The sequence below is a fragment of the Phodopus roborovskii genome, unplaced genomic scaffold (assembly GCF_943737965.1).
Source record: "Phodopus roborovskii unplaced genomic scaffold, PHOROB, whole genome shotgun sequence".
In the NCBI taxonomy this organism is placed as follows: Eukaryota; Metazoa; Chordata; class Mammalia; order Rodentia; family Cricetidae; genus Phodopus; species Phodopus roborovskii.
The window spans coordinates 1357530-1426517 of NW_026125059.1; the positions used below are offsets into that span (position 1 = coordinate 1357530).

At 50.4% G+C, this 68988-nt stretch overlaps 4 protein-coding genes across 9 annotated transcripts; 1 reads left to right on the forward strand and 3 right to left on the reverse strand.

The window, feature by feature from the left end:
* Nucleotides 1-1349: 1349 nt before the first annotated feature.
* Nucleotides 1350-26970, forward strand: Tcfl5 (transcription factor like 5). 5 transcript variants are annotated; one of them, XM_051184817.1, is made up of 6 exons: nt 1350-2089; nt 2948-3131; nt 3576-3738; nt 8372-8615; nt 11287-11428; nt 26686-26970. In XM_051184817.1, exons 1-6 carry the CDS (start codon nt 1476-1478, stop codon nt 26821-26823), a joined length of 1485 nt encoding a protein of 494 aa, XP_051040774.1. In that variant the 5' UTR covers nt 1350-1475; the 3' UTR covers nt 26824-26970. The 5 variants fall into 5 exon arrangements, with proteins under 5 accessions (XP_051040774.1, XP_051040764.1, XP_051040799.1 ...); XM_051184807.1 differs by having other exon boundaries at nt 1351-2089; nt 8369-8615; XM_051184842.1 differs by lacking the exon at nt 26686-26970 and adding an exon at nt 15593-15715 and having other exon boundaries at nt 1352-2089; nt 8369-8615.
* Col9a3 (collagen type IX alpha 3 chain) lies at nt 23283-45559 on the reverse strand. Its single transcript, XM_051184854.1, is given in 32 exon segments — nt 23283-24037; nt 25450-25527; nt 27852-28034; nt 28600-28654; nt 28815-28961; nt 29101-29133; nt 30189-30233; nt 30880-30915; nt 32274-32459; nt 32576-32629; nt 33131-33184; nt 33504-33557; nt 33648-33692; nt 34228-34281; nt 34381-34434; nt 35501-35554; nt 36333-36386; nt 36869-36922; nt 37136-37189; nt 37467-37520; nt 38090-38143; nt 38792-38848; nt 39913-39954; nt 40249-40302; nt 40643-40696; nt 40919-40942; nt 41174-41209; nt 42280-42333; nt 43065-43136; nt 43659-43694; nt 44708-44776; nt 45319-45559. Coding segments are annotated over 32 exon segments (2274 nt in total). The 5' UTR covers nt 45502-45559; the 3' UTR covers nt 23283-23846.
* Nucleotides 45560-48004: 2445 nt separating this feature from the next.
* Ogfr (opioid growth factor receptor) lies at nt 48005-53996 on the reverse strand. The gene is made up of 7 exons (XM_051184866.1): nt 53761-53996; nt 52451-52519; nt 51846-51924; nt 51017-51095; nt 50279-50345; nt 49681-49829; nt 48005-49291 (listed from the first exon to the last, which is right to left on the reverse strand). Exons 1-7 carry the CDS (start codon nt 53899-53901, stop codon nt 48328-48330), a joined length of 1548 nt encoding a protein of 515 aa, XP_051040823.1. The 5' UTR covers nt 53902-53996; the 3' UTR covers nt 48005-48327.
* Nucleotides 53997-56803: 2807 nt separating this feature from the next.
* Mrgbp (MRG domain binding protein) lies at nt 56804-60229 on the reverse strand. Of its 2 annotated transcripts, XM_051184889.1 has the most exons (5): nt 60003-60227; nt 59461-59582; nt 58497-58578; nt 58113-58187; nt 56804-57773 (listed from the first exon to the last, which is right to left on the reverse strand). In XM_051184889.1, exons 1-5 carry the CDS (start codon nt 60148-60150, stop codon nt 57586-57588), a joined length of 615 nt encoding a protein of 204 aa, XP_051040846.1. In that variant the 5' UTR covers nt 60151-60227; the 3' UTR covers nt 56804-57585. The 2 variants fall into 2 exon arrangements, with proteins under 2 accessions (XP_051040846.1, XP_051040838.1); XM_051184881.1 differs by lacking the exon at nt 56804-57773 and having other exon boundaries at nt 58113-58578; nt 60003-60229.
* Nucleotides 60230-68988: the final 8759 nt, after the last annotated feature.

Below are 68988 nucleotides of genomic sequence, written 5' to 3' on the forward strand. Positions count from 1 at the left end.
GTCATCTTGTTTGTTTTCTTGTCTGTGGTTGTTTTAAGGCCTTTGGTGAACATTTTAAACCTATACATGTTGTGTAGATCCAAATTTATGCCTTCCCTGTGTATGATATGCTGAATTGTCTTAACTTCTTTAGTACAAGTCTACTAGTAACAGATGGTTATTTAACCTTTTTTTTTGTTCAGTGCTGGAGATCAAATCTGGGCCCTCATACATCTATCCCTTAACTCTATTCCAGCCCTATTTACATTTTTTTTTTAATATTAGAAGAAGTCATCATTGTGTAAAGTGTGGTAGCACATACCTCCTGTCCCATCTCAGTAGCCAGAGGGTGAGGCGGGGGGGATCACACCAAGTTTGAGGCCACTTTTGGCTGCAGTTTGAACCTTATTTTAAAAAGTGAAACAAGAAATAGAAAAGGAAGAATTTCCTTAGCTTTGCTTTCCAAAAGATAGCTTTGCTAGGCTGGAATTATGAGGTGATGCTATCTCCCTTAGGTATACAGCTTTAACACTAACTTCGTGGGCAAGCCTGTGGTGCATTTTCTTGACAACTGATGTAGGAGGTCTGAGGTCTCTTAAGTTACTGCTCTGACTTCCCTCAGTGATTGGTTGCTACCTAGAAGTATAAAATGTAACAAACCCTTTCCTCCCAAAGCGAATTTTGGTCATGCTGTTCCACCACAGCAACAGAAACCCTAACCGAGACACTGGATATAGAATATAGTGATGCTATCTTTGCTGGGTATAAAAGAGTAGCTCAGCATGTGAGAGGCCCGAGGTCTAATCCTCAGCCTGACTTAAAAAAGAATGAAAAACTGGAGTGTGTGTTGCATGCTACTCCATCTGAAGCACCCAAAGTAGATGGACTCCAAGGCCTGGGCTGGACACAGGAGTAAGCTGGACATGGCCAGTAAAGAGCATAGCAGCACTACAGAAGCATGGCCAGGAAGGGGCATGACTGGGTGTCCTCAGGGCTAACTGGGCGTGTATGCTGGCTGCCTATCTAGCTAGCACCCTGGCAGTGGGCAGGGAGGGGCTAACCAGGGAGTGGGGGCAGGCCTGAGACAGGCATCGGGCCAATGGGCGTGTCTTTCTGAGGGTGGGTGTGACCTAAATGGGCGGGGCCAAACGGGGAGTGGCCCGTCCAGGGTTTGAGCATAAAGGTGCAGCGCACCGGGACCACTGGGAGGGAGGGGGGGTGGGCAGGGGGGCGGGGCAGGCGGGAGGGCAGTTGGCGGGGGCGGCGGGTAACGGAGGGGCGTGGCCCAAAGGGGGTGGGGTTACCGTTGTGGGCGGGACTGCGCAGGCGCTCCGCCCCTGCGCTCCTGCGGTGTTAAGCGGTTTCCCTCCCCCAACGGCGCGCCCGCGGTGGCCGGCGCGTCGTCCGCGGAGGCCGCGACCCCGCCTCGCCGCCCGCCCGCGTCTGCGTCGCAGTCCCCGCGCCCGCGCCCCGCCGTTGGGCCGCGCCGCGCCGGCATGTCGGGCCCGGGGCCGCGGGAGCCGCCGCCTGAGGCGGGCGCGACGGCCGGCGAGGCGGGCCCCGAGGGCGCGGGCGGCGGGGACGCGGCGCTGGGCGAGCCGGGACTGAGCTTCACGACCACCGACCTGAGCCTGGTGGAGATGACGGAAGTGGAGTACACGCAGCTGCAGCACATCCTCTACTCGCACATGGAGGCGGCGGACGGCGAGCTCGAGGCACGTCTGGGCTCCGCGCTGCTGGCCGGCCCGGGCGCGGGCTCGGGCGCGGCGGGCTCGCTGGCGCCGGCGCCGCCCGTGTACCCAGTGCTGTGCCCGCCGCTGGCGGCCGACGCGCCGTGCCTGGGCCACGTCGACTTCCAGGAGCTGCGCATGATGCTGCTGGGCGAGGCGGGCGCCGCCGAGAAGACGCCTGGCGGCGCGGACGGGACGCGGACGCGGGCGGACGGCGCGGCCAAGGAGGGCGCGGGCGGCGCGGGGCCGGACGGCGCGCCCGAGGCCCGGGCTAAGCCGACCGTACGCGTCCGTCTGGAGGACCGATTCAACAGCATGCCGGCCGAGCCGCCTGCGCCTCGCGGTGCGGAGCCCGGCGAGTCTGGCGTGGCGCTCAACAAGTGCGTGCGGGGCGCGGGGGCGTCGGGGAGGAGGGGGCCCTGCTCACGGAGCTGGTGCCGCCCGACGGGGTCGTTCTGGGCACCTGCCGAGTCTGGGTGGATTCCTGGAAGGGCTCCAGCAGGGCCGCCTGTTGGGTCCGGGAGGAAACCTGAACGGGGACATCGGGGAGACCTGCAGTGGCTGTGTAGACACCAGCCTTTCCCGAAGATATTTGGGAGGGCCTTTGTAAAGGGGCGGGCAGTCTGGGTACTAGACGTAGGAGGAGGTCCCATGCCTGCTTGCACTGACTCTGGCTGAGGGTGGTTCTGGAAGCTGCACCCCATACAACTGCTGGCTGGCAATTCTGAGGAATGCCTTGGGTCCTGTGAACCTTTGGTCTGTCTCTGAACCCCAAAAAGGAGAGGAAGAATTCTGGGGACTGTTCCCTTAGCTCCTGTCTCCCTCCCGACTGCCATGGGAAGCGGCTCTGGCCTCCAGTGCAGACTTGGACCTGTGGAGGAGAAAGGCTTGCTCTAAGATTAAGCTGACAGTTCCTGGCCCACTTAGTGCCCTCCCAGGCAGCTGTAGAAGAAGACACTTGACTGTGCAGTTTGACAGTCCCTCAGGCTCTGGCTGTCCTGGTCTTGCCCATCCTTGCCAGATTTGGAGGATGACAGAGATTGGTGTCAGGGAGTGCTGCAGGCAGGGAGGAGGCAAGTTAACTTTACCAGCACCGCTGGCCAGTGGATCTTGCAGGCGGTGTCCTGGACCACTAGAGAAGCAGGGCGGAGTCTGTGGTGGAATGGGTGATGGCAATGTATCGGGAGACTCTCCGACACCTGTTCCTCAGGTTTCTGGGTTTTCTTTTGTCTTGGCAGTTTGGTAACTCTTATTCGACATCCATCTGAATTAATGAATGTTCCTCTTCACCAGCAACAAAACAAATGTACGACCTTAGTGAAAAATAAAACTGCTGCTGCCACTACTGCTTTGCAGTTCACCTACCCGCTGTTTACAAGTGCCTGCTCCACTGGTGGGAACGCCAGCCTTGCACAGACACAGGTAAAGCCTTTTCATTTGTGTTAAATGCAAAGCTTGTAATTTAGTGCAGCTTTGTCCCAGGACTTTCTTTTCAATGGAACTGGTGACCTCTTTAAAAATATTTATGCTGTTAGGCATTATTAAGAAACCCAGTGAAAGGGCTGAAGAGATGGTTCATTGGTTAAGAATGCATACTGTTCTTGATTTGGTTCCCATCTCACAACTGCCTGTTAACTCCAGCTTTAGGAGGGGATCCTTCTGGCATCCAGAACACCTGCAGTCATGTGCACAAACCCACACATACACAGTTAAAATCTGTTTTTGTTTTGTTTTGTTTTGTTTTTTTGAGGGAAGTTTTTTCAGGAGGTTTGAGTGTAATTCTGTGGAGGGCAGTTTACTTATGCTGTAGTGAGTGAGGGGCACAGCTGCATATTGATACAATTCCTGTCACTTAACTTTTTCCAGAGTTCAAGTAACTCATGTTCTATACTGGAAGCTGCCAAGCACCAGGACATTGGACTGCCTAGAGCATTTTCTTTCTGTTACCAGCAAGAGATTGAGTCCACCAAGCAGACAGGAGGTAGTAGAAACAAAGCCTTGCCGGAGCAGGTTTGGATTAAGGTGGGAGGTAAGTAATAAACCAGCAGGTCGTAGCTGTGTATGCTCTTGACAAGCTGTAGCTGCAGAGTATTTAGGCTCTGGCGGATGGGCCAGGAGAGGACCTTTATATACACATATGAAAGAAGTCCTAGGGGTTTACTCTACATTCCTTATCCTCAGTAATCTCTTCTTTGAACTTTATTCTGAGTTTTGAACATCAAAGTTGACTCAAATTTGTGCACTTTGAAGCTTTTTCTTAACAGTAAAATGACAATGGACTAACAAACATCTTCAGGTGCCATAGCCCTGAAAGTATTTTGTAGTTTGTTTTATTTCATACTTTGGGGTTGATGATGAGTCTGAAATGAGCTGGAAGCTCCAAAGAGATAGAAATAACATGGTGTCGTGGCAATGGCGTGGCTTGGCAGAAGCCACTGGGTGAGCGATGAGAAGGTCTGGGGTATAAAGGAGCTGCCACCAGCAAACTGTTTCCCAGAGATAGTAACTACTACTCCCTGAAGTTTTCAGAACTGCCGGGGCAGGGTGAGATGGGAACTGCTGCTTTCTGTCAGCCCTCAAATTTTAAAAATTAGTTAACTTTTTATGTTCCAAACCCAGTCCCCCCCCCATCCACTCATCAGAGAGGGTTAGGCCTCCCCTAGGATGTCAACTCATTCTGTCCCATCACCTCAATGAGGCAGGACCAAGACGCCTCCCCCCAGACATGTCTACCCGGAGAGCAAGGTATCTCTCCAAAGAGACTGGGCTCCACAAAGTCAGTTTATGCATTACTGTCAGGTGTTGGTCCCACTGCCGGTGGCTTCGTATACTGCCTAAGCCACACCATTGTCACCTGTATTCAGGGGTCCTTGTTCAGTCCCGTGCCGGTTCCCCAGTTGACAGTATGAAGTCAGTGATCTCTCACTAGCTCTGGTCAGCTGATTCTGTGTGTTTCCCCATCATGGTCTTGACTCCTTTGTTCATATTATCGCTCACCCTTCACTTCGATTGTACTCTGGGAGGTCTGCCCAGTGGTTAGTTGTGGATTTCTGCATCTGCTTCCATCTGTTTCTGGAAGAGGGTTCTAGCTTCTCGTGTTGTGGGTTGTAGGCTGGTTATCCTTTGCTTTATGTCTGATATTCACTTGTGAGTGAGTACATATTATATTTGTCTTTCTGGATCTGGATCGCCTCACTTAGGATGGTATTTTCTAGTTCTGTCCACTTGCCTGCGAATTTTAGGATATCAGTGTTTCTTACCGTTGAGTGTACCTCATTGTGTAAATGTATTACATTTTCCTTATCCATTCTTCAGTTCAGGGGCATCTAGGTTGTTAGGAATAATGCTGCTATGAACATAGTTGAGCAAATGTCTTGTGCTGTGACTGTGGATCCATGGGGCATATGCCCCAAAGTGGTATTGCAGGGTCTTGAGGTAGTTTGAGCCCTAATTTTCTGAGAAATCGCCATAATGATTTCCACAGCAGCTGTACAAGTTTGCACTCCCACCAGCAATGGAGGAGTGTTTCCCTTTCTCCACATCCTCTCCAGCATAAGCTGTCATTGGTGTTCTTGATCTTAGCCATTCTGATCGGTGTAAGATGGTATCTCAGAGTTGTTTTGATTTGTAGTTCCTTGATGAACTAAGGATGCTGAGCATTTCTTTGTGTCTTTTGACCATTTGAGATTGTTCTGTTGAGAATTACCTGTTTAGGTATTTATCCAATTTTTTTAAATTGGATTACTTGGTACTTAGGTGTCTAGTTTCTTGAGTTCTTGTATATTTTGGAGATTAGCCCTCTGTCAGATGTGGGGTTGGTGAAGACCTTTCTTCATTCTGTAGGGAGCCGTTTTGTGTTGTTGACCATGTTCTTTGCTTTACCGAAGTTTCTCTGTCTCATTAATTCATTGTTGCTCTCAGTGCCTGTGCTATCGGTGCTATATTTAGGAAGTTGTCTCCTCTACCAATGTGTTCAAGGGTATTTCCCACTCTCTCTTCTATGAAGTTGTGTGGATGGATTTATGTTGAGGTCTTTGACCCATTTGGACTTGAGTTTGTGCATGTCGATAGATATGCATCTATTTGCATTTTTCTATGAGTTGACATCCAGTTATACCAGCACCATTTGTTCAAAATGCTTTCTTTTTTCCATTTTATATTTTTAGCTTCTTTGTCAAAAATTAGGTGTTCATAGGTGTGTGAGTTTATATCAGGGTCTTTGATTCAGTTCCATTGGTTTGCCTGTCTGTTTTTGTGCCAATACCAAGCTGTTTTCATTACTGTAGCTTGCTGGGGGAAGTCCTTCTGTATATGAGGCAGGAAGATAGGCAGGACTAGGACAAAGAGAATTCTGGGAAAGGTAGGCAGGGAGGCCCGCCATGCTCCTGAAGGAGTAACAACATGCCAGGGCATTACGGGTAAGCCACAGCTTTGTGACAATACATAGATTGATAGAAATGGGTTAGTAATTATGACAGAGCTAGCCAATAAGTAGCCCTACTCATTGGCCAACAGTTTAATAACTAATATAGTATCCATGTGTTTATTTGAGGCTGAGAAGGGCAGCGGGCCCCGAGTAGGACAAAGAAACCACTCACAACAGCAGCTCTAAGATAAAGCTTGAAGTCAGGGGTGGTGGTACCTCCAGATGTCCCTTTATTGTACAGGATTGTTTTGGCTATCTTGGGTTTTTCGTTATTCCATATGAAAATTAGTATTGTTCTTTTGAGATCTGTGAAGAATTGTGCTGGGATTTTGATAGATAATGCATTGAATCTGTAGATTGCTTTTGGTAGGATTGCCAGTTTTTGCTGTGTTAATCCTGCCTATCCATGAGCATTGGAGATCTTTCCATCTTCTGATTACCTCTTCCGTTTTGTTCTTCAATGACTTGATGTTTTTGTCATACAGGTCTTTCACTTGTCTGGTTAGAGTTACCCAAGATATTTTATGTTGTTTGTGGCTATTGTGAAGGGTGATGTTTCTCTGAATTCTTTGTCATCTGTGTATAGGAGGCCTACTGATTTTCTTTTTTTCATTAATCTTGTATCCTGCTACATTACTGAAGGTGTTTATCAGCTGTAGGAGTTCCCGGGAAGAACTTTTGAGGTTACTTATACATACAACTATATCACCCGCAAATAGCAGGAGTTTGACTTCTTGCTTTCCAATCTGTATCCCCTTGGTCTCCTTTTGTTGTCTTATTGCTCTAGCTAGGACTTCAAGTACTGTATTAAAGAGATATGGAGAAACTTGTTTTGTTCCTGATTTCAGTGGAACTCTTTTGAGTTTCTTTCTGTTTAGTTTGATGTTTGCTGCTGGCTTGCTGTATATTGCCTTTATTATGTTTAAGAATGTTCCTTGTAGCCAGGTTTTGGTGGCGCACAACTTTAATCCCAGCACTCAGGAGGCAGAGGCAGAGGTTCTCTGTGAGTTCAAGGCCAGTCTGGTCTATAGAGCCAGTGTCAGGACAAAGCAATACAGAGAAACCCTGTCTCGAAAAGTGTGTGTGTGTGTGTGTGTGTGTGTGTGTGTGTGAGAGAGAGAGAGAGAGAGAGAGAGAGAATATTCCTTGTATCCTTGATTTCTCCAAGACCTTTATCATGAAGGGATGTTGGATTTTGTTGAAGGCTTTTTCAGCATCTAATGAGATGATCATTGCTTTTTATCTTTCAGTTTGTTTATATAATGGATTATTTTCATATGTTAAACCATCCCTGCCTGCATCTCTGGGATGAAGCCTAGTTGATTATGGTGGGTGATGTTTCTTGGATTCAATTTGCCAGTATTTTTACATCAATGTTCCGTGAGGGAGATTAGTCTTTGATTCTCTTCCTTAGTTGTATCTTTGTGTGGTTTGGGTATCAGGGTAATTGTAGCCTCATTAAAGAGATTGGTATTGTTTCTTCTGTTTGTATTGTGTTGAACAATTTGAGGAGTATTGGTATTATTAACTTTTTGAAATTGCTGAAACCATCTGGTCCTGGGCATTTTTTTTTTTTTGGTTGGGGCCTTTTGATGACTGTTTCCATTTCCTTAGAAGTTACAGATCTATATAATTTATCTTGTCTTGATTTAATTTTGGTATGTGGTACTTATCCAGAAAATTGTCCATTTCCTTTAAATTTTCCAATTTTTGGAGTATAGGTTTTTGTTGTTATGCCCCCCCCCTTTTTTTTTTTTTTTTTTTTTTGGTGTTTTGAGACAGGGTTTCTCTGTGTATCTCTGGCTGTCCTGAAACTAACTCTCTAGACCAGCCTGGCCTCAAACTCACGGAGATCCGCCTGCCTCTGCCTCCCAAGTGCTGGGATCAAAGGAGTGTGCCACCACTGCCCGGCTTGCTTGTTTCTTTAATTCCTACTTGATAATATTAGAATCTTGGATTGAAATGCAAAACATGCATGGGTAAATGTGTAGGCACACACACAGTCAAAAAGAAAAGAAAAAAGCATATACCCGTAGTCCCAGCGTTTAGGAGGATCAGGAATTCACAGACATCTTCAGCTATATTGTGAATTAAGGGAGTCCTGGGCTTCATGAAGCTCTTTCTCAAACAAACAAACAAACAAAAACAAGCTACCCAACAAAGATATTCTACATTAATGGGAATGAGTTAAGAATAAAAAACTAAATGGCGGCTTTTTTCTTCTTTTGCAAAGAAGAAGCGCTATGTAAACAAGCAATCAATAAGAGGAATCGGAGTAGAATCCGCCAGTTGGACACAAGTGTTGAGCGAAGAGCCCTTGGGGAAATTCAGAATGTGGGAGAAGGCTCTACAGCTTCACAGGGCACCTGGCAGTCTTCTGAGTCCTCACAGTCAAACCTCGGGGAGCAGACGCAGACCGGACCTCAGGGAGGAAGGTCTCAGCGTCGGGAGAGGCATAACCGGATGGAAAGAGATAGAAGGTAATATAGCGATGGACCATGGGCTCCATCCATACAGTTGTCTTAGATGTGTCGGCTTTTTCTGTGATTGTTCACCCTCTGTCTGGAGGTTTAGGAGTCCTTGAGACTCAGTGATCTCTGGGGAACTCATGCTCTGGCCACAGTGGCAGGGTATAAAGCAAAATGACTCAATGTGTATGGGAAGAGCTAGCGTGCATATTCCCAGCAGTCTTCTCCTGGAAGATTACATAAGACCTTGTAACTGAGGACTCCAATGTTGTCTTCCAGAGGCACCCACTGAGGTGCACCAAACAGGAGGGCTCATTATCTCGTGACAGCCCCTATCAGGCACACTGTGAATACCAGGTTTCCGGTGTAAGCCATGTTGCTTACAGAATTGAGGTCCTGTGGGCTGCAGTTCATTAGTCTCCCCAAGCCCAAGTTCCCAGATACTAGGAGAAGACCAGCCTTGTCAACAGGTATTGTGGTAAATAAGGATCAGTGCCACAGAAGGACTATCTCACTACAAACAGGTCTTTAAGAAGAGTACTGGGCCTTCAAGTTAACTACACAGTAGGTAACATTGTAGCATTATGTTTTTATTTGGGGAGTATTGAAGAGGTGGAGGAAGGGGGATTGCTTCCAGTTTGAGGACAGCCTGGGATATATAGTGAATTATAGGTCAGTCTTGAATGGCAAGACCCTGATCTGAAAGAAAGAAGAAAAGAAAAGAAAGAAGGGAAGGAAGGAAGGAGAAAGGAAGAGTGTTGGGAAAGAAGAAGTTGAAACTTTTATGAAGTGAGTTATGTAAAAGTGAGTTTAACTTTGGATGTTATATGTGCTCCTCTGGGTAGTATAAAAGATTGCTCATTTTTCTCTATTGAAGTTGGGTTTTTATTACAACGTTTAATAATAATAATTTGGTCACTTATGAATATTGTGTATATGTTTTCAGCTCAGGAATAATAGTATTTAATGACATAGCATTGTATAATTGAAGTTCCATTTTTGAATGAGCCTAGGTGATTTATTGCTTTTTAGAGAGATGTATTAAAACTAGGTAAATACCTTTCTTCTTTCTTCCTCTTCTCTCTCCTTTCTTCTTCCTTTTTTTTTTTTTTTTTTTTTTTTTGGCCAGGCTGGCTTTGAATTCACAGATATCTGCCTGCCTCTGTCAATTTTTTGGTGTGTACTTTTTAGAGGTGTGTATTTTACCTACATGTATATCTATACACTACTTGTGTGCCTGTGGAGGCCAGAACAGGGTATTGGATTCTGAGTCTGTAGAGTTGTGAGCCACCATGTGTGTGCTGGGAATTGAACCTGTTTCCTCTGGAAGAGCAGCTAGTCACTGTGCCTTCTCTTCAGCTGATTTATTCTTTATGAGTATGAGTGTTTTGTATGTATGTGCCTGGTGACTGCTGTGACGGTTAGATCATCTCTGGAACTGGAGTTTCAGATGGGTGGGAATCACCATGTGGGTGCTGGTGATCAAAGTAAGGTCTGCAAGAGCAAAACACGCTCTTAACTGATGAGCCACCTCTCCAACCCCGTTGCATCCTCTTTTTTTGAGGCAGGGTTTTCTTCTGTAGCCCAGGCGTTTTTCTTATTATTCCTGTACAAAGGTCATGTTATACTTGAGGGACTTCCTTTAGTCTGCTGTGATTGTAAATTGAGTTCTGCTCACCCTGATGTGTGTTTAATGAGCACATGGGATCGCTGTTCTGGGAAATTCTCAAGACCAACTAGTTTATTGGCTTCTGATGAGTTCTGTGCTGTTTGAGTTTCTCATCTATAGGATAGAATTGTTACCTACCACACAGACCTGAGGTCAGAACTACTTGAGCTGATAGGGAAAGGGTTTGGGCCCTTGGCTAGAAATTAGAGTGCATCTAGTAAGTGCCTGTAGGTGTGTGGGTGTGAAGATGTATAGCGTGAACTACATGTACCGTGTAACCATACACTGTCAGCACAGCAAGGGCTTGCTTTGTTACTGGATGTGGTATGTAAAGCTTAAAACAGGCTGTGACTTAAATTCTCTCGAGAAGATTTTTCTTCTGTGCTGGTGATGGAAGTCAGGACTCCAGGAAATAACAGGCAGGCATTCTCCTGCGCTTCATCCCCAGCCCTAAAAGCTCTAAAAGTGAACATGTTTATTTTTATGGGCTAGGTCCTCACTGCATCTCCAGGCTGGGCTTGAATCCATGGCCGTTGTGCCTCAGCCTCTGAGGTGTTTTTTAGAGGTGTGCATCATCTCCAGGCCCTACTCGTCTAAAAGCTGTGCCTGAGCCTGAGCACATCATCTCTGTACATGGAAGCAAGCCATGCTTCCAGAACAACCTTGTGGGGCTGGTTTTGGAGTTCAGTGTCCAGCACTGCAAGAAAAGAAAGAGAAAACAATAGGAAAAAAGAAAGCACTTGCCCAGGAGTTTTGTTCTTGAGTTCAGGGATTCGCAGTCATCCTTCGTATAGAGAAAGTGTAGGGAGCTGCAGGCTGCTGGGCCACTACAGGGGCTCTGGTGGCCCCGGGAGCAGCGGCCTCTGTGGACAGGTGCTTAGTGCCCACTGGCTCACCTGAGGCTTCAGGAGGGGGCGCGCCTCCTCCCTCCCGAATCAGCCCCATGCATTCTGCTTCTTTGATGAACAATGAACACCAGCATTCCTGTGTGATTACTGTGGATTTTGACTGCAGGCGCAGAATCCGCATTTGCTGTGATGAGCTGAATCTTTTAGTTCCGTTCTGCAATGCAGAGACAGATAAAGCAACAACCCTTCAGTGGACCACAGCATTCCTGAAGTACATTCAGGAAAGACATGGGGATTCTCTTAAAAAGGTGAGTATCGTGAGGTGGACCTCAGTGTTCCTGAACTGTGCTCAGAGAAGATGGGTTTCTGATGTGGTGCCTGAAAAGACGGGCAGAACCCTTAGAATGCTCTGTTGTAGTTGTCAGTGTTCTTCTTATCCCTTCTTCCTGGACTCTGAGGTTGGGTATGAGGTTCAGTATGAAGGGAGTTCTGCCCAGATTTGCTTGTGAAATATAGATGACTGTCAAATGTCAATTGTTAGATACCAAACTAAGTACTTGTTGGGTCTGAATGGCATTCAGCACATGTTTTCCTCTCAGAACCTGGTAAGGACAGCAGATACAGTTCAGTGGTAGAGTACTTGCCTAATGTTTATGGAGCCCTGGGGAGGGAAAAAAGTGGACACTTTGAAAGAAATGAAAGTAAGAATAGCAATGTGGGGGTATGAAAAGTGATGAAATCAGTAGTCTGGACTTGTGGCTTCAGGTGGGTTCAGAAGGCAAATTCTTAGATTTCTGTGGTGTGTGTAACCAGTACAGGCTGAGCCGTTCTTCGGGGACTGCTGACACTCTGTTCCTTTCTTTCCACACATGGGCTGTGATAGCTAGCCCCCCTCTCGGTTCTTGCTTTGGGAGCTGGCTTAGTCCTGGGATGGGCTGGTAGAAGAAAGGGAACAGTTGTGGGCTGGTTCAATGTTAGGTTTTGGCCTCATAATTCTGTTGGTCACAGCTTATGGCCTTTGTCCTTCAGAGAAGTAAGGCCTTAGGGAAGTAAGTGACATCCTGGTATTAGAGTTCTCTATAGGAACAGAACTGATAGAATGAAAGAGAGATTTATTTGAATGGCTTATAGGCTGTCTTAGGGTGTTTATTGCTGTGAAAAGACACCATGACTACAGCAACTCTTATAAGGAAAACATTTAATTGAGGGGGTTCACTTATAATCAGCATGGCAGGGAGCATGGCGTGCTGGAGGAGTAGCTGACAGTCGTACATCTCACAGGCAGCAGGAAGTCAACTGTCTGTTATATTGAAGGAAGCTTGAACAAGAGAGACCACAAAGCCCACCCCCATAGTGACACACTTCCTCCAACAAGGCCACACCTCCTAATAGTGCTACTCCTTTTAGAGGTCATTTTCTTTCAAACCACCACATAGGCTAGGGTCCAGCTAATACAACAGTGGCTGTCTACCAATGGAAGGTAAAGAATCTTCAGTGCCATTGGAATCCTAAAGTACTAGGCTCTAATGCTAGGGAAGAAATGGAATTGTCAGCAAGAGCAAGCAGGGAAAAAGAATACACTTTCATATTCCTTCCTTCCTTCCTCCCTTCCTCCCTCCCTCCCTCCTTCCTCCCTCCCTCCTTCCTTCCTTCCTCCCTCCCTTCCTTCCTCCCTTCCTCCCTTCCTCCCTCCCTCCCTTCCTTCCTGCCTCCCTCCTTCCCTCCATCCTTCCCTTCCTTCCTTCCTTCCTTCCTTTCTTCCTTCCACTCTTGAGACAGGGTTTCTCTGTAGCTTTGGAGCCTGTCCTGGAACTCACTCTGTGGATCAGGCTGGCCGTGAATTCACAGCCATCCGCCTGCTTCTGCCTCCCGAGTGCTGGGATTAAAGGCGTGTGCCACCACTGTCTGGCATCGTGCTTAAATTTCAGATGAATACAATAACTGAGTCATAATTGTGCCTAAATGATACAACTGTTCCTCATACAACCACAAATGTGTTATAAATTTAGAAAAGGTAGTGGTGTCCCTTGAGAGACATACTTTTAGTATCTCAAGCTTAAATATGACAACAACTGATAGTCTCATAATTGTTGTTACATTATATGATAAAGAAACCACGGAAAGAAAACACAAGTATCTATACACATTCTTTTTTTAAAGATTGATTTATTATGTATACAGTATTCTGCTTGCATGTATGCATGCAGGCCAGAAGAGGGCACAAAATCTTATTACAGATGGTTGTGAGCCACCATGTGGTTGCTGGGAATTGAACTCAGTACCTCGGGAAGAGCAGCCAGTACTCTTTAACACAGATCAAACAAAAATGCAGTAGGCTTCTTACCTAATTTATTCTTGGAAACACCATGATTGGTTAGCCAGTACCAAAGGTCTGTACTAATCATGACAACATAAAATTTACTTTGTTCTGACCATTACAAGTCAAGCCACTGTGGATATTGCTTTGTCTATGCTGCCCATGTGATAACTGTGATCACCTTGCCTTTGGTGATTCAGGGCTGCCATTGGGCCCTGGTACTTCGGGCCTTACACCCATTGCATTTAATTCATCACAGTGAGCAGCAGCGTCTCCAGCCCTAAGTTGCACAAGGAAAAGCATGAGAACAAAGTTCCCCCAATGTGCTGGCGTCCCGCTCACTATTTTACAGGGTTAGTGAAGGCGCGCCCTCTAGGCCTTCCCATTGTGAGGGTTAGGTTTTACACAGTGTGCCCACTCCAGAAGTTCAGTTTCCCGGGGTGTTAATATCCCTTCATCAACAAAAAGCCAAGGGATAGCAGGCATTTCCAACTCCTTTTCATGGCCCATCTTTTGACAAATGCTTCAGTCAACCATTCAAACAACTGATATCCTTCCTTCCTTCCTTCCTTCCTTTCATTTTCTGTATGAGCTTCCCTATTAAACCTAGAGGAACTGTATCAATCAACTCAGCCTGATCCAGTTTTATGTTTCTTCCACCATTACCCCACATCCTTAAAATCCATTCCCACACATATCTCCATGTTTGAATGAGTTATAAATTTCATTAAGCTCTTTAGTATTGTAGCACACCTTATGGACTATGAGTTTTATCTCTCCTCTAGGAGCCTGCTTAGCCTTTAGTCTGGTTTTTAGGTCTAGAGGCAGCTATTGGCAGGTCCTAAGGGACATCCATATTGTCATTTGGCATTTCCTTCAGTGAAAGTCACCGCTGGTTTAGCAGATGATGGAAAATTAGTCTTCCTCTGTCAGAGGTGGGAAAGGCAATTTTTCAGGGAGTGGGGTGGGAATACATCTTCTGCAGAGGGTGGAGAGACTACTTCCTCAGGTGAGATAAACCCGAGTTCTCAGCTTCGATAGAGTCCCACAAATCCCCATCCCAAGTTACATAATTCCACTCTTCACCAATGGATGCCCTTACTTTAATCACTGACACTCTCTGAGTCTGGGACTTGAATTTCCTCTGTAATTCAGCCAGTCTTATAATGAGGGCTTCAGTTTGGTTTTCTACATTTGAGCTCTATGGCTGACAGAGAGAAGACTCTTCCAGGCCCCATTTAGAAGCCTTTAGATTATTCATGGGCACAGGGGGCCAGTCAATCTTATTGTTGAGTTCATTGTTTTTCACCGTATTCTGAGGTGTTGTAAGTTGGTTAATTTTATCATGAAGCTCATTCTTTTCCTTTATCAGTTTATCCAGAGATGCTAGGAGCAACCAATCAGCATCATCATTTTCCTATTTCCACAAATTGTCAAAAGTTTTATATACAGAGTCACCAAATCCATTGCCTCTCACAGTTGGTGAGTCAGTATAATCAAATGCATTTGCCTCCTTAAGTTAGTAAAATAGTTCACACTATGGGGTTTCTAGTACTCTCTGAGCTTCCAGGAGAGGCTTCAGTAACTGTAGATGTTGGCAAATTGGAAAGCTTATTCCAGATACTTAAAAATTCATCCCCAAACTTCTGTTGCTCTAGAACCACTTCTGGTACTAAAATCTGCATTTGTCAGGATTTTCTAGAGGAACAGAACTGTTATAGAATGAGTCTTCTTATATATTGTACTAGATAGATAGATAGATAGATGGATGATAGATAGATAAGTAGGTAGGTAGGTATAAAGAGGATTTATTAGAATGGCTTACAGTCTGAGGTCCAGCTAGTCCAACAGTGGCTGTCTACCAACAGAAGGTCCAAGAATCCAGCGGTTGTTAAGTCCATGAGGTCTCAGCTGGTCTTCAGTGCACACTGGAACCCTGAAGAAGTGGGCTCTGATGCCACTGAAGGACTGGACTGGACAGCAAGAGTGGGAGCAAGCAGGCAGAGAGGCCAAGCTTCCTTCTTCCATGCTTTAAAGGCAAGCAGAAGGTGTTGTCTAGATTAAAGGTGGATCTATCTTCTCACCTCAAAAGATCCATGTTAAAAGTGGGTCTTCCCACTTTGAATGATTTAAGAAAAAAAAAAATCCCTCACAGGTGTGCCTGGCTGCTTCGGATTAGTTAATTGCAGATGTAGTCAAGTTGACAATCAAGAAGAGCCGTCACACCTGGGTACTGATTTTGGACCAATGTTCTGCGGAGCCCAGGAGGAGTGTGCTGGAGAATGGGTTCAGCTGATACAGCAAACTTGGAGCCTTGACAAGGGCCCCTGTGAGAGGCCTGCCATGGCCCCAGCCACACTGAACTGAACCTTACCCTTGTCTTTGTCCCTTTCTACCGTCTGTGTCTGAGCAGTGTCATGCCTGTATGGTGCAGCATTGTGAGCTGTTTCTAAGGGCGCCTGGAGCGCACTGAGCAACTGGCTGCTTACTCTACTTGGATCTTTGTGATTACTGATAACATTGTTTGCTACAATAGACTGCTGATCTGTCTTAAAATAAAGCTTTATGATTTGTTAAAAAGATTTAGTCTTTGGCTCTGTGTTCCTATTTGTGGGAAATTGTTGATGTAATCCAGTCCAATGAAAGGGTTTATAATTTTTGAAATAAAATCTTAAAAATATACTCAACAGATGAAGCTTTTAAAACTTAAGGATTTTTCTTTTTGAGAGTATAATTGCATCATTTCTCACTTGCCTTTCCTTCCAAACCCTCCAATAGATCTCTCCTTGCTCTTTTTCAAATTCATGGCCTCTTTTTTTTTATTAGTTGTTACATGCATATAAGTATATAGATGTGTGTGAATAATATATAAACTCTTAATTATAATTTGCTTAACATGTATATTGTCATTTGTATATGTTTTCAGGGCTTGCCATTTGGTATTAGATAAGCAATAGATGTCCTCTCCTCCGGGAATACTATTATATATCTAGGCTATTTCCAAAATTTGGTCTCACTGAACTTTTAGATGACTTCTGGGTCAGATTATTGGGCCAACATTGACCTGAAACATATTCAGGCTTGACTGTTTCCATAGTTACTTTTCTCTTCTTATTTGCATGTATATTCTTGTTCTTTATACTTCAGTAATAAGACTTCTAAGTGTTTACCCCCCAAGTTTTGTTAGTATCATTTTGCTCAGATCTTTACTAATGTAACAGGCACCCACTCCAGAATCTAGGGACTTTGTGGAGATGACACCCCCTGCTGGTTCAGAGGAAGACAGGAAACAATGGATAGTGAGTGGTAGTCAGATTCTGCCATAGGGTAGCACTCCTCCAGGGCTAATAGGCCATCAGGGGAGTTTTGGATTTGAGTCCAGGTGTACGGAGGTTGGGGAGCTGCAGTTGTACAGAATTTCAAGTGGGGGTTGCTGCATATTATGGCTGAAAAGAGCATTGTCTGCAGCCTCACTTCTGAGGGCTCCTAAGAAGCAGAACCCCTGGACAGATTTTGGCTGGGTGATACATGGTCAAGCACATTTTATGTCTATTACTTGCTATTGGCCTGGTAGGAGGCTGCAGCTATAGCTCTGGAAACAGACTCAGCCAGAAGGCACTGGAGGGAATGTATGGCTCTAACTCAGCATTGCTGTGGCATATTGAGTGTGGAGCACAATGAAAAGGTGTAGGGATGGCTCGAAGCCCATCTTTGCCTGGGCATGCTGAGCTTTCAGGTCTGGCCAGCTCCTAATGGTGATGCAGAGGTATTGGCAGATGAGTATGATATATAAGTTGATGACCACTGCATGGCAGTGTTCAAATAAGCATGTGGAGAACCAGGAATATTTGTGTATTCATCACCTGACCCTCAGCTGGTGTGCTACTACTTCATCCATGCACACATTTAATTAAAAACATTGTTAATTTTATGTTTAGGAGTGTTCTGCCTGCATGTGTATCTGTGAACCATGTGTGAGCATGGTGCTTATAGAGGCCAGAAGAGGGCATTGGATCCCCTAGAACTGGAGTTAATATGGTTGGGAGCCAGTGCTCTTAACCACTGAGCCACCCCCTGCACACACACACACACACACACACACACACACACACACACACACACACACACCACACACACACACACACACACCACACACCACACACCACACACACACACACACAGAGAGAGGGGGGCAGACAGAGACAGAGAAGAGGGAGACAGAAGAGAGGAGAGGGAGAGTTAAAGATAATTACAGGTTTGGATCTTCATTTTGAAATATTTCTGCACAAGACCCTAAAAGACTGACCTATCCTCATATCTGCCCCACAAAGCTGGTGGCAATGTCTAATACGCAGTCTCACATTTCTGTAATGATTCCTTTAGGTTTTTCAAGACAGGGTTTTTCTGTGTAGCCCTAGCTGTCCTCAAACTCAACTCTGTAGATCAGGCTGTCCTCAAACTCAGATCCGCCTGCCTTTGCCTCACAAGTGCTGGGATTAAAGGTGTGCACCACCACCACTGGGTTCTTTAAGGATTCTGCTTTTTTAAATGTATTTTTATTTCATGTGCTTTTGTCTTTTGCCTGCATTATATCTATGAGAGGGTGTCAGATCCCTTGAACCTAAAGTTACAGAAAGTTGTAAGCTGCCATGTGGGAGCTCACCTAGGAATGGAACCCAGGTCCTCTGGAAGTGGACTAGTGCTCTTAACTACTTAGCCATCTCTCCAGCCCCTCTGTAAGAATTCTTACAGTGACATCTGTTGGAGTTTTTGTTTGGTTTTTTTTTGTGTGTGTGTGTGTGTGTAGGGGGGAGGTGGTTCAAGACAAGGTTTCTCTGTGTAGCCTTGGCTGTCCTGTAATTTGTTCTGTAGACCAGGCTGACCTCAAACAGATCTGCCTCCCAAGTGCTGGGATTAAAGGTGCACCACCACCTGTTTCTCCTCCTGTGTAGCCATGGCTCATGGACTGTTTGATGCTCCCCTTCAGTCTAAGCAGCTAAAATCCCCATCCCTGTTTATAGTAGTGCTGAGGTTTGAAGGTCTGGCCAGTGGTCTGTGGAATATCTCCTTCTTGATTTGGGTTACTGGTGGTAATTTTTTAATTACAGAGTAATTTCAGACAGATAATCACAAGAACTCATGTAGGTTTGCTCAGTGTCCCAGGTTGCCTGTGTGTCTGAATGATTTGGTAGTGAATTACAGATGCCATCTTATACCTCAGTTCTCCAGTGTTTGTGTTTTGTACATTGTCTCACAGAAGCAGAACACTGTGGTCAGGATGGGCACAGGGAACATTGGTGAGCTGTTACCTAGCACTGTGAATGTTTGCATCTCGCTCCTTGCCCAGCAATGCAGTTTCCACAGCATTTCCGCTGTGCAATGTTCCACTGGTAACATTTCATTGTGGTGTGAAAGGCAATTAGGGATTTGTGGCTGTGAACCTCAGCAAGGTGTTCAAGGCTGCTGAGCCCACCTGCTATCCCATGGCTCATCTGCTTCCCTTTCTCTTGTCTCCACGGGAGGGGTCTTCTTTGCTATGAAGTCACACCTTCACTTGGCTACTCCTAGACCCCAGGCCTTCTCCCCTAATTTAATGGAAACGGTTGCCACTTCTCCTAGTGTTCTAGGGAGCTCTTTGGGTTTGTTGTTCCCTTCTAGCATGGCCCTGTTCTTTGCCCTTCTTCCTGCTAGCTCAAAAACACCCTATGCGCCCTCTAAAGTTCACCCTGCTCTTTGCTCTCAGGTCTCCTGCCAAAAGCCTTTCTTTGTTGCCCCTACAGTGATCAGCTAGTGTAGGGTCCAGGGGCCCCTGGAGACATATGTCCCTTGGCTTTCTGCACTGGCTTCTAGGATATCACCCTCCTAGAGGTCTACTCCTCTGAGTCTGTCTTTTCCTCAGTGTCTTAATTATGGGATACCCCTGGCTCAATCTGGGAGCCTGGACCTGAGCAGCCAAGGCAGGGGAGGCATCTGCTGTTTTGGTAGACAGTGGTGTGCCTTCCTGAGGCTAGAGCCCCTCCGTCATCCTTCCTAGTCTAGACTCACCCTTTTGCTCCCAGGGTAGGGAAGATGCCCTTTGTAGAGACTGCACCCAGTCTTTTTGAGTACCATCTTCCTTGCAGAAGTGCTGAGGCCCTCATGGCAAGACCCTTGAGGGTCTGTGCCTACCATTGACTGCAGGCAGCCCTTGGCCTGTTTGCCTACCAGTACTGCTGTGTCCCATGCTCTGATGTGATAAACCAGAAGCTGCATTGTGTATATGGTGGAGAATGTGCTCCATTAAACTGCATCCCTTATGATCTTGTCCAAGTACAACCCCACACCAGGTAAGTGTCAGTCATGCAGCCTGTGAAGTGGCCCTGCCTAGGTACACTGGGGTGCAGAACCCTCTACCACTGACTTCACCAGATACTGGGGTCCAATGTGGAGTTGATACGGCAGGTAATAAACACAGCTTCCTTTCCCAGAGTAGATGAAAAGACTCATGAGCATTGAATGGGCTCTGCAGTGTGGATGAAGAACCCAGCAGCTACAGCGTTTGCTGGGGCTAACAGAGGGCCATTTGCTATAGCACAGACTATGTCCAGGGGCCTCAGGATTGGAACATAAAGCTTGGTGACTACAAGTTTCTAAATGTCCTCATAAGAGCATGATTAGCACAAATGTACCTGGAAGAAACCAAGAGATAGAGTCACGCCTCTCAAATTATGGGGAAACTGTTGTAGAATTTTTCCCCCTCTTTAGAACATGCCATTAGAAGTATCTGTCAGTCACCTAGCTAGTACCTGTGACCTGTGTCACTGAGTGTCCTGCTCTGTGCCTGGCTTGCCCATTGACTTATTCCGGGCCCTCCTTGCTGAGGGCCGTGCCCCACATTCCTTGATTTATTCTGTATGCACTGGCATTTTTGTCATAGTTTGCTTTTTAGTAATTAAGTAACTATCCTTCCTCTGTTCAATCCTTCCCAAATTAAAATGTATGTCCTTTAGTCTCTTCCTAATTTAAAGCAAACATTTTTTTCTCTTTTTTTCTTTGTATTAGAGTTAGGAAACAAGACCTCATAGCTTATGTAGGGTATCTGGGGTTGACCTTGAACTTCTGGTCTTCCTATCTTTTTTTCCTCAAATGCCTGAATTACAGGCATGTGCTGCCACACCCAGTTTACTCTGGGGACTGAACCCAGGCATGAGTTACCCTCTCAACTCCACCCTCCTCTCAGGTCTACTCCCAGAAGCGTGTAGTTGTGGCTCCCATACAGTTCAGCCAGAGATGGCCCCGTGTGGGCCCTCAAGACCCCTTGGCTTTCTGCACTGGCTTCTAGGATATCACCCTCCTGGTCCAAGGATGTGACTCAGTGGTAGAGCACTTGCAAGACCCTGGGTTTGATCTCCAGTGCCAGAAAACAAAAAACAATGAGATACGACATCAATATTAATCAAATATCCGGAAAACAAAACAAGAATGAGTTAGGAAAGATCTGGAGGAATTCTAAAACTTGTATATGTTCTAATAGTGAAATGGGAGGTGGTGTAGCCACTGTGGAGGACAGTATGGTAGTTCTCAGAACAGAATTACCAAATGACCCAGCAATTCCACACAGAGTATAATGTCAGGAGATTGAAAACAAGAATCAAACTGACATTTGTCTCTGAGCATTCATAGCAGCTGTGCTTATCAACAGAGTGGACAAGCAGAATGTTTTGTTGGACACCTATGGCAATGTTCAGCCACAAGAAGGGTTGGTGTTCTGGCACCTGCCACAATTGGACACTCCTTGACAAGCCCAGAGAGATAAGCCAAGTCACCAATGTGAGGGTCCCTGGATAGATTAGACTCAGAGATGGAAACTTATTGGTGTGTGTCAAGGCAGGCAGTGGGTTGCCATGGTTAATGAAAACAGAACTGCTGTTTGGATTGGTAAGAGACAATCTGTGAGCCACCATGTGGTTCAGGGAATTGAATTCAGGACCTCTAGAAGAGCAGCCAGTGCTCTGAGCCATCTCTCTGGCCCCAATGAGAGACATTTTGGAAGAAGCATCTGGTATACTCAATGCCATAGAATTGTAAATTTGCATTGAATTGTAAATTTGCAAGTGGTGAAAACACCAAATTTTATTATAATAAATATTTATCAAAGCAGGGACATTCAAACCTACATTTATAGGATGCCATACTTAAAAAATTTCTAAAAGTGAACAAAAACACTAGAACAGTGAAGGCCCACATCCCTGAGCCCACCCTCCTCCTACTTTAGTGAGTTAGAGCACTTCTATTTTCTTTCATTTGTAACAGCCATCCCAATGTCTGCCTTTGCACTCACCTGTCTCTCATACTTGTGTGTTTGAATTGAACTCCAAATACAGGTCTCTTTCCTCTCTGGGTCATTATCTTGTAGGGATTCACACATTCTGCATTTCACAAATTCATGGAAGTAGTTAACTATTTGTTTGCTGCTTCTAGCATTCCCGAGTATGTGTCCCCCACCCTGCCAATTCTTGGGCCATCAGACTTGGTAGCTATCTGGTGACATTGAAGCCAACCCTGTGTTTAGGGGGCCAGCCTTGTCTAGACTTTAGTCCTAAGGCCTTTTAAAAGGCAGGGAAAGCTGGGCGAATAAGCAGACTAGCAGCATGCAGAGAGTTACTCTTAGTCTCACTGTGTGTAGAGCAGCCTCAGGGAATGCACTTAGTCTTTGGCTGTACAAGGATCCTCACCAGTGTGTGAAGGGATAGCTACTGACCTAGACATTTAACAAATGGTGAAATGGTATATTTTATGGTTTTTTAACCATAAAAAAATGGCCATTTGGCATATACACAGACACTGAGAATTTACTGGGAAATCTAAAAAAAAAAAAAAAGTACATATAGTATAACTACTATTGGGGGGAAAATGTTATTTTCCTGTTTTCTCACATACCTGATCTCTAAGGTGTGACATGTTTGTGATACCTTAGAAGCTCATACTTTGAGATACTTTACATGGCTCCTAATTTCAGCTCCTTGTGCTTTTAAAACTAGCAGCATTCACATCTTTGAATTCAGTGCATTAATGATCACTTCTTGACTTTAGGAATTTGAGAGCGTGTTTTGCGGTAAGACTGGCAGAAGGCTAAAGCTGACCAGACCCGAATCCCTGGTGACCTGCCCTGCACAGGGCAGTCTGCAGAGCAGCCCCGCCATGGAGATCAAGTGACTGAACTGACCCAGGACCTGGGAGAGAACTGCCGATCTTGCGGTGTCATGCACATGCCCGCCATCCCAGAGCTCAGCTCTGAGTCCTCAGAGGGATGTGGCTCCAGTTGGTGGGACTCCAGGAAGGATTTTGAGAGCACATTTTGCAAAAGTATTTATCTAAACAAAATACTTACCCACTAATGTCCAGATGACCATTTGAGGATGAAGACATCTTGATAATTAGTAATTTTTCAATTACCTGTCCGACACCATCATGTGTTCTTAACATGATAACTTAAAAAAATTAACATCCTTGGTAATTTCTTGAGTCTCAAGACTAAAGAAAACATTGCCGTTTACTTATTTTGTTTACATTTTAAATATGCCCCTTTAGCAATTGGAAGAAGGTAAATTGTTCTTAACTAGAAGAGGTTTGGAAACTTTATTTCATTTGTTTTATCACCCCACCCCACCCCTTTCCAGTCTCATGGTACTCTGTATTGGAAAATACAGTGCCATTTTAAAACTTTTTGCTAAGAATTTTCCAGAGACTTCTTTTAAAACTCCTTTTGCCCATAAACATTTTCTCAGTAGATTGCTTCAATGCCCACATTTCCACATTGTGAGTCATTGCTTTATGTGTAATAAACTGTATGTTTGGAACACAGATTTCCAGTGAGTAGCTTTATTTATTGTACAGACGGTGCAGTGTAGTTCCTTCAATAAATACTGGGAGCCAGAGATGTTAAGTTTGCAGTAGAAAGCAGGTGGAACATATTAAGTGCCTCACCTCCATCACACTGTAGCCAGTGCTAATCTGGAGTGTTAGCAGATTGCTTTATTGGTAGTCTATTATAGGCTTTATATAAGTGTTATGTAAACAAGCCTCTGAGTGTTTTCAATCTCATGGAATTGTACAAAAACAAAAAACAAACAAACAAAAAAAAAAAACCCCAAAAAAGGAAAACCCAAACTCTTAAGATTCACCATCCCTTCCAGATGCTGGGCTTAAAGTCTCCATCCCTAGGGCCTGTGCCTGAGGTATGCTGTCACAGATGGATGGGCTGCCATTAATCCTGCCGATGAACAGTGACAGTGGTGCCAGTAGATGCTCTTGGGGGCCCAGGCGGCAGGCCAGGAAGGACTAGCTGACTGTAGCCAGCCATTCTGTCCATTTCTGGTAACCACGTGACTGATCCCTGCTGCCTGTCAGTCATTTCCTAAAGTTGCTGTTTATGAGCTCCGAGAACCTGACTTTTCCCCACCTCCTCCTAACACAGCTCCTTGGCAGGCTGAGGTGTCACAAATCCCTGGGGTTCCCTGAGCACCAACAGCTCCAGGAAGGCCAGGATCCCCAGGAAGGCCAGGCTCACCGTGAGCACCGTCTTGACCATCTTTGCTGATGCCAGGCACACCTTGAGGCCCTAGAAACCAGGAAAGTGAGTTAGAGGCCGTGAGAACTCCAAAGCAGCAGCCATTCACAATCTACCTGAAAGATTCTCTCTCTACTGGCTTGCTTCTGAACCCTTCAAACGGTCAGAGATGGGGCACTGGGGCATAGAGTCCAGAAGAGCAGAGGCAAAGACAGGCGGCTGGGCAGGAGGTGGGCAGGTACAGCTGAGACCGGGCTAGCCACAGATAGCATCCTGTCCTGAAGACACAGTGCACTAGGTCTCAGGAGGGCTTGTGGGGTGTATGTCAAGGGTGTATTTATTTGGAGGGGCTGGAGAGATGACTCAGCAGCTAAAATCACTGGCTTGTTTTCAGAGGTGCTGAGTTCAATTCCCAGCACTCACGTGGTGGTTATAACTGTCTACAACTGTAATCTCATGGAATTTGATGGCCTTTTCTGGTGTGAAGATGTACATGCAGAGAAAAAAACACCTCTGTACATAAAATATGTAAATACCCTTAAAAGTAAAAAAAAAAAAAAAAAAAAGAACATATTTGGAGTTGGCAGGCAGCCTGGAGCATGTTGGGGAACTTTAGGTAGGGGTGCTAGGACAGCCATTTACCAACATGATTTGACCCAAGTGTGAGGGCACAGCTGGGTGGAGACTTAGAGGTAATACTTAAGGCCATGTAGGTGGAATTGTAGCCTGGGGTTGCCAACAAGATAGTCAGGACAGCAAATAGTCAGGGCAGGGGTGCCTTGAAGAGAAGGGAGTTTGTACCCCAGGGAGAGGGGCTACACTTCATGGAGGAGGGTAATGAGCCTTATGAGGTGTGGGCACCTTACAAAGGAGAGAGGTTATGCTTCCCAGAGGAGACAAGGGAGGGTCATCCAAGCAGGGATCTGGCTAGAGGAACCCAGAGAGGAACACTCTAGGAAACACAGCTGCCTCCTAGGTGCTGAGATCACACCTAGTCCACACCAAACCTCCAGCATTTAGCTGTTTACATTAAGACACTGGGCGTGACAATCAGGATGACTCAGCAGGCAAAAGTATTTGCCTAAGAGCCTGGTAACTTGAATTTAATGTCCAGAACTAAAGCAGAGGAGGACTGGCTTCACTCAGTTGTTCTCTGATCTCCTCTACATGTGTGTTGCCCACAGGCACATGCGCACACACACAAAGAATAAAGAAAAAAAAAATCAGTGTCTGTGATCAATTAAGAGAGATTAATTTTCTGGAATAGACAGTATATTGAGTAAGAAGATAATCAAACCTATTTAGCTAAAGTTGGATACAGAAAAATTATTGATCACTGATTATTCATTGTTTCTAATACTCAAGAGATTATAAAAAGCCGTTCCTAACCAGTGAAAATGTTTACCAAGTGAGAAACACTTCCAGCCCTCCTCCAGAAGAACTGTGTGATGACAGTGGCCTACCTTGGGGCCCCTGGTCCCCAGCAGGCCCATCCAGCCCTGCACCTGCTGTACCCTTGTCTCCTCTGTCACCTTGGCTTCCTGCAGTGAGGAAACACACAGACATGTTAGAACAGCTGCCCACCCACTGTGATGGCCTTTCCCATCCTGTTTCCACAGAGCTTGGCTGAGTTTAAGTGTTTTGCTTAAGTGTTTTGCTAAGTGAGGCTATTCACCAAGGTATACACCTACATCCCCAACACATCAGCTGACATCATCCTTACCTCCAAAATCACTGGTGGAGCCCTAGTTTTGTTTGAAGTATTTATGCTTCTGAAACAATTGTATTGTTTGGTGTTAATGTTTCAGTGTGTGTTTCCACTCACAGCTTATCAAAGGATACTTTGTTTTTATTCTAGTGTTATTGAGACAAGCTTTTAGTCTATGGTCCGGGCCTGGAGTTCATTATGCAGCTCATGCTGACTTCCAACTCACAGTCTTTCAAGTGCTGGGATCACACCTGGCATTACAGTGTTTTTAAAATATCCTCTAAGTGTTCTTCAATCTTGCAACTCTGTTTCAGTCTGGTCATGGTTACATAGGGCTGGGCTGTAGCTCCATGGTAGATCACTTACCAAGCATGCACAAGGCCCTACATTAAATTCCTGGCACTTCAAGAACAAGAAAAGTAAAAAGCAAACAACCTCCAATAACGCAGATACAGCAGCACTGATTTTCTGGCTTGAGTCCTAGGACACTAGACATATGAGCAGATGTCTGAGGTGCAAGTCTAAGGCTATTGCTGCTTGTTGGACTATCTTACACTACTGTTGTTAGGAGTGGTGCTGGGTCTGCAGTTGCCAGTGACCTGGAGAGGCTGCCCCAGTGTGGGGGCTTTAATGCCTCTGGACATACACTGGTTCCATGTGTGTCCAGAGGACTCAGCATTGCATTTCAGGGAGGGGAGAACAGGGATAGCAATGACCATGGCCTAAGCTTGATGTTTGAGAAGGCCTGATCTGGTATGCACATTCTCTTCAGCAGGTTCACAGCATCCTGAAGCACACTCAAAATTAAAGGTGCCTACTGCCTCACACAGAGTGGACAGTATGACATGTTTACTTTAAAATAGAAAACGGGTTTGTGTAGCCACCCCAGCAGGCTTCCTGAGATCTGTGTCTCTGTCGTGGCCTTTAAGTGTCCAGCTGTTTTTCTCAGAGCATCTATACAGGTACGTAATGCTCTAGATTTTATTTTCAGTCTAGAAGGAATTCAGATACCTGTTTGGAGGAAATCCTATATGTTTTAAAGATGGCAGTCACTCACATGGCACCAGATGGCATGGACTGCCTGAGAAGGACATACTCTGGAGGAATGACCAAGAAAACAGTCATCTGAAAGTTGATTTGGGACAGACTGCACTGAGACAAGATGAATTCTCCATGTTTGTTCTCCAGTGTTGAAATTCCTCAATCTCCAAGGATTTTAAAAGCAGGTAAAATGACATTCAAATTATTCCAAGTCCATCCACCTACCAAAGTTTTAAGCGTAATGGTGTAGATGACGAGGGACTCAGAGAATCACTTCCCATACAGATTATTTTCTTAAGCTGCTTTTGGGAGGCAGGAAGCTACTGTCCAATCAATCAGAACCAGGTGGAATCAGGTTTCAAATCTGTCACCAGTGTCACCACATAAGGCTTGAGAGGTCTATACTTTAAAATACACAAATTCTAAAGGTTTTGGGGGAAAGGCTGATATCCATCAGCTCAATATGTCATCACAACTCCCAGTTTGCCCCAGCCTTCTTCCAGCAAGATGTCCACAGAATGTGCTAATAGCTATGAACACCAGCAGACAGGTAGTGAGGTCTGACCTGTCTCTTCCTTTCAAAGGCTCCCTGATTCACATAATCTTAAATACAGTTTGAATGAGTTGTTTTTATTGCAACTGACATTGTCATCTACTACCAGTCTTCATTAAAGTCTGAGCTCTTGAGTGAAAATGGGCTCCCGTTATTTATTGCTCACATCCCCAACGAATTTTGTCCTTGAGAAAAATACCACATTTCACATTACTGTCCTTCCCACAGAATGGTAAGAAATTACCTGTGGTGACCTCAACAGTACAGAGGCCCAGATTGTTGGCTGCATTTTATAACATTTATAGCATGGTGACCCATGTAGGCAGTAGGACCGGGGGACCTACGCCAGGCCCATAAATGTGTGTTGCTCCCAGGTCTCATGACCATGAGGCAAATCAAGGGCAGAGATGGCAATCTCTCATTCGGGTGACAGTGGACCTGATTGTCCTTTGAGTCCTCTCCTTCAAGTAAGACCTCTCAGCATGGGAGGGTGGGGCTGGTGGCCGAGACAGTGCCATCACAGTGGCATGAATGTCCATGTCTTGCTTGGATCAACTACGTACCTCTAGGTCCAGGATCTCCCAGCTCCCCAGTGGGGCCTCGGTATCCAGGGGGACCCCGCGCACCAGGGTGGCCAATGGATCCTGGAGGGCCTGGGGGTCCTGGGGGGCCAGCTGGACCAGGCCTACCGATGGAGCCTGGTGCTAAGGGTTTCCTCAGGTGTGCAGCCAACTGTGCGATTTGTTCTTTTGGAAAACAGGATGCCAAGTACATACTTCAGAGAGGATTATCAAAGTATCTTCATGCAAAGTATAACACAACCAGCTATCCTTCAGAAGGGAATTCACTCACTGACCAAAAATGGTTATTGCCTGGTCTAGGGTATACCAGGGGAATCGAGAGGCCCCCCCTTCCCCTCTTCTCTCGGAACACCCCACATGCTGGAATGAGAAGTTCAAAGCCACTCAGGGAAGGAACTGTCCCTCCCGGCCAAAGGGCACAGTGGCTTGCTTCTTCCTTGTTTTTTGAGACAGGGTTTTCCTGTGTTCCTCTGGCTGTCCTGGACCTCTCTTAGACCAGACTGTTCTTGAACTCAGAGATCTGTCTGCCTCCACCTCCCAAGTGCTGCTGGGATTAAAGGTGTGCACCACCCAACTCCTTCCCTGTAACTATTGCCCTCAGTAGTTAGTTGGGGCTTCTCTGAGCGCCCTGCATTGTGTTAAGTCCTGGGAAGAGGACAGGCAGGGTGGGGAGGACAGTGGCCAAGGGGCAGAAGCTAAGTGGGGGTAGAGGAATGCACAAGAGACTCACCACTGATCATCCCTCCACAAAGCTCCCTGATGCGCTGTTCACTGGCTTCCTTGCCCTGAAATTCACCCAGGTCCATCAGCAGGTGGGCCAGTACACCAGTAGCCCTGACATACCCAACACCTCACTCCCCAAACTGATAGTTCACAAAAATATCATGGTCTAAACCCAGCACAAGTCTAACACCCCCAATGCAAGAGGAAGGAAAAGCCACAAACCGGAACTCCAGGCTTCCCTGTGATGCCTGGAACACCCTGAAGGCCTTGGAGGCCCAGTGGCCCTGGGGGACCTGGTACACCCTGGACTCCGCTGGTGCCATTGGGGCCCTGGATACCTTTGGGGCCCAGTTCCCCTCGGCTGCCAGACTGCAGAAAAACAAGAGGAAAGGGGTCAGAGTGAGTCCTCCTTGGGAAGGCCTGAACCTCAGGGGTGAGTGGCCGCAGGAGATCTAGGCAGTACCCAAAGGTGAATGGGAGCCTGTGGGCTCCTTGGATTTGTACTCACCTCTCCTTTTTGTCCAACGGGGCCATTGGGACCCTGTGAAGAGGAAGTTAAGTGTATGCTTTGAGCTTTGACTATGTATGGGTTTTGTGGAAGTGGCTGACGTAGCCCCTGCTCAGCGGAGGACAGCACCCAAGCTAACACTCAAGACCCCTCACACATGAACACACCAGAAGGCTTTTCTTTTTCACCCACAGACGCTGTTTTAAAACCTCTTTCCCATGATCTTAGTGGCTGCATGGTATCTGCTCCCAGTCTCTTCACTGCTGAGCCCAACATCTCCTTCCTGGAACTTTCCCTAGCTGGGGCCTCAGAAATGGTTGGTCCCAAATGTGTAAGTGGACCGACTGGGCTTTGCTCACAGCTGTGAGCTGACTGCCCACAGATAGAGCAGGAAAGGACAGAGGGTGACGTCCCCACCTGGCTCGCCATTATGGTAACTGGCACAGCGCAGAGGTTTCTAACTGGCAGGGGCTCTGTCCCGCACAGCCACTGTATGCCACTCCATCAGGTTAAGAGAGGTCAGGCGGGCTGATTCTAAGACTCTTGTCAAGCATTTCCCCAAATAAAGCACAATCAACTGGATCATTTACAAAGGGCATAGGAGGTCCACAGTTGCCAAGGGTTGCTACCTGAAGGGAGGGACCCTGGAGCTAGGCTTTCTCTGTGTCACTTAGACAAAAAGGAAAGACATCACTGGAAAACCGGAATCCCTGGCCACCTTGAAGCCAGGAAGGTCTTTCCATTTGAGTTCCAAGGCAGTTCTGTTCTGTGAGTGACTTAGTCAAAGTTCTACTTTATAACAGACCCAAGTTCCAGCTCTGAAAGTGGGGTTGTCTCCACTTAGACCTCAGCAGTGGCTGATCCAAGCAAGGGTGACGAGGCCCTCGGAGAGTCCCAACCTTAGCAGGGAACCACCCTGCCTGTGTCTTCTGGACCCCACTCTCCTACCACATACACTTAACGGGATGGCAAGACCTAGGCACTTGGGTGCTATTCATACCTTACCTGCATCTTCAGATCCCTGATGCACAGGACAGTCCCCACCCAGGAGACTCTCAGTTGGCAGTAAGGGGCTCAGGCATACTCACCAGCTCTCCTTTGTCTCCTGGAAGACCATCAGAACCTGCAATGCCCTGAGGATGACACACTAAAGTTACCTTTGGCTCCTCCCCACCTGAAGTCACTTGTGTATTATTACCGATCCTAGGACTGAGGCCAGAGCCGAGGCCAGGAACCTGTACTTGAAGGAGCTCCCAAAGTAACACGAGAACCCAAAAGCCACAGCCCAAGAGTATTTGCACAGCGAGGCTTTCCTGTTAGATGGCACCTTCCTGGCATTACACGGAGAAGCCCCGGACCACCCAGAGATAGACTGCAGCAGCCACCACAACGCACCCTCTCTGGGCTGTTTCAGGAAAGAATTTCAGAGAGAAGCCCACAGCTCTAACCTGCTTTTGCGACACCAGTGTTAGAGACCAGACTTCACATCTCTTTACGCCTTTTACAAAGCCCATTTCCCTAATCAGAAGTAGCTTTCTGTTGCCCCCCATCCCCCCACCGACAGCCATGTAGTGAGTTATCATAGACAATGACTTGTACCCAGTAAAGCAGCTGACTTTGTCCCCTCTGATGCCCAGGGCTGTGCTGAGCAGGAGCAGAGGAAAACAGAAGCAATATGGAGAGAGAGAGAATTGAAGGAGCCTCTCAAGAGCTTCGAAAGCAAACCCCAGCCAGAAGATGGCTTAGAGCTAACCCAACATGCGTGGGACTTGTGCTCACCTGGTCTCCTTTAGGGCCCGTGGCACCTCCGGGACCCTGGGCAGAGAGAAGGGTCGGGATTAGAGAAATCCTGGGGACCCCACAGAGTGTCACTGCCCTGCTTAGCAGAGGCAGGAATCCCACCTAGAGTAGGCATAACAATTTCTCCTAAGGCAGGGGGATCAGAACCAGACCCCAAACCCAGCTGTCAAACCCAAGTTTATAGGTAAAAGCAGCATACAACAGCCTTCCATGCCCCACAGGTCTTTCAAGGGTCAATTTTCCCAGGATAGCAGCTGCCTGTCACTCCCAGTGGACAATGAATTATTAATGTCTATGACTTGTGAGGGTATTCCCTCTCTGTGTCTCTGGTCTCTGTCTCTGTCTCTCTCTCTCTCACACACACACACAGAGCTTTTTGCTTAAATGGTGGAATATGTGCTTCCTGGACATGTAAAGGTGAAGGCTGTAGCAATGGCTCAGCTCTTGAGAGCACTGGCTGCTCTTGCAGAGGGCCTGGGTTTAGTGCCCAGAACCACATCAGGCAGCTCACAGCTGGCTGGCTGTAACTCTAGTTCCAGGGAATCAGACGCCCATCTCTGACATCCTTGGGCTCCTGCATGCACACAATGCACATACATAGGTGTGGGCAAACACCCATACACATAAAGTAAAAATAAATCTTTTTAAAAAAGAGAATTCAAATGTGAAAGTAAAGGCAAGAGTTATCCAAGGACGAGACAGCGGGGGGGGGGGGGGGGGGGGACTGCCCCCCCCCCCCCCGGGCCTGGGGCAGGCATTAGCACCGCCACCACCAAGCTTTTCCCTCCATTTGCTTAGGGTCCTTGGAGTTGTTGGCAAGCTCCCTAACCCCTGGAATTTCCTGCCTGGAGGTTAATAAAGTACCTTTTGTCCCTGCTGTGTGGTGGTGGTTTCGGTGGCTCCCTGTGTCTGTAAAGGTGCCCTGGAGCCTCCAATGCCTGAATGTACACATCTTTAGAGCGCCTGTCCCTGCCCAGTGGGGACTAAGAAAGCAATCGCATAGCCTCTAATGACCTGGTGTCTGGGCTAGGCTCCCTGCCAGGACCCTAACCTCCCACTAGGGGATCCCAGGAGTGAGGACCTGAGTTAGCCACAGCTCCCCTGGGCCCTGATATCACTGGCTGCTGTATGACCAGTAGCAAAGAGTCTTGGAAAGTTACATGTTTGAAACACTAGGGTCATTCAGGCCTCAGCTCACGCCCAACAGGTACCGCGGAGCCTAGAACCTCACGTGACTGCCTCTCTACCCTTGCCCCAGTAACTGGTTCTTTTAGGCCCGCATGTGGAGCTTTCCTTAGAGCAGTGAGCATTCTAGATCCCCTCTTGCCCAAGAACATCATCAAAAGAATGAGCAATAAAGGGACCAGGGACACCTGTTCACAGAGTTGATGCTACTGCCTCTAGCACCCATGTGGAAAGGAACAGACTGCTGGCCTGGGTCTATGTAGATTGGTTAGAGCAGGGAGGCACAAGAGAAAGACACTTACCCGGTCACCCACGTCACCCCGTAGGCCTTGGGGGCCTGGAAGGCCAGGGTCTCCTACGTTGCCCTTATGGCCCTGTGGATTGGATAACATCCCAACCAGTCAGCACCCCTAAGAACCCAGCCAGCCTCCTCTGCCCAGTCAACCAGGGACATTGCCCTGGCTCAAACCCTTACTCCAACTTTACCTACCTGGAAGCCACGGACGCCAGGGGCCCCAGGAGGACCTTGTGGGCCAAGAGCTCCCTAAAAGACCAGGATATAAGTGGATATTGTGAAGTCCACGGAGGCCCTAACAGCCCTTGTGGCTCAGGAGACCCAGCTATATCTCCCTGGGGTGTCGGGTGGACAGTGAATGAGTCTTAAGCCATGTCACAAGCACAGACACCTTCTGAGGCAATTAAGTGTGGGGAGCAGATCTCAGTCTGTACCCAAATTGTCAGACTGGCTCAGTGTCAGGTAGCAATGCCCAGTGTCTTCCTCAGGGTGTTAGTGGAGAAGGCTGAACCCACAGGTTATAGTACAAGGCTTTGGAATTTCCACCTAAACTTGTCAGGGTCTCAGCAGCACAGTGGCATGAAGAATTTGAGGCTAAGGTATCCCAGCATGACACCATTATCCCAGAGGGCGAGGGATAAAGAAGGTGAGATCCCCCCATTTCTTACCATTCCCAGGTTTCAGGGGTTTGGTCATTTATATACCCAAGTGCAACCCCTTCTTGCCCATAAAGCATGTCTTCCCACTCACCGCTGAGCCCCTGTGACCAGCCTCACCACGCTCCCCTGGAACACCAACATCTCCCTGCAAGGAAAGAAAAGGTCAAGGGCAGGGTATGACATATGACATACGTGAGAAGGGGCAAGATCCCTGTGTACAACATGGAGGGAGGAGCAGAGTCTCCATGTGCATTTACGAAAGGGCCAGAGTGCATGCGTACACAGAGTACATGCAGCAGGGTTTCTGTGTACACAATGGGAGGGGCATATACTCAGCATGCACAGACAAGGCAGAATCTCTGTGTACATACAGGGGAAGGGTAGATTCCCTGTGTGCACTGGGGGGGGAGGGAGAGGGGCACTACCCTCCTACGCACAGGTAGGGAAGGGTTATGGATACTCACAGGGATACCTGGCTCTCCAGAGGGGCCAGCCTCACCCAACTCCCCAGCTCTGCCCTGTAGAAACGAGGAGACAGAGAATGCTGTCCTCTCCCTCCATCACCATTACTGCAGCATTGCCTTTCTGGGGGAAAAGCAGCTACTCACCGGTTCTCCCTTCTCGCCTTTGGACCCGGCTCGTCCAGGGAGCCCCTGTCAGGACAGGGATCAGGGTCAGGGTCAGGGTCAAGTAAGGGCCTGGGTTAGGTTCAGAGTTGAAGTCAAGACAACAGCCTAGGTCCAGGCTGGAGTTTAGATTAGGCTTAATACTAGGAATCATAGGGTCAGGGCTAGGAGCCAGTATCAGAACCAAGGCTGCTGAGTCCATGGAGGGCATGCATGCAAAGAATATTCACAGTGCAGCTGCATAGTGTACGCATGGGCAGTGTGCATAGGCCAGACAACGTGCTCCAAAGGGTAAAGCTGACCCATGGTGGGACTCACAGCCTCCCCAGCCCGATTCAGAGCCACAGCACTCCCAGGCAGGGCCCACAAGGGTAACCCCACAATGTCCAGAAGGAATATAAGTTCATTTGCACTTGTTTGTCCCACACTAGAGTACAGGTATGTTCAAGTAGGGTTCCTGTCCTCCTGCCCCAGGGCTGTGCCAGACCCCAACAGAGTTATTCCTAGGACATCTGCAGGAGCTAATCCCAGAGGAACCAAGCTACACAGCTTGGGCACTCACCGGCAGCCCATTGGGACCCTTCTCTCCTGGGGCACCGTTGCGACCAGCCTCTCCCTACAAGGACAGTGATTAGGGTATGAGGAAAAGTGATGCTAAGGCCTGGGGAAGCTGAACTCCTATCTCCTCCCAGCAACCATCCTGCCGGGCACCAACCTTCTCGCCATCAAGCCCTGGTACGCCATCCTGGCCATCCTTGCCTGGCATGCCCTAAGGACAAGCAACAGTATTAGGCCCTTGAGACAGAGAGAATTACTTTGTTGCATGGAGAAACCCCTTCCTTTCCCTCTAAACTAAAAATGTCCCATGAGTCCCTGAGACTGGTTGTGTTTTCCTGGCTATATGCTGCCCTCAGAGGCCTTGCAAGGGAGTGGGTAGACAGGGTACCCATGGCTCTCAGCATACCTACCTATGTTTGCCGGCCTTTCCTTCTTAGGCGCCAGTTAAGCCTATCCCTAGACTACCGGTTTCTACAGGATCACAGCAGCTGCAGAACTACAGGCTGGAGCAGAAGGGAGATGTGGACTGCTGTGGGGAGGCGTCTGCAGCTGCTGGTGCCACTGTAGGTTTCTGGGAGATGTTGGGGCTGCTGGAAATGCTGAGGTCTCCCAGGGAGGCTATGGATTTCTGGGGCTGCTAGAGCGGTTGGTGGGGCTGTTGGGGGGACTGCTAGGTTCTGCTGTGGGTTTCTGGGGCTTCTTGGAATTGCTGAACCACAGTGGTTTAGATGACAAGGAGGTACTGATGGGAGATGCCATTATGTATATATGGTTCTCATACTGGTTAATGAATAAAGCACTGTTGGCCAATAAGAAAGCAAGGTGGGCGGGACTAGGAGACAAGGAGGATTCGAGGAAGTAATAGGGAGGAGTCAGCATGTAGAGACTGGAGAGAGCAGACGCCGGCCCCACTCTCCGGTAAGATGAGACCACGTGGAAATACTTAGATTAATAGAAATGGGTTAGTAATTAAGACAGAGCTAGCCGATAAGAAACAAGTAACTGGCCAACAGCGTTATATCAAATGCAGAGTCTCCGTGTGTTCATTGGGGCTGGCGCCGTGGTGGGTCAGGCATTTTTGAGGAGGGGTCCCTGACCCATCATAGGGCACACACTTGTGAAGCAGGGCCCGGTGTATGGGCGGAACTGTGGGAAGAGAACCTCAGGAAAATGATGACAAATGGCAGCAAGAGTTCAGCCAAGAGGAGCAGCAATGTTGGGGCAGTTTATGTGACCATGACACCAGGCTTGATGCCACGGATACCTGAGACACTCACTGGTTCTCCACCGGGTCCGGCCATTCCAGGGATTCCTTTGGGACCAGGCCTGCCCTAAAGGAAACATGGGACAGAAAGGGCTGAAGTTGGTGCCCTGAGGAATATCCCACCTTGCCTCACCCTGTGTGTCCCCACAGGCTCAGCCACACATGGCCAGCTTTCGGGACATCAGGTAGACTGTGTTTCAACTGGAGACGGTGTCGTGGCTCATCCCAATCGCTGCAGATACGATCCATCACCATTAGGGTTTATGGCCACTGTAGCACTGATCAGCCACTGGCCTCAAGGAGGGAAAAGGATGTCTGGAGGCTGCAAGTGTTTGTGGACAGCCAGTTCTGTCCAGGAGAAGCCTGGCTGCCTACGCTGTAACTCCGAGTCTATCTGCAGCTGGCAGTCTGAGGTTACTGGAGAGGAGAAAGGAAGCTACCTGCCTGTCTCCTATGGCCTCTCCCCTGGGCTTCTCACTGCTGGCTGCTAGGCAGGCAGGGAGGGAGCTGGGACCCTTCAGATCCAGGTCAGGGTTTTGTTTGTTTGTTTTTGGTTTTTCGAATGTAACAGTCCTGGCACTCACTCTGTATGTAGACCAGGCTGGCCTCAAACTCACAGAGATCCACCTACCTTTGCCTCCTGAGTGCTGGGACTAAAGGCGTGCGCCACCACCACCTGGCCCATTTCCAGCATTATATCCCTTCCAGAATAGGGTACACAGCATGAAGAATCCTCATGCCCCCGGCCGGGGTCCTCTAAGTGCCCTCCACCCCCAACTCTAGTCAGGAATTAGGTCAGGCTCTTTCACAGACAGGTCCAGAGAACCAAGCCCCTTCTCACTCACCAGGTCACCCTTAGGGCCTCGGATCCCTTCTGGACCCCTCTCACCTCTGTCGCCCTAAAAAATAGCAAGGGGGTAGGGACAATGTTAACAACACAGAGAAGGCAGGAAAGCTGTGTGCCGACTGAAGCCTCTTCCGGGTTTTGCCTGGTTTAGCCCTCTAGACCTAGTCACAGGCAGCCTGGGATGGTGACACCGCCCCCCCCCCCAGCCATATCCAGACAACAAAGGAGGCAGGTCTCCTGTGAAGGTCAGATACCCCAATGCTTCCCAGCTGTGCTGTCACCGAGGCATGCCATGTGCCTTATGCTACTTCACACATGCCCTGGACCTCACAGATAGCTACGCCACCCCGTGGTGTATCTGGGTGCCTCGTGTGTCTACGGACACGTCATCCTGGGACAGGGCTACGGGAAATCCAAGCGGGACAGAAGGCAGCGTTTGTGTGAACCAGCCGCGGGATGGTGGTCAAAGGGTCTGGGCTGGTCTGTGGACCACACCCCACCCCACCCCACCCACCAGCCCAGAGAGATACATACCACTTTCCCAGGTGCTCCTGGGATCCCAGGGGGGCCCCGAAACCCAATGGGACCCTGTAGAGGAGAGAAGGCATTTGATGTCCTCCTACAGGAGGCTCCAGCCCCGCCCCAACTTGCCAAGCAGCAAGAGCCCCGAGTTTCTGGCTGCTAAGGGTCTTTCATCTTGAGCCTGAGTAGAATCTGGGTAGGGATGATCCCAGGACTGATGTCAGCTGACCCCCTGTCTGCCCACCCCCCACCCCCCCACCCCCCGCCAGCAGCACTTACCCTGTCTCCAGGGGGCCCAAGTGGTCCTGGAAGTCCTTGTAATCCTCGTGGGCCCTGAGAGAACAGAACCAGTGCTACAGAGGCCAGATGGCACATCTACCTGAATGGCCACCACAGGACTTGCCTCAGAGTCCCCCAAGGCCTTGGCATCTTTCCTAGAAGTGCTTGACTTCAACTAAAGCTCTTGGAGGGAGCAACACTAGCCTTGATGTCACCCGGGATGCGACCCTCTCTCAAGGGCTGGTTTCTTGTCCCTGAAGTCTAAACTAACTTCCCTTGGTGACCATCACAGGGGCTTCCATGTCACCGCCCTGACCCTCCCTGGCCTCACCTGTAATCCCACGGTGCCTGGGATGCCGGGAGGCCCAGGGGGGCCAGGATTACCCTACAACAGAGAAAGTAGTAGTCAGTTAGTCCACCCTAGTCCTTCTAGTATCTTCCATTTCCCACTGGTCCCCTTCCATGAGCCTGAGTCATGAGGGGCATTACTCCTACTTCACATCTGAGCCATGGAGGTTGAGTGAGGTGGGTACACTTAGGCCACATAAATGATGGTGACCTCACCACTCCCTGGGAAGGACCAGAGGTCTCTGTCCAAGCAAAGGGCCCAGGCCTTCTTAGGCACCTCCTTCCTGGCCAAGTGGGGGAGTGCCACTGTACACCTGGCGGTCTATACTCAGCCACTCCTACCATCAGAAGGGTAGGCAGGACAGTGGCCACTGTGTCAGGTGGCAGAGGCCCAGAGCCAAGTGTCCCCAGAGACTCTCAGTACACCAGGAGCTTCCGTGTGAGGTCAGATAAAATGTGCTTATACGAAAGGAGTCTGCCCCGGGGCCTCCCACTTCTGACTAGCCAGGCCCCATTGAGGAAATACCAGCGGCAGGTACCTACCCAGAGGTTTTGCCTATGGCTGCCCTTCTAGGTCGGTGAACCTACGTGTGGGCAGCATCTTACCTTCTCACCATCTTTGCCAACTTCTCCTTGTTCCCCTTTGTAGCCAGCAGGTCCCTGAAAACAAACATGGAAGTCACAGCCCCTAGACCCATGGATGCCCCCGATTCCGCCTATGCAGGCTCAAGGGCTGTGCAGCCAGCCAGCCAGGCAGGAATTCAGAATCCTAGGCGGAACCAGATAGGGAGATTGAGGCCTGTGCTTTCCAAGGACCCCCAAGAGGAGGATGGTTAGGATTAGCCCTCACTCATATCTCTCTCTCTCTCTCTCTCTCTCTCTCTCTCTCTCTGCCTGACCACTAAACCATCTCCCCAGCACCCACCTTTGTCTCTTTAGGTACAGGCAAAAACAATGTCTTCGCATTACTAACTTCAGCCTCCCCCAGACGGGACAGGCGATCCTGCATGGGCTACTACTGTTAGAAACGTGGTAGATTCTGAGTTAAATACATACTGGCTCAGTGGTAGAATACTGCCTAGCTTACATCAGGCCCTCAGTTGCCAGGCCTAGCCTGGTCATACTTCTAGTGTGAGAAAATGGGGAGAGAAGATAGGATGAGTTGATGGGCAATTATATCCCCCCCTGTAACAAGCTGAGTCTAGGCTCAGACTTTCTGAAACCCCAAACTACATAGCATGGGGGGACCCAATGGCCTCTGTCAGTGGAGAAGCGTGCTCAGCCTGTCACCTGCCGTTGCCCACTCACCTTGAACCCTGGCATTCCTGGGGGTCCAGGGGGGCCCGGAGGGCAGATGGCAGGGCACTGTGGAAAAGCAGAAAGATCAGATCCTTCCAAGACAGCTAGGGCAGGATAGCGCAAGAGAGGGGGTGAGTGTACTGAAAAGGACCGTTTCACCAGTGAGGGAGACGGTGGGCAAGCCTAAACAGGACTCCATTCAGTGCTGGGCATGAGGTGTGGCGAGCAAGCGAGCCACTGGAGAGCTGGATTGTAGCCAGTCACCCTCCTCCCTCACTCTCTACAGACAGGCTCAAAGTCAAAGCAGCTATTTACACACTGGCTGCTGGCTGCAGGCTCCACAAAGGGGCCTTCATGTGACTGGGTACCTGGAGGCTCTTGAAGGTGGGGGGGGGATGCTACATGTCTCAACCAATAGTACTGATGCTCTGGTTTGACAGCATATCCTGTGCCAGATACCAAGAAACTGATGGAGATTTCCAGCTCACTTCATGCTGAACTGGCCAAGGGTACACAGTGGTAGTGACTTCTACCCACCTCCAGCCCATCCCAGAGGCTCAACACTTGTCCTTATCTGGAAGAACCCCCCTTTCCCCTTCTAGGGGACGTTTGAGCAAGCACGAAGAATGGTGGGAAGGTGGCCACCAATGTTGAGTGAAACGGCACCCAGATGGGGATGAAACCAGACACAAACTGTCTCCTAGGAACTAGGAACCCCCCTGCAACAGACTAGGCCTATCAGCCACTCAGTGCAGTGGCTACTTACCACCTAATACAGAGAACAGCTGAGAGGTGGCTCTACAGGAAGCCGAGTTGCCACCTGATGGAACTGCACTCATTAGGAACCTCTTCTCTGTGACTAGCAGCTTTGTGAGGGACAGCACAGGTGTAGATGGTGAGCAGAGATGAGGCCAGGCTTGTGCCTGGAGCCATCTGCAGAGCCTGGAGCCCAGTCCCCAAGGAACTCCCCCTGGGGCCTTCCTGCCAGGAAAGCAGGTCCCTCTATGGTAGAGACTGTCTTGGAACCCCGCCCCCAGCAGTGGCCCTAGGCAAGACTCCTCCTCCAAAGCAGGGCCTGAATAGGTTTGTGACTATGCTCATAACTGCTCCACATTCACCACGAAGCATACCTGCAGGTCAGTAGCACCTTCAGGGAGGACTCCAGGGTTTCCCTTGAACATAGAAGAAGCAGTTGGTGTCCATCCACCCCACTACCCACTCTGTCTTTGGTTTTCGTCTAACAGAGGGCTTGAAATCCTCAACCCTATCTCCCCAGTAGCCAGTGCAAGGCACTGCTGACCCATCTGCCAAGGAGGTGACAATAGATATCATTTGGTGACCTTGAATGCTGTACCAACCCACCTCCCACCTGCTTCTGGGGAATGGCAGAGCCCGGGCAGGTATTAAGGTGGGGTCCAGCCTAGGTAGTCTAGGCAGCCTGACAGAGACCCCTCCTCAGTACTTACAGGAGGTCCAGGCGGTCCTGGGGGGCCAGGCAGGCCTGGGAGTCCAGAGGGTCCCTACAGAGGAGTCATGACTCAGAACAGAGCCTGCCCCACTGAGGGAGGGCACCAGCTTCACCCAAAGTAGAGGATACTCAGCTCCCTTTATCCTCCCTGGATGAAGCCTGTGTTGCTGCCCATCTGTCTGCCATCCTGAGTCATGGGTGCCTCTCTGCTGGGGCTTTAGTCAGTGCCCCCCCCAAGTATGGGGCAGGGAGGAAAGGAACAGAGAGGAGAGAGTATACAGGGAAGACAGAGGTGAGGGTTAGCAGGAGGAGGAACGTGGAGCCTCTGGTTAGGTGTGGGTACTAAGGCTACATGTGTTCGCGCAATGGCCACACAGCGTGCAGTCACTCACCGGGGGGCCTCGCAGACCAATCCCACCTGGGAGGCCACTCACTCCTGCCTCTCCCTGGAGGAGATAAAGAAGAGGGAACCCTGGGTGAGGGACTCCCACCAGGGCTGTCCGCCCTTTGAAAGGCCAGGATTCCTAGTGTGAAGAAGTCAGGTCATGCCCTAAGAAGACCGCTATGCCAGGGTCTGGGATTTCCCACACAAGATGGGACTCAGTGAGCGCTGCTCTTTCTGGGAACTGACATTTTTGGGAGGGGCCGAGGGGGTGATGAATACTCACAGGAGGTCCAGGGAGGCCTTTGCCCTGCAAAGACAAGAACAAGATCAGAGCACAGGTTGGCCCTGCTACCCCCCAAGGAAATTTGGGGGTTCAGGAAGAGTGAGGTACCTGATTTAGGAAAACCATACCCGCTAACCCAGAGGTCATAGCCTAGGTAAGATTCTAGGCCTCCAGGCCAGTGCTAGGGACCCCATGGATATCATCCCACAATGACCAGGTACACTGTGTTCATGGGGAGGATGGGTTGGTACTTACCCCAAGTCCTGGTGGCCCTGGGGGTCCTAGACTTCCCTGAAGGGGAAAAAAAAAAGAGGTCAGATACACAGGGAAGAAACTTTGGCCTTTGTTTGCAAACCTACACCCCCCCCCCCGGGTTCTAAGTCATAACTGTCTAGTTGGGGAGCAGGGATGAATACTGCTATAGAACATTGGGGCCATGTAAGGCTCTGCTGTCCTAGAAACCTGGGTGAGTACGGAGGAAAAGCATAGCCAAGAAAGTTGCTAGTGGGTGGGCGGGGCCAGCAGGAGGCAAGACACAAGGGTAGGTGTGAGCCACAGTTAGGGCCCCCAGACTGTCTTCTGGAAGCTGTGCCAACACTAGCTTGCAAAAGTTGCCGAGACCTCAGGACTCAGTCTATGTGAGGGAACTAGCAGCTTGGCAGAACAGGGCCTAAAATGACTGGTTTGCCAAGAAGTTGGGACACTCTGGTCGTCCTTGCACTGTAGTTCAAGTGTCCCCAAGACAGCCTGGGACCAGCTCACCCGAGGCTGAGCAGAACTAGCCCAGGTGGCCACCAGCAACTCACTTTCATTTAGGTGCCCACACATCTGAGTAGCCCATGCTAGCTGTGGTCTTGGGTCCCACCCAACCCTCTTGCTCTCAGAGGAGCTTTGTGTTCACCGCTCCTGAGGTGAAGATCTTGTATAGACAGATCTGTCCTCCAAAGGAGAAGAGGGTGGGCCAGTTTGCCAGTAAACAGGGCAGATTCAGTGAAAACGGTCCGACTCAGCGGATGTGCAGGTTCCTCCTGTACTCATTTACCCAGGGCCCTGGTATCCAGAGACACTGCGCAGAGGGACACCTGGGCCTCATCCTGTAACCCCCATCACCACACCAGCTCTCCTTGCCATGGTCTGAATGCTAAGATGACTGTGACCAGGTGCTCGGGATTGCTGGGAAGGGGGAAGGGGCTGTGGCGCTCGAGGCTGTCCACTTGCATTGTTCCCTGAGGCGGAGTGATGGGATAGGGCCCAGCCAGTGCAGTCGTGGGCATTATCCACAGAACTTTCATCCTGGTAGCCTGGTGGGCCACCTGGGAACCTTATCCCTGGACTGTAGCCACTGGGATAGAAACACTTACCCGTTCTCCAGGGGCACCTTTGGGTCCTGGGGAACCATCCCTCCCGGTCAGACCCTGGAAAAGTAGGTAAGGGGATAGGCTCAAGAAACCACCAATGAGAAGCACGTGCCATGGTCCCAGGAAGAAATGAGCCGCAGACACCTTCCCTCCCCCCCCAAGTTGGTGTTTCTGTGTCCTGGAACTCACTCTGTAGACCAGGCTGACCTTGAACTCTAAGAGATCCACATGCCTCCTGAGTGCTGGGGTTAAAAGCGTGCACCACCACTTCCTGGCTCACAGACACTTTCTTAGCTATGAATCCAAAGGCAGGGACCACTTAGAAAGGTGTACCTTGGAGTGGGCGGGGCCAGCACGTGGAGAATCTGCCACCAAACCCGAAGATGGCAAAACAAAGTGGTCCAGCAGCCCAGTCCTCAGACCCTGTCTGGCTAGTCCTACAGCCAGGACCTTGAGTGCATCACCATTCATCAAGCCATCAGGGAGCTTGCAGGAACACTGCTCGCTCGGCCAGCATGGTGCAGGAAGCCTGACAATGGGCACTTGTTCTCGGATAGGTAAGAGCTGATGCAGCTCCCCACTACTGGAAGCTGGTTCTGTCCCAGCCAGGAGCTGGCAGCGTCTGGGATGAAGGCCAGGGACCCCCACCGGGAACTACCTCCACTTCTGTCAGAACAAGGCTTCCGCCTGAATAAGCCCAGCTGCAGAATAGCAGTGAAAACCGGACCGTTGGCTGAGCTGAGACAGGGGTGAGGTGAGGTAGAGATGCAGGAGGAGGGTACACTCACATCCACACCAGGCAGTCCTGGCAATCCTGCCTCTCCTGGCTTCCCTGGCTTCCCCGAGGTCCCTTTGGGTCCCTGGTAGGAGGAAAGGACAGAGTTATGCAAGAACTATCTGGCTCTGACTGAGTTCCAGTCTCCATGAGGGATGTCAAAGTCCTCTCTGTGTTGGTGTTGGCTACCACACAGCTGTGGTGATGGGCTCCTTGCCCTGCTCCTCTGCCAGACCCTGGAAGACTTGTTCCAGCCTCCCCAGCAAAAGACCAGCAGGTGGGTCACCACATAGGAATGCCTGTGGGCTCAAGATCTGCAACCAAGGTGAGAGAGACTGCACAGGCACCGTGGGGAGAGGCCTAAGGGCTGTACTATCTCCCTTCTCTAGTTTATCTGAAAAGTGTCACAAACAAAGCTTCCAGCCAGACCCAGCAGAGAGCCCATAAGCTACCCTCCCACCCACTTCCAGGCTCGGCCCCCAGGCCTCTCCTGGGGCAATGCAGGCCCACAGAAGCCAGGCCAGGGAGTCAGGGATCTTTTGTTTTCTGTGTTCATCTCTCCCTTGCAAACTAGAAAAGCCTCCCTTTTCCAACCAGGGACACTTACTGGAGGGCCAGGCAGACCGGGAGGGCCAGCTTCTCCCTGAAAAACACAACAATGACCACATGTGACCCCTGAAAACAGGAGACCCACCCTAGAGCTGGGCCATTCCCCAATCCAGTCCTGCAAGCCTGGCTCATGGAGACATTATGGGGGTCCCCAGACCCTCTCATTTATACCTGGAGCCTTTCTTCTGCAGGCTAGCTAGGGATGGGGTGAGCTAGAAACAGGCTCAGCCACGCAGCACTTGGGGATCACTTGGGAACACAGGGACACAGTAACCTCCAGGAAATACAAAGTGGCTATAGCTAGCTGAGCATCTTGACTCCCTCTGTCTGGGAAACGGCAGTTCCTCCCCCATTTTCCAGAAAGATACCCAGCAGCTGCATCCTCCACGGACACCTGCTAGGGTAATGAATCTTTCAGCTGAGACTTTAAGACTATTTTAAGGAGGGACCTTAAAGCCTGGATGCTTAGCTACAGCAGAGGGGCTCCTGGGCAACCTAGGTCCAACATGGTAGCCGAGGAAGGGTGTGAGGGAGCCTGTGGCTATCATGGCTGAGTTAGGTCCTGGAAGGAATTCAAGGAACTTTTGGTGAAGCTTCCTATAGCCCTCTATGCATGCATCCCTAGGGGGAATAACATGGATGTCTGGGGGCTGCCCTTCCTGGAGAAGAGCCTATGGGAAGCTTTCCACTCCATATGATGGAGGTGGGGGGAGACATGGGGTAGAGCGGCAAGACTTCAGTTGCCTCCCCAATTCGTTTGGGCTGTAACTGAATAAGACACTACCCTTGAGGATAAACTGGTCCCCATCCCCATCTAAGACTGACTCGATTCTCAGCCCCAACAAGATCCCATCCCCAGAATAACCCCTAGACTACAGGAGGACATGCATCTTTCAGGGCTCAGTTTTAGCCAAGGGCCAGCCTATTATCTGTACTCCAGGATCTACCCCAAAGAGGAGCAAGGTCTTTTCAGCCCTACTGGGTACCCTGTATCACCCAAGCTCTCAGAGGAGGGGCTTGCATGTGTGGTCACCTTCCCCAACTCACATCGATGCCATCCTTGCCCGGCTTCCCAGGAGGCCCTTGGGGACCAGGGGGGCCTCGAGGTCCCACTTTCTGAAATTAAGATAAGTTATTAGGTAGCCCTTTTTTCCACCATGTCAGACCCCTTTCCCATCTTCCCCAGCCCAAGTAATTCTGGGGCCTGTGGCAGTGGCCCATGACCCCCCCCCCTTTCCTGCCTGCTAGAAAACCCCAACGTCTCCAGGGCTGGAGCCTGGTGAGGAGACACAGTTTATCCCCACTTGCTCCAGGAGTGGCTGTGCCGCTGCCCCACAGGGAGTCTCTAGGAACAAAGGCAACATTGTACATTCTGAGCGTGGTGGCAGCGCCTTCAGCGGCCTGACCCAGTTGGGCCAAGACGAATGGGAGCCCAGGATCACGGTCGATTTGTCCTGGTGTCCATAGGGCTCGGCTACATCACTAGAGTTTGCTCGCTGGAGCAAGGTGGCGGAGAGGGTGCCATCCATGGACGTCCTCGAGGGTCCTCGGCGGCGGCACTCAGGGCTTGGCCCAGGAGACTCCAGCTGTCTCAGGCTGTGAGGTTCCATGTCCAGCCCCATCCCCGACCCGGTCGGCACCCGAAGGCTCGCGCTCACCTGCGCGGAGGTGGCCGTCAGAAGCTGCCCCAGCAGCAGGAGGGCCAGGACAGGAGCTCCGGTCATGGCTGGCTGGCGTTCTGAGCGTCTGGCGCCGGGCAGCAGGGTGGGGAGAGGGGCTGGGGGCGGCGCGAGGCCTTGCGCCCCGCCCTGCCCCGCCCCACTCGGGCACAAGCCCCCCATTCAGCTGGGCCCACCTGGGCCAGCGGGGCGCCGCGTGGGCTGGGAAGAAAAAAAAAAAAAAAAAAGAAAAGAAAAACCAGCAACATTTTCCGGCCCTCCTTTGAGTTAAAATTATCCCAGGACAGCGCGCGTTACACACTCGCACCTTTCAGCGCACAAGAAAGACTCTTTTTTTTCTCTCACTCCTCTGCCATATAGTGAAGAACCCCCGTGGTAAAGGGCTTCTTTTAAGAACTGCAAAGGGCACACCCAAGCTGCCCAAATCACAAGAGTTTCATGATGGGTGCGTCTCTCCTTAGGAGGCCTACCATGGCAAGGATCCTGTATAGTGACAGGGCAGCAAGCACTTCGGGCTAGCCATCCCAGCCCTCTTAGTTTGGACCCAGGATCTAGTGGGGGTAGGGGCGGTCTGGTTCATTTCAGCCACCACTGGAAAGCCTCACATTTATGGTGCACCCTGTTCTTCAGGAGGGAGTAAGATGGTGAACTGGAAGAGGAAAGTAGCAGCTTGGAGATCAAGCTGCTGGAGAGGATCCAGTTAGGACATACCTGGAAGCAAATCTCCACAGCAGTAGTCCCTCCTTCTTCAAATTACTTTACTAAATTATGTATGATCTTCTTGCCTGAATGTGTGTAAGTGCGTATTGTGCATGCCCGTTGTCCGGAGAACAGAAGATAAAGATGGTTGTGAGCCTCCATGTGGATGCTGGGAAGGGAACTTAGCTCCTCTGCAAATGTAACAAGTGCTCTTAACCACTGAGCTAATTCTCTAGGCCCTTCCCTTAATCTCCCTGACATCTAAATCACCGGTGGAGCTTGCAAAAGCTGTAGGGTCCCAGACTACCTGTCCTTTCTGAGAACCTGAATTTCCATCGTAAGGCGACCCTAGGTTTATAGGACATGGCGGAAGCTCCATCTGCAGGCAAGGATCATGTGACAGAAATGAACAAGAACAGAGTAGATAAGGGTGAGAGAGATGGGGGGGGGGGAGACAGAGACAGAAGATGGAGAGAATAGGAGAGGGCAGAAGTGGTGTGTGGGTCCTCCAATAGGAAGCTGTGGCTTTCACCTGCCAAGTGAGATAACAGGAGATTCTCATTCCACTATCAAGCACTCCATGGCCCACTCAGCTCTGCAGCAAGTGCTTGTGAATGTTCCCGGAAGTGAAACAAGCATGAGCTCGGGAAGCCTTGCCCTCAATCAGTCAGACGTGTGTGTGTGTGTGTGTGTGTGTGTGTGTGTGTGTGTGTGTGTGCGCGCGCGCGCGCGCGTGCTCTGAACAGCCCATCCCACATGGTTCAACCTGGAGAACACAGTGTCATGGCCCCTGTGAAGAACCTCCCACCCAACCCAGGTTCCTCTGGGCACCACAGCTCGGCCCTTCCTGCCACCTCACACCTGGCGTGTGGCATGTAGGGCGACCAACTACTAGATGCCGCTCAGGTGGGGCACAGCTGGCCTTTAGATTGGGTCTGGAGAACATTTTTGGCACTTGAAGCAGGCTTTGTCTTCAACTCCTTCACACCTTCAGTATCTGTAGACCTCTGGGGTGAGGCCCTCATATCCTAGACCACCTGTCAGGTCCAGGCCTCCCAACACTTGCCTTTGAGCTGTGCAGAACTGAGCTGTATTTACCTGTTTTGGTATGTCATTCTTCCTAAGTCAGGGGGTCAAGTGAGTCAGAGTGGCCAGCCATTCCTAGAGCCTCTCCTCACTTTCCAGTGCTGATAATCCCCATCCGACTTGAGTCCCATCCATCTAGTCAAAGATGCCTTGGCACTCCCAAGGGCAACCCCACCTGAAGTTAACTACTTAGATGCCTTCTATCCATCTCAGAGCATCTATTTCCATTTCATGACAGAAGCCTTACCATGAGCCAAACCACAGCTAAGGTTACAGGGGCCCACAGCTTTGAGCTAACCTTGGGAGGGTGATGTTCACAGCATAGTTCTGTGACCTTGTCAAGAAATGGCACTGACCCCTAGCTTCAGCTCAGGGAGAACTGTGACTCTCTCCCTCAGGATACCAGGGCTATGCTTGATGGCTACCTCATTTGCACCAAGATATGTGTGGCTCCCTCCTCTCCAAGGTCCATGGAACTCCTTACATGACAGACTGGCACGTGGCAGAGAGAAGCTACAGTGGAATGCCAGTCTGGTAGGTCACATGGGGCCTCAGGGAGGCCTATCAGTAGAGAGGGTCAAGAAAGGACTGGTCTAGACATGCAAACCCAGCACTGTCCCCAGCCCACCCAAGGGAACAGGTGACAAAGTAGCAGCTAAGGTTCTGATGACCAAACCTTGTATTCAGGAAGGCCGTGTGTTTTAGGGTAGGTCTGCATAGAGTGCCTGTGCAGTCAGTGTCTGGCGGACTCTGTGTGGGCAAAGCGTCATGAGGTGGCATTGGCCAGGTGGCTCTGAACTGGGGGCAAGAAAGAAGTCTGGAAGAACCAACCCACAGAACCCACAGGCAACCAAACAGGACTGTGGTCCACACCAGAAAGCAAAGTCTAAAGAGTTTATTCAGAAAAGGCCTCACTTGGCACCAGACTAAGAAAAGAGGCCCCTCCCCTGAGACCCTTAGGGTTTGTTCACAAACACGGGGCTCAGAGGGCAGTGGGGGAGGACACAGTGAGGTAAGGAGGGTTCTGAAGGCCATGGCCTTCCCTGAGGGCAGGGCCTCAGTCCCTCTGGTGGCTTCAGTGACCACCAGGGAGAGGCCAGCACTGTGGGTCACCGAGAAGAGCCGCCAAGGCTCTGGGACTCAAGACAACCCCTGCAGTGGGCTGACTAGGACTGAGACGCACCTCTAAGGCTTTGGGGGGGGTCAGCAGAGGCCCCCATCCTCGCCATCTCCTGACTCATCCACTGAGATTCCTATCGTTTCAGGATCAGGGTCCTCCACCGCACTCACAGAGGAACCTTGCTCTGACCCCGCCTGGCTTTCTGGGTCCTCTGGCCCACTGCCATCCTTCTGGGCCTCAGGACACTCTGAAGAAGTCGGAGGCGGGGCATGCGCCTGTGTGTCAGTGTGATGGTTACTGGCTACTCCATCACCCTCAGCCCCCTCCTCCACCTTCCTCCGTTTTCTTACCTCATCAGCCACTCTGGCCCCATGGGGATCAGGACAGGGCTGTTCAGCCTCCCTGGGTTCCTGACTGATAGGACTGAGGGCACACCCCTCAAGGTTGAGGGCAATTTTTTCTACCTCAGAGACACTCTGGAGATCTGGCTCCCCTGGGACCTGCTCCTGCCTGTTCCCCTCCAACTTCCTCTTCTTGCTCTCTTTGGGGCTCAGTGACTCAGCCTCATCCCCCTGGTCCTCATCCAGGGTTCCCGCATCCTGGGGCTTTGTGCTCAGCAGAGAGGGATCCTCAGCTGTTCCAGTGTCCCCACTCAGGTCCCTTCCAGATCCACAGGTCCGACCCTGGGTGCCAGCCTCTTGGAAGGGGTTCCCGGAGCCCTCATCCTTATCTGCCTGCCCTACTACCATCAGTGGCTGGGGTGCAGCCTGGGGCCTGAATTTCCGCAGCTTGTCACGGGGCCCCCAGACAAACTGGCAGCGAGGTTTGAAGTGCTCCCATGCAAAGTGCACGAGCACCCGGCGCTGATGTCGGCAGCGCACGGCGAACAGGAAGTAGTCCAGGACACTCTGGCGCACGCTGGGCAGTTTGTGCTGTACCAGTGTCTCTTCCAGGAAGAAGCGGACCAGCGGTGCCTGGTAGTGCTCTAAGCCCAGCTCGCCCAGCGACTTGAGGATGCGTGTAATACGCAGGTTGTTGTGGCTGTGGCTGTGAAGGCAGGTGACAGGAGGTTGGATGGACCTGGCCCTGGGGATGCACATCTGGCCAAGGAATCTGTGGCCGGCTCCATCTCGAGTTTTAAGGGTCTTCTCAGGGCCCACCTGGGAGACTACTCAGTCCATGTCTGGGAGCACTGTTGAAAGCTAGAAGGGGCCGACACCCTGGCAGACAGACCCAGAGTGACTGAGATGTCTGGAGACCTCCCCTGCCTCTGCTTCCTGGCTGGATGGAAGGGATGAAACACTCCCAGGCCAAGGGACTGCTGCCTTTTATGACCTCACAACCCCTACACTCTGTGGCCTGTATTAGACTTCTCTGCTGGAATCCCGGCCCCAGCAGAAACGAATGGGAGGGTGCCGGCAGGGCCCTGTCCTCACCTGTTCAGGTTGTGGAAGCGCGGCTGGAAGTTCTGTGCCCGGCAGACGGCACCAGTGTCCCGGTCCTGGAGTTGGATCCCATAAAAGCCCAGCATGAGCTCATAGGCCCTGACAAGACGCTCTCTGACCTCCTTGGAGCTTTTAAACGCCTAGAAAACAATCCCCTGGGGGCTTAGATGGCCCTCACTTATCACCGCTCCCAAGGAACACTGGGTGGGGCTGCTGTCTACCAGGTAGGCTACTGCCTTCCCTTAGGCCCTGACTCAGCCTCCAGGGATGAGACAACTTCAACAATCTCCAGCTTTCTTCTCTGAGGCCTAGGAAAGCTGTCACTCTGTTAACCTGAGTCACCTGCCACAAGGCATCCTTGCTATCCTTGTCCAAGACCCTCCTGTCCCTAACCTCTACTACAGACTGATCCTCTTTCTGTGATGTCCCCAACAGGTGGCATCATTCCCATTAGGCAGACTTCTACATACCACAAGGGCACCATGGGGCTCTTCTGGCCCCTGAGGCAGCACAGACACTATCGGAGTGACCTCTCTGCAGCAGGGGTAGCTCTCCTAACTTCTCAGTCTGGCCCAGGAAAGGAACTTACCTCAACCTCCTTGAGTGTGAGGGGCTTGGCATGCCAGTTCACTCCTGGTTCCCTCAGAGGAAACAGCCTGAGAAGATGGTGAGGGTACAGGCACTTTAGTATCAGGCAGCAACTTGTTTATCCTTAATTCAATGCCTCCCTCTTATTCCTGGGAAGGGCTGGGTAAGGAAGGCAGTAGGCCCAGAATAGGTAAGATGTCTGCTTGGAGCCTCAGCCTATGTGCTCAGTGAGCTGTGTGGTGTAAAGTCAAAATGGGCAAGACCGGTGTGTCTGTCACCTTCGGAGGGCAGAACTTTGTTTCCTATGTTTTCATAGTTTGTTCTTTCTTGTCACTGATCCTGCAGAATTACTGCCACAATGTGCTCATGCCAAGAGGACACTGGGGGCAGCCCAGTGGGCTGTCCTCAAGCAAGGGATGCTGTTCTTGCCAGGAAACGGTATCACTTCTGAGGCTGCTGTGTGGTACCTCACTCGAGCCCTGCTGAAACCAAGTCAGAGGTAGTCCAGCTCCAGTTGCCCCTCTAGACAGACAGACAGACCTGCCCACGGAAGTGTACACAACACCCCCACAGAGCCCAACGACAGGGACACTAACCAGGTACGCAGGCAATACCTGTCATGTACACACAGGCTTATGGGAAGGAAGGATGCTTCATACATACCTAAACCTACACACAGCATGACAGCTCCCACCTAGATGACCCAGACCCCCTTTCCCGCCGATTCACTTCCACTCACCACTGAATATAGGAGTGATTCTCTTCAAGGAGGTCATAGTTGTCTTTCCAGTTCTGAAGAATGTCCTCAATGAGGAAACCTGGAAGTCCCATGGAGAAAAGTCATCTACAGAGGCCTCCTTGAGAGCTCGGGACAGAGCTATGACAAAATCACTGCCTACTCTCAACTTTTTTAGAGTTCTCAGGACTCAACAGAGTTATCCATAGCTCATCAAATACAAAACGTACTAGTTGTAGGTAAATAGGCTTACTTCTGTATATGAGGGGCGTACTGCTTCTTCCCTGAGGTGCATGCGTGAACACACACACACACACACACTCTCACGCATGCATGCACATACATGCACACATCTTGTCAGCCAGGAAGCTCTGTACTCAAAAGGAATCCCCACATAAACCAGGCCTGGAACATGGTCCAGGGAAGATGCTCTTTCGGGGCCAGACAGCAAAAATCTCAGCTATGTAGCCGCATACAGCCAAAAAAAAAAAAAAAAAAAAAAAAAAAGCAACTGCATAAAAGGATAGGTGTGAGCAGGCACCAACAAAACTTATACTGCTTAGTTTCAAATAACATTTATGCCACAAAACAGACTTGTTGCCTCAAGCCTATAGTTTCAGCACTTGGGAGGCTGAGATGGGAAGATCTCTTAGTCTGAGGCCAGCCTGGGCCAAAAACCTTCAACCTAAGCTCCAATCCCCTTGGCAGCCTCAAGGGGGCACTGCAGGGCCATCTGAAAGCCAAAATTGGCCTGAGGATAACAGCCAGCCTAGCAGAATGGACAAGGGCAGGGAGGGGGGGGGGGGAGTGGGCAGGAAGAGTGGGCAGGTACCGTTTGGCTGGAAGCAGATCTCATTTTTGTAGAAGCTCAGGTTAGACATGTCGCCATTGCAGTCTTGATCCGCCAAATCCTGAAGAGCCAGAGAAAGGATGGCTGAGCACTCGTGAGAAGCAAGCCATCTTTAAGGGCCCCTCATACTCCACGCAGTCAGGGGCACGGACAGCTGTTCAAGACTCCAAAGGTCATCTTTTGGACCCCCGCTGTGAGCGTGGGTAGATTTGGAGGACAGCCCTACCTTCATCTCCCCACCAACAGAGGCCACAGATGACTACTCCCCTTCTGTACCTCAAAAACAGCACAGGGATTGCCAGTATCTCAAGGATACAGAGGAACGGCTGAAGGCGATCCCATGTACCAGCCAGGGGGCCCCGTGTGAAGCACTGAGCCACATGTCCTGTTAGGAAGCTGGTCTCTCGCTTTAAAGCTACACTCAGGTAGGACAACCTGCTCTGTCACCCCATGACTGGGGGAAGGGCATGGATCTGAACTGACAATGAAGACCACACCCACAGCCCAAGGCTGGATTTTCATCAGGCCAGGGGATACTCTATCTGGGAAGAGGACTTCGTCTCAAGGCAGGGGCCCTGTGCACCTACCGGGTAGTGGTGCCGGTACCTTCGCATGTCCTGCACAGCTCGCCAGTTTCGGTACCCTGTCATTCTGGACTAGAGAGAGAGAATAAAAAGAATAAGGCACCCGGAAAGTGTCCAGGATGAAGGTAGCATTGAGTTCTATGCAAGAGGAATGGGTATTTCTGTTTCTTCTTCTGGTCTTCTCCCCACCTTCTGTCAGGGGTTCTGAGGAGGCCAATCTAGACACTACAGAAACACACCTCCATGTGTGCACAGACAGAGGGCACTAGAGTAGCCTCACTACGACCCTGACCTCTCTCAGGACTCCCTTTTTCTCCTTAGGGTGCCTTGGCCCACACTAGCCAGCGTACTGCCAAAGTGTGTACGGCTGGTTCCCAAGCCTCAGCTGCATCTCTCCGGTGTGCTGACCATTCTCATTTTGGTTCAAGTCTGCTACATGTCCCCTTCCCTGAGTACTATAATTTCTCCCCATATTATGCTATGAATGATCACTGGACTGAATCCTCGAGGGCAATTACTTTGCCAGCCACAGCCTCAAGAGATAACCCAGATGCTGCTGGATGGGTCTGATGGATGGGATGCATGAGGCTCATTCCCTGTAAACCCTGCTCCTCCCTGACCAAATGTGATGGAAGACACCGTGTCTCCAGGCCTGGGACTGGCTATTGCTTCAGGTATGATCCAAGAGCTTTTGTGGGGAAACAATTCTCATCAGAGCTTTTGGACTTTACCCAGCGTCAGCTTTGTTTCAATGCAGTGAGGTTACGGGGCAGGGCTGGCGTGCCTGGAAGGCCGGCCTCAGAACCTCTCCAGATTCTGGGCCACTTTCCCCGAAACGGCAGACAACCAGAGAGCGTAGCCATGGAGAGAACCGGGAGAATGGCCATTGCTCTCACTCATCCCATCGATCCCGAAGCCACAGCTATAACCAGGGCAGCGTGTCTTACAGGATGGCACTGCTTGCTACAAAAGTATACCTGCAGACGAGCTCTGGTGGCAACAAAAGTTGCCAGAGCTAGTGGCAGACAGACAGCCCCGCGCCCCAGGTCTCCCAGGCCGGGGTCACTGGCCGTCTGCAGTTGGGGGCCGCACGGGAGGCGGAGGAAGGGCAACCTGGGGGAAGGCCACCCACGCAGGAGCAGGATCTGGGGCGCGCTCTGACGTCACCCACGCACGACCCCCCACCAGTCGCGGCCCTGACGTCACCGGCGCTTGGTCCGACCCGGCCTGGGCCCGGCGGCCCCTCGGGACAGCGGCCAGGGCCGGGCGCTCACGGCCTGGTGTCGCCCCGTGGCCCTCCCGCCCTCCTGCACCTGGAACACGCCTGGCCGTGTCTCCTCCGCGTCGCCGTCCTCATCGCCCGTGTCCTCATCGCCCGTATCATCCGCCTGGCCGTCCTCGCCGTCCTCCTCGCTCTCGTCCTCCCAGGTGGAATCGCAGTCCGGGTCGTCCATGCTCGGGAGCCAGGACCCGCTTTCCGTGGAAAGGAAAGTGAAAGAGGAGGAAGCGCGGGGGCGGGGCGGCGCCAGGGCCCGCCCACCGCTCCGCTTCCGCCGCTACCCAGCAAGGCCGCTACCCGCGGAGCTCGGCGCGGAGCGGTGCCCAGGAGAAGGCGATCCCGGTGAAGGACAACCCCGGAGGCTGTGCACCAGGGATTCCTGCCCCCCATCCTCTTCCCGGAAGACGCACTGCATCAGACTCAGGGCCTCCCCCTAGAGATTTGCACTTCCCTGGATACTGTCCCTTCCCTCCGGAGAGGGTAGGAGGGCTCTTTCTGCCAGCTCTGACCTGTCTAACTGCAGTCTCTCCTGCTGGCTTCTGTGTCTCTATTAGCTCGCTTTGTACGTGTGCGCGCGTGTGTGTTTGGATGCCCCTGGACACCAGAGATCAATGTTGAATGCAGTTCCTTAGTTAAGTGTACACCCTATTTTGAGAAAGGGGCTCTCTTTCACCTTGAGCTCAGATCCCATGAGGCTGGCTATCCAGCAAATCCCAGGAATCCTACGGTCTCTGCCTCCCCAGCACTGGAATTACAGGTACACACCATCAAGGCTTCTAGGTTCTTATGCTTGCAAGCCCCCCCCCCCCCCAGTTGAGCCATCTCCATATTCTCCTCTGCTTTCTGAAAGATCAGTAACAAATTCCTGAAGCCATGGGAGTTCTGGACACCCACTAATGTCCACTGCAGATCTCCTGGGATCATGTGGCCTTAGGTGTTTTTGGAATTCCACTGCCGACTGTGGCCATGAGCCTGACCTTGTTATGTGATGCACTGTTTTAGGCAAGATAGAAAGGGAAAGTTAGGAAAGATAGGGAAAGTTAAGGGGGAATGGGTAGGTAGCAGGGGAAAGGACCCTCATTCCAATATGGTTGAAGTTTCTCATCAGGCGAGTGTTATGAATTCTAGGGCAGCCGACAAAATTTGCTTGAAGACTGCCTACGCAGAGAAAGTATTCCTTTTATGTAACCATATCCCAAATAATATTAAAATAGTAATAACTTTGCTTCAGGCTTATGTGTATGTGACCTTTGAGTGTGGCCTTACTCCTTGACCAGATGTGAACCTGAAATTATCTGGGAATATCACAGTAAAAATATATTGCCTGTAGCAACTGTCCAGAGACTATGGCGGCATGAACTGTTAAAGTTCCCTAGCGAAGACCACACCTACCTGAATGATCTGTACTAAATCGCAACCAGTGCAGGGAAGAAAATGCCTCACAGTGGGAGGCTTTACATAACAGATGTCCTGTGTCCCCTGGTGACCTCCACACAGGGTGCCCCTATGGTGGAGGCCGCCAGTCTCAGCACCAACATGGCTTTCAGTCATGACAGGTGCGAACGGCACAGGCGCTTCCTTTTGTTCCACAGCTACTAGCATTTTGTATTTGTACTTTGCACCCTCGCCTCCTTTGCACTTTGGGGTTCTTCTCGGTAACCCTAAGCATCACTGGTTGGGGGTGCACAGAGCCCACCCTAGGTCGGGAGAGGGAAAGCACGTGTCCTCGCAGAACTCCAGGTCACACTGCCAGGCTGTGATCACGCCAGCGGCATTGCCCCCGCTCCCCCAGGGTTTTTTTTTTTTTTTTTTTTGAGACAGGGTTTCTCAGTGTAACAGCTCTGGCTGTCCTGGAACTCACTTTGTAGACCAGGCTGGCCTTGAACTCACAGACATCTGCCTGCCTCTGCCTCCCGAGTGATGGGATTAAAGGTCTGAGCCACTACCGCCCCGCTACCTAGGTATCTCTTAAGGGACAGGGGGACACACCTGTGAGCCACAGAGTCTGAAGAACTAAGGAGGGAAGCAGTTTGACTTTGCCCACATGACACTCATGTGAGGCAGTGTGGCCAGAATGGGACATTGCACTATTGGGTGAAGCCTGCTGCTAGAACAAACTGACCAGGCCCTCCTGCATGCTCTCCTCCCCCTAGACTGTTCTTGCAGATGGATCTAGAAGACTGAGCCTTCCTGGTTATCACACACTGCCCCTCGGGTACTATCTGCTTCCCATTTCTCCTGCTAGTTGTGGATGCAACAGCTAGGCTTCTCCCACCAAACAAGCCTGTAGTAGTAGGCACTGGGCAAAGACAGGATAAAGTGGCCCCAAGCCAGCTCCCAAAACATGCTTCCCTCGTCTGTCGCTTGCTCTGGGACACATGGCACTGCTTCAGGTCTGAGCATACACTCTATAGCCTCTACCTTCTGCCCCATTCCAGGGGGCAGGAAATTGTTGAATTATGACCTTGTCCAGGCCCTACGAAAAGGGGACCCAGAGACCTCCCACAGCTGGTTTTTCCTGAGAGGACAGGCCAGGAGACTAGGTGAGCTCATCTGTATCCACTCAAGATGCTTTCTGTTTCAGAGAGGGTCTATGTTCATGGTGACCCAATTGTCCTGACTAGAAGTGGCAGTGGGCTGGCATAGGCCAGCCTGGAGGCCAACAGCAGGCCAGTTCTCATCGCCTGGGACCATGCAGAAGGCGGGAGGGTTGTTAGTCACAGACAATAAATACTCAAGATGATCTGGTCAGTACTGTGTGCTCATCCTACACAACAGCTGGTTATGGAAGGACAATAGGCAGAGGCAGCTGGGCAGGCAGTGGTAGGGGCCGGAGGTTAGGGGTGGGTGTCCTGCTAGTCTGTGATGAAGGCTCAACACCTCACTACCATCCAGTGATGCCAGGAAGTTGTCTAAATGCGCTTTACAGTTATGACTCCTGGGGTGGGGATCCTTTTCTCTGTGGGAAAAACAGAAACACCTGTTTAGTAGCAAATCACACAACTGCCAAGGTGATTTTTTAAAAATGCTTTAATGTTCTCCAAATGAAAGTATTTCAACCATCAGGCTAGTGGCTCCTCAGTCCGATGGCTGTGCCTTTATTTCACGCCCTTAGTTGGTCTATTCCAAGTTACTAAAGTTACAAAAATAACCGCTAAAAATTCTCTGTATCTGGCATATAAAAACAGAGCCAGAGGTATCTCAGTAGTCACTTTAAAACAAAACATCTCAGAAAAAACACATCACAGGTTTAACTCTGCAGTATTTTTCTTCATACAAAAACACTAGTAAAATAGGCTTCTTAAAAATTAAATAATGGAATATGAACCAAATTATATACCAAATTATATACATTGTTACAGTACAAGTTAATGAGGCAAAATATCCAGTTCTGTTTCCCAGATGGGGGAGGCCTTCTGTGCACAGTGTGTGCTGTGTGAACTTCAAAGACACCTTTTCCCAATGCCAGCGCACTCTGGAGCCTCACAGGACAAGCAGACGCAGAGTGGGCACCTAAGGAAGGCGAGAAGCTGCTTCCTTCAGAGGGCAGTGAGGGCGGCGGCGGCGTATTGCTTTGACTCTCAGTCCTCTGGTCCCATGCACCTGCTCCTCTCCACACACTGTGGCACAGTGGGGAACCAACCAGGAGAAAGCAAGAGGCTGGCCAGAGGCTTCGCCATCCAAGCGGAGTGGATCCAGCTGGTCTTCTGGACCAGTCGGGTGCTCTGGTGGCCTGATGACACAGCAGACGCCCCCACTGGCATCTCCGCCGGGTGGTCACATTCACCCGGGGACCTGGCAGCAGGCAGCGAGGGCTTGCAGCATTCGAGCATCTCCGTGGCACCTGCGGCTGAGGTGTCTATGTCCGGCGCCTCTTGGCAGCACTGGGGCTGGAGGGGTTGCTGTTGGCAGTCAGGACCTTGTCAGTGACCCGGCTGCGTTTCCGCTTGTCTGCCCCTTCTTTGCACCCCAAGTCTGAGGAGTTCTTCTCCTTGTCTTTGCTGGATTTTTCTAATGCTTTCCCCAAGCTCCCTGAAGATGAAAAAACTGAGAAACAAAATCATTTGGCTGAAAACAGAGTATACACAAACTCATCTTTTTCCTGTTCAGCTAATCAGACGCACACCAGGCTCTTTGCACCGGTGTCCCCTGGGAAGGAGGAGAAGCCTAGTCTCCCTGGGGGTCTCCTGTCTGAGCACGTCTGATGCTCCCGGGCTTGGCCTTGGTCTCAGGCAAAGGCACAGCCTAATGCCTGGCCTGGCCTGGCCCCTTATGGGCCTTCAGGGGGCCCTCATGCCCCAGGTGAGTTCCTCCCTAAGTGGCTCCTCCATCCCTCTGCTTCCATGGCTTCCTCATCTCATTCTGCCTGAGGCGAGCCACACTCACCATCATCAGCCCCACTGTGGGGGTCCACATCCTCCTTCATCTCCTCCTTCATCTCCTCTTCAATGACCACTTTTCCTGTGGAGGAGACAGCTGCCGTTCACTGGAAACCCACGGTGGTGGCCAGCGCTGGGGGACGGTCTGGCCAGGACTGCTTCCGATTCTCGCTGCCCACACAGGCCTCGGCGTCCATCACGAGATGGCATCCATCAGGAGACTGCCTTTGAGTACCGCTCTCCCCAGCCCTCGGCTCCCAAAACCTCCCAGGTGCCAGTGGAGGCGGGGTCTGAGCAGGACCTTTACACCTCCCTGGAGGCCCCAGACCTCCCCACCTTTGGCCTGGTCCGGCTTTTTTAATTCCCAGCCCTGATGGTGGCCGAGTCTCACCTTCTCGGACCTCCTGAATGATTTCGTCGGGAAGGACAAAGTTCCTCTCTGGATTTGGGAATGGAAGAATCTCAGACTCGTGCTGCCGGCACAAAGCGGGGTGTTTTTTTTTTTTTTTTTTTTTTTTTTTGGTTTGTTTGTTTTTTTTTTTGTATTTTCAAGAAACAGAGAAGAACAGGGTGTCATCTCGCTAAGGTGTACACAAGAGGAGCTGGCTGGAGGCTGAGCTGGTGGGGTCCCTTCCTCTAGCTTGCAAAGACTACTGCAGCTGGACTTTTCAAACGATTAGGGAGGGCCAGGCTAGCACCAGCCCAACAAGGTTCATGCCACTGAGTGGAACCTGACGACATGGCACTGCAGCATTCCCCCACTGCAGCATTTCCCGTGACCACAGGCACCTACAGCTCCGCCTGTCCTGCTATGGAGTTACAATGCCTGTCAGACACTACGGACAAGTCCTCCCAGCTTGGTTACTAGTTACTCTGCAGACCCTGTCACACATTGCAGCTCTGCAAACCTGTTACATAGTTACCCACCAGACAGCACTACCTCTAAGCTCTAAGAAAAGGACAACACCTGGCTCCCGCAGGGGTACCAGAATTCACCTCAATGGGACTCAGATAGGGTCAGCCTCCACCAAGAGCACTGGGAACCTCTTACTACTTTACACAGAGACCTGATGCGACTCTCTGCATGTCAGCACCCAACTATCGCCCTGGAAGACTTCTTGAGACCACCCCAAATCTAACGCAGACTCCCTGAAAAAACATGCTCAGAGGCCATCACTAATTAGCGCTTTTCACAGCAAGCAGGAGGATGAGGCCTCAGATGACATCACCTCTGCTCTGCATGGCGAACCCCAAGTAACCAGCGGGCTCTGCCCTGCACCGCCACAGGAAGACAGGGTGGGGGACTCGTCTCCACCTTCAGCCCCAAAGCGGGTGGGCCGCGGGGTCCAACTCACCAGTGCCTGCATGTCATACATAGTGCTCAGATGGTCCCAGATGACCTTGGATGGGACCTGGCGCCCAATATTCTGGCTGAACTTGTCTCGAATACAAATCATGTGGAAGTGCCGGTTCACCCCTGAGAGGCAGGACAGTGAGTGGGTTGTGGGTTAGGGGTTAGGGTTAGGGTTAGGGCAGCGCCTCTGTGCGGGCGGCGCGGACGCTGGGCGGGCAGCGGTAGGAAACGGCACGTGGGGGTGCTGCAGGAGTCAGGTGTCACGTGGCAAGTGGGTGTCCCAGGGGCACGGATGCGGGGCAAGGGGGCTGCAGGGGCGGGGACAGTGCAGGCGGTCCCTGGGGTAGGAGTGCCGCATGGGTAGGGAAGTCAGGGGCGTCCCCAGGGAGAGGGAGGCCTTCTCGGGCAGGAAAGTCTCGGGGGTCTCGGGCTAACTGGGCACTCCGAAGTGGGAGGTCCCGGCCCGGGAGAGGTCGCAGGCCCCGCCCGCCCGCCCGCCCGACGTTTTCCCGCCCCACCCCCACGCGGGTGCGCGGTGCTCACCGACAGGCTTGTGGCCCAGCATGGCGTGGAAGAGGCACACCTCCACCTCCGGGCTCCACACTACCGTTTCCTCTGCAGGGCTCGGGGCTGCCTCGCCGGGGCCCTTGTCGCCTGGGGCGCCCGTGCCGCCCACCTCGGCCTCCCCCATGGCCGCCGGCGAGCTACGAGCGTCCGGCAAGAAAAGGGTTGCTACAGGCTCCGCGCAGGCGCACTCGGTGTGGAGGGCGCGCGCTCGCTGGGCTCAGGACCGCCGCGTATCCGCGTCCGCGCAGGCGCAACAAAGGCTGGCTTCCGGTGCCGGCACGCCCCCTGGTGGTCGACGCTTTCCCCGCCTCCGGCTCTGGCCAGAGAGGGAGCGGCACAAAGCTCAGTTTTTTAAAAGATCACCAGCTGGGAGTGGCGATGCTCTCCTTTAATCCTAGCGGAGGCAGGAGGATCTCTGAGAGTTCCAAGCCAGTCGACTGTACGTGGTATGATACACACGCCCCAAAATTTAAAAAGTAAGGCTGTGTCTCCTCCCCCTGCCAGTAATAAGTTATACAGTATGTAAATGACATCTCAATAAAGTTGTTTTTTAAAAAAGCCAGGGGCTAGTGTGATGGCTCATCCAATAGAGATGCTTGTGCACAAGCCTGGTAACTGCAGTCTCACCCTGAAAGACCATTTGTAACTTCTATATCCATGCCATTGTATGTGTGCGCGCACGCGCGCACACACCCCCACCCTCCCAACCACTTTTTGCACACACACACACACCCCTAACCACTTTTTGCACACACACACACACACCACCCCCAACCACTTTTTGTAGACTTGAGTGGCCCTGGCCTGGGTGCTCATCATAGACCCAGAGTTCAGAGCTTCTTTGCCATCGGAAGACAGAAATCTGGGTTCTGCTGGCCTCCTCATCTACTTCTACCTTCGTCCTGTCCCCACAGTCCGGCCCCTCCAGAAGTGGGTTGCTGATTACTCAGACTGTTAGAATTTCAGGCAGGTGTTAGTTGCTGGTCTGGCCTCTGAAGAGGCCCAGCTTAACATCAGTGCAGCCATGACAGAGTGGGACTTTAGGCCTCACCCTGGCAAAAACCAGGAAAAGCCACCGACTGTACCCTGCGGGAGCCCAACCACAATCGAGACAAACAAGGACTAGATGCTCCAGATCATTAAGGACAGCGCACCTAACTTGTACATGGGCTGCCAGTTTCCTTGCGGCCACACCAGTAGCAATCACTGTCTGACAAGACATCTGTTACCTCACTCCGGCCCAATCGGGAATTCAGCCCCCATCTGATTGCAGAATTCCCCTAATTCCCCATCCTTTACTCCTTTAAAACCCTGCCACAGCTGAGCTTAATGCTCTCCCTGATCCAACCACCGTGTCAGAACAGACGGAGAGCCCAAGCTGGAACTTGCAATAAAGAAAGGCTCTTTGCTTTTGCATAGGAACTTGGACTCCTGGTGGTCTCTGGGGAACTCGTGTGGTAGAACAGCCACAGCTCTACACAGGAGTGTGGTCTCTTCTTGAGGTGCGGGTCACCCCAGTCAGTTGTGCATGGGCCCTACCTGCCACCCATGCAGGCTTCTCTACATTCATCCCTCAACTATGCCCTCCACATTCAGGCTTCAGAATCCCTTTCCTGACTGCTGCCTCTCAGCTGTGTGACTGAGAGGTTGAGAGCCTTTGTAAGAACGTGTTTTCCTTTGTGCTATGGAACCACTGTATCCCTGTACTCTCCGTACTGGTAAGAATTTTCTACTGGCTGCCACTGGCCTTGGAATCCAGTCCTAGCCCTGTACCTGCCTCGCATTCAGGCCTGTAGCCAGACAATGCTCACAATAGTGAGCACCATGGAGGGTGCAGGCTCTGGCCAGCCTCATTGTCTGGGACAGCTTGGGCTCAGAGCAGTCTATGGCTGGTCTCAGCTTTCCCATTGTGGAGATGTGGCTGGTGGGAAGCCCCCCCCCCAATGCCATGGGGGAGATACAGCCCAATGGAACTTCACCAGGGGCCTGGGGTCACTACTGTCATGTGGAGTTATAATGTAGCTTGGAGTTATGATCCCACAGAGCCTGTGCCCTTGTCTCTGATCAGCTTTCAGAACTTGACTTAATTGTTGTGATACAAGGTTCCAGGCTGAGACCCACCATACCGTAAGTGTCCAGGAGCAGGTGTTCAGAATAATATCCTGGTTATTCTCCAGACACCTGGGCATGAGGGACCCTGCTCCTGACTGATTCTGGCTCTGGCTCTGGTTCTCACTCCTACCAGGTAGGACCCTCTTTCCAGTGCCTCTTTCCATAGGAAGCTTCCCTTGTGCAACCCTCAGCCTCCTCTGTCATAGCTGGTCCTCTGTTCTGTGTGGCCTGCATCTACCACTGCACCCAGACCATATCCCATCTGCAAACACCTGACTGTCATTCTAGACATATCCTGGGATGTGTGACTGCAAATATGACTTGGTGCCTGTAGACAGGTTGGGTGTTTTAGCAGAGAAGAATTCACTCATTCTTTCCTTCTGTGAAGCCTTGGCAAGGCTCTGCAGAACGGACTCCATGCCAGGTAATAGAGGATAAGCACTGAGGTCAGCAGCTAGGACTCTACCTTCTGTCTCATGACCCAGCTGACTTCCTGTTTTCACTAACGGAAGAGACAGCTGGAGCCAGACACATGTAGGAGCTGTAGTCCAATCTCATGAAAGTGGAAAAGACCCACTTTAAAAAAATAATTTATTTTTATCTTATGTATGTGTAACGAGTACGGTTTTTTGCCGCTGCGCCAGCCCCAAATAACACACAGAGACTCTGTATTTGATACAATGTGCATTGGTGTTTTAGCAGCATGCATGGTTGTGTGAGGGTGTCAGATCCAGCAGAACTGGCGTGACAGACAGGTGTGAGCCGCCACATGGGTGCTGGGAATTGAACCTGGGTCCTCTGGAAGAGTAGTTAGTGCTCCTAACCTCTGAGACAGCCCCTCAATCTCTCCAGCCCCTCAATCCTATGAATTTAAGAGGAAGCTGTATTTGTTCATTTTGTAGCTCTCTACAAGGAGCTGTAGCAGAGCTATTAGTCTTTGATTGTGTGTGTGCTCCTGTAGCCTGGGTTCCTGGGTGTCCAACAAGTCATCCCAATAAGTAGCTTCATACCTGTCGGGAGCTGAGTAGCTCCTTCTGCAAGGGTCCCCTTGACCTGGAGCAGGTGTCTGGGTGGCAGTTCACCCACATGTGGAAACCATTGGTGAGCTTTGCTCACATTTTTATTCCCTTCAAGCAGCTCCAGAGGGCCAGGACTGTGACTGTAGAATGGCTGCCTACTTCACAGATGGGGTTAGCATATAAAGTGGACAGTGATGTGTCTTGATAGGTGCACTAGCCAACTGGTCAACCTTTCCTCATTTGTTGGGGCCTCTGCTGCTCAAATCGCTTTTACAAGATGGATGTGAGTGCTGGAATTCTTGATCTCAGGGATGGAGGGTTCAGAGTGGGCCTGGATGAGAAATAAAGGCCCTAGAGAGGTTCAATAAATATGCAAGCCTTCTGGTTTATATGCCAGTCTTGTATAAGTTTGGCCAGGGTGAAATACTCCCCAGGCCATCTTTAAGTCTCAACCAAATGTCACCTCTTTCTTATTATTCATTTGTTAGTCCAGTTCTCATGCATCCTAGACTGGCTTCAAACTCACTATAAAGCCAAAAGTTGCCATGGACTTGGATCTTTATTCCTTCACCTCCTAAGTGCAGGCTGATAGGTGTGTGCTGATACACATATGCTGTGGACTGAATCCGGGAATTCATGCATGCCAGCAAAGCAGTCTACCAACGGTCTGGGGGTCTGATATTGTTTCTGGAAGGTGGTGGCCATTGCTAACAAGTGGGAGCCTGTCCCTACTCCCAAAGGAACATCCAGCCCTTGGCCACAAGAACTGGATCCAGTGGGAGGAGAATTTGTAAAAGCTCTGTTCAGATGCAGCCTGCCTTTGGCCACACTGTCTCCTTGCAGACTGCATCTCTGCAGTAGTGAAATTTCCAGTAGCATGGCTGGCCCTGCTCTGCTCCCTTACAGAATTCTGGGACTCTGGGGGACAAGAGACAATCTGCCTGTGGATCCTGTTCACATGCATTCACCTGATGGCCACTGGCTATCCTCTGGACCTCACCTGAACGTATGAATACTGAGAACAGCTGTGCTGTCCTCTTCAGGGTATGGAGCATTGGAAAGAGGAGTCTAGAACTCAGCACACACACCCCCCCCCCATAGGACCTGGACTTCCCAGTTCAGGCTCAGTCTTTTCCTACTGCGATTACAGCCAGGTAGGAAACCCATGGCCTGATTAACACAGCTTAACTCCGTTTCTGTTCTCTTCCTGTTAGTGGTAGGTCGGCGTGATTAATGGCCTATGGGATTATTTCCATTCTTCTCAAAGCTGCCCTCTTTGTAAGTCGTGGGCTTCCCTGCCGAGTCTTGCCTGTAGGGGGCACTGCCCACCAACTCTTTGGATGCAAACCTCTATTCCAGCTTTGAAATCTGCCAGCAGGATCCAAGGAAAGGTGCACTCCCAGGGGCTCAAACATTTCAATAGAACCCAAGTCTTCAGATTGCCATCATACCCAGAAGGCAAGTGTTCTTTCTGGGGTTTGGCTTGTTTCAGGGGATCATGCTACCCACCCAATGGCAGTGTTTTTCTGAAGGTCAAGTGGGGGTGTAGCTGAGACTCAGCTGATGCTCACCGTCTTTGTTTTCTAGTCTTGGGAAAGATGAGAGCTCCCTGTCTGTCTGTCTGCTGTCTTCATGTGTGTCAACAACTCCTCTGTCATAGTCCCATGGTATTAGGAACCATACCTGCCTGGCAGAACCCTTGTCCAGATGGTGAGGAGTGACTTAGCGGGCCAAGCAGCTTTGTCCAGGTCCTATCTGCCCAGCTGAGGGGTGGGGAAGAGGGTCTTTACTTACATAGCCAGTGGTGGCATCTGCCAATGGGTTTTGTGTCACTAAACTTTACAGGACATCTTAAAAGTAGTGTTCTTACTGGCCTCCGGAAGATCGGAGACTGAGGCACAGGAATGTTGGGTAAGTGGGTGAGAGAGACGGGTGTCCCAATGTGCCCCTGAACACCAGCTGTTCCCTAGTCTGAAGTACCGAGGTCAGAATTGTTCTCCTTGTTTCCTGTCTGGATGACTCACCCTCCCTTTTCTCCGTCCCCAGTAAGCCCTGCTGGTTTCCCGTGGATGGAGAGGTATAGGATAGCCAAAGGCAATGGGAGCAGAATTGAGGTTCCCAGCCTACTCTGCAGGCTGCCTGCATGGGAGGGTGCTCTGCCTAGTAGCTTGGGACTTGACCATAGGACGGTGTGCAGGCAGCTGCTCATGGTCTCAGGGGCCTTCCTCTCAGCCACTCAGGGTTTCTGGTCCTTGATCTTAGAGTGTTTATTGATGTCAGCTTTGAACGTTACTCATGACTCATCCAAATGTCAGCAATAACTCTGCCCATGGGGCTGCCTCCCCCTCCTATTTTGGAACATTAAGGCTTTCTGTTGTCTGGTGGTTTATTCTCATCTCAGATCCCTGGGGCTCTGAGCAATTATGACCTCCACAGCACCAGAGGACATTGATGCAACTGTCACTCTCTCTGTGGGGGCCATGCCTATGTTACTAATCCTTTCAGTCTCGAGTAGTTCCAATGTGCCCATCAGGGGCTGAATGTGCCCTTTAGAGGATTGACGTGGCCCCCACTAATCCAGCTTTCAGAGGCCAGCTCTGCTCTCCCTATGAACCAACAAAGACAACAACCGGTGTTCTCTTTGTAGAAGCAATTCTGTTTACAGGCATGAGGGTTGTTCTGAGATAGTTCAGCCAGTACAGTGCTTGCCATGCAAGAGTGAGGACCTAAGTTTGATGCTTAGGATCCACATTTAAAAAAAAAAAAAAGGTGGGGGGGATGAGCTGGGTGTTGGTGGTGCACGCCTTTAATCCCAGCACTCGGGAGGCAGAGACAGTCGAATCTCTGTGAGTTCGAGGCCAGTCTAGTCTGCAGAGCAAGTTCCAGGACAGGCTCCAAAACAATACAGAGAAACCCTGTCTCAAAAAACCAAAATGAAAAAAAAAAAAAAAGTGTGTGTGTGGGAGGGAATGGAGAGCCAGGCATGGTAGCACACACCTTTAATCCCAGCATTCAGGACGCAGAGGCAGATGGGTCACTGTGAGCTTGAGGCCAGCCTGATCTACAGAGTTCCAGTACAACCAGGCCTGTTATACCTGTCTTGTAAGAAATATAAAGAAACAAACAAACAAAAATAAATGGTGGCGTGCAGCTGTAATCTCAGTGCTGAAGAGGTTGAAGCAGACAAATTCCTGGGGCTTTGTGGTAGAGCCTCCTCTACTTAGAGGTTGACCTCCAGGCCAGGAGGTTTCAAGAACAAGTTGGATGATTTCTGAGGAATAATACCTCAGGTTGTCCTCTGGTCTTGACACTTTATCTCTCATAAACAGGTATGTGAGCACACACACACACACATGCATACACACACACATGCATACACATACACACACATGCACGCACACACTCAAGAATGCATGCACACACCACACACATGCACACTGAACATAGTTCCTGTTAATCCAGCTTTCAGAGGTTACCTCTGTTCTTTCCCAGAACCAACATGGAGAATGGCAGCTTTCTCTTTGCAGGAGGAGCCATTCTTTTTATAAGAAGAACCACTCTGAAAATAAGGTTTCTTCTGCCCCAGCACAATCCTTGAGACAGCCCTGGAACGTCAAGCCTTGCTATGAAAATCTAAGCGTTATGGGCCATAGGCTGACTCGGCGGCGGATACAAACTGCACTCAAGTGAGGACAAACTGGAGATGAGGACATGTCAACCAGCCTCCCGGTGTGGCCTTGTGGCCAGAGACTGACATTACAGATAGGGGAAAGGCACTATGACTGTTCTGATGAAAGTAAGGTGACCATCAGTCCTCAAAGAACTCACAGGCAGCTCTGATTTACTCTGTTCCTCTCCTTCCTCCTAAGGGTCTCCCTCTTGCCCCTTGTACTGGCTGGGTTTGATGCAAGCCAGAGTCGTCAGGGGGAGGAGCCTCAGTAGTGGAGGAAATGCCTCGATTGGTGTGTGTATATGGGTATTCCCTTTGTTGTGTGTGTGTTTTCTTTGTTTTGTTTTCATTTTTCTATAGACAGAGAACATGAAGTTGGGTGGGGGAGACCCAATCTTTAAGGTATTTTATGTCCTCACTTAGTGGTCAATGGGGGAGGGCCCAGCCCACAGTGGGTGGTGCCATCCTGAACTGTTTGTTCTGGGCTCTATCAGAAGGTGGGCTGAGCAGGCCAGGGGGAGCAAGCCAGTAAGCAGCTCCCCTCCATGGTCTCTGCATCAGCTCCTGCTTCTGGGATCCTGCCCTGTTTTAGTTCCTGTCCTGACTTCCTCCAGTGATGAACAGCAATGCTGAAGTGTAAGCCAAACAAACCCTTTCCTCCCCAACTTGCTCTTGGTCATGGTGTTTTGTCACAGTGATAGAAACCCTAGCTAAAATACCCCTGAAGCCCCAGTCCCTCTTCAGCCCTCACGCTCAAAATGTGGTAATAGAACATAGGGAGGGATAGGATTTGTCAACCACACCCTTCCAATACAGAGTCCAAGTAGAGAGGTTGATCAACTGGCTGTGTGTGTCTGTGCAAGGGTGCCACACCCTCTGGAGCTGGAGTCATAGACGGGTTCTGAGCCACCATGTGGGTGCTGGGGATTGAACCGGGGTCCCCTAGAAGAACAGTAGGTGCTCTTAACCACTGAGCCATCTGTCCAGCCCTGAACCTGATCAATTGGATCAATTCCTTGGACCACAACTCTATTCCTGGTCCAAACTGATGTCTATATCGAGTACTCTTTTCTCCGGTGGAGAGGATGTAACACCTGACAGTGTGTAATGACAGCGGATGAAAACATCGCCGACCCACGGCCCACATGGAATGACAATGGGGCAGATCCCACTGAGGCTACATGGGGGCGGAGTCTCGCCATGTGGGCGGGCTCTCACAATGTGGGCGGGGTCTCACCATGGGAGTGAGGGTTCTCATAATGGGGGCGGGGTCTCATCATGGGGGGTGTCTCATCATGGGGGGTGTCTCATCATGTGGGCGGAGGTCTCGTCAGAGAACACTGCCCTGGTCCCAGGAGGATGCCAATAGAGCCTTTGATGTACAACAAGGAAGGGAAGAAACAGGGTTGGTTCCTAGAAAGGTTCAAGGATCAGATGAGGAAGTACTTGTATTAGAAAACGAAGAAGCCCTTGAGAGTAACTAAGAGCTGGACAGACACCGTGAGAAATCTTCTATGACTGAAGGCGGGAGGGACAGAAACTCAGAAGAGTTGCCGAGAGAGGCCCAGTAGGTCTACATGAAAAGGGATGAGGAAAATAAAAGCAAAAGGACTGGAGAAAAGGCTCAGTGTGAAGAGAACATACTGCTCTGAGTTCAGTTCCCAGCACCCAGGTCAGGCAGCTCACACTGAAACTCCAGTTCTAGGGAGATCTGCTACCGCTGGCGAAGGTAATGTTGGCAGCTCTAAACCAAGCAATGAGCGTAAAACAGGACTCAGGAAGGTAAGGTCCAAGTCATCAGAGGACTCGCAATGGGACCGATGCAGTAGGAAGATCCCAGAGAGAAAGGCAGACGTTATGAATGTGGGGAGAGGGGACATTTAAAGGGGAATAGCTCATGGAGAAGGGAACATAAAATAATGCCTCTCATGTCTTTTGATAAGGACACAGGGAATCAAGTGTTTCTTCTTAGCAAGTCCTACTGGGAACCCTTGATATATTTGAGGATGGGGACAGACAGAAAAGAAATTGCTTTTCTGGGTCGAATGAAAGCCTGCCTGCTCCTCTCTGCAGCTATAGGGTTAACGCGTGAAATAATTTAAGTATTATTTAACGTTTTTCATGAAATATAGTTTGGTCATATCCTTTCCCTTTCCTCATC

Bases quoted from the DNA above. Each gene is read 5' to 3' on its own strand.
- Tcfl5 (XM_051184807.1), top strand. From the start codon at position 1,476: ATGTCGGGCCCGGGGCCGCGGGAGCCGCCGCCTGAGGCGGGCGCGACG. The intron at 2,090-2,947 runs GTGCGTGCGGGG...TTGTCTTGGCAG, and splicing joins TCTGGCGTGGCGCTCAACAA to TTTGGTAACTCTTATTCGAC. The intron at 11,429-26,685 runs GTGAGTATCGTG...TTTTATTTTCAG, and splicing joins ATGGGGATTCTCTTAAAAAG to TCTAGAAGGAATTCAGATAC.
- Ogfr (XM_051184866.1), bottom strand. From the start codon at position 53,901: ATGGACGACCCGGACTGCGATTCCACCTGGGAGGACGAGAGCGAGGAG. The intron at 51,096-51,845 runs GTACCTGCCCAC...TGGGACTTCCAG, and splicing joins GATCTGCTTCCAGCCAAACG to GTTTCCTCATTGAGGACATT. The intron at 49,830-50,278 runs GTAAGTTCCTTT...ATTGTTTTCTAG, and splicing joins TCACACTCAAGGAGGTTGAG to GCGTTTAAAAGCTCCAAGGA.
- Mrgbp (XM_051184881.1), bottom strand. From the start codon at position 60,150: ATGGGGGAGGCCGAGGTGGGCGGCACGGGCGCCCCAGGCGACAAGGGC. The intron at 59,583-60,002 runs GTGAGCACCGCG...CCTGCCTCTCAG, and splicing joins GCTGGGCCACAAGCCTGTCG to GGGTGAACCGGCACTTCCAC. The intron at 58,579-59,460 runs GTGAGTTGGACC...TTGTGCCGGCAG, and splicing joins TGTATGACATGCAGGCACTG to CACGAGTCTGAGATTCTTCC.